General features: G+C 45.2%; 1 protein-coding gene and 1 non-coding gene across 2 annotated transcripts; both read left to right on the top strand.

Moving 5' to 3' along the window:
• The first annotated feature begins 9,543 nt into the window (after positions 1–9,543).
• TRNAA-AGC (transfer RNA alanine (anticodon AGC)) lies at positions 9,544–9,616 on the top strand. The gene has a single exon. It is a non-coding gene; the product is annotated as a tRNA-Ala (tRNA).
• A 20,286-nt stretch (positions 9,617–29,902) lies between these two features.
• RNH1 (ribonuclease/angiogenin inhibitor 1) lies at positions 29,903–52,474 on the top strand. Its single transcript, XM_065403516.1, has 10 exons — positions 29,903–29,949; positions 37,354–37,459; positions 40,989–41,159; positions 42,898–43,068; positions 44,405–44,575; positions 45,532–45,702; positions 46,275–46,445; positions 47,761–47,931; positions 49,083–49,253; positions 51,669–52,474. The coding sequence occupies exons 2-10, from the start codon at positions 37,374–37,376 to the stop codon at positions 51,754–51,756; spliced, it is 1,371 nt and encodes a 456-aa protein (XP_065259588.1). The 5' UTR covers positions 29,903–29,949; positions 37,354–37,373; the 3' UTR covers positions 51,757–52,474.
• Positions 52,475–72,089: the final 19,615 nt, after the last annotated feature.

Genomic DNA, 72,089 nt, shown 5'->3' with positions numbered 1-72,089 from the left:
CAGCACAAATCATCATTACTATCATGCTGAAGCAATGGTTCAGTACCCTCAGAGGGAAGAGTCACCACTGAATCACCAACAAAGCCCTTTAAGTTTTCTTCTTTAGAAGATTTCCATCCACATACTGACTTGGCATGACCCTGCTTACCTCACAAAATCTGACAGATTCATTGTGCAATCGCAGCTGGCTTCTACTCTGCTACTGCCCAAAGGGATACAAAACTTTTAGTACATTTTCCTTCTGCTAATTTTATAGAACTTTAAGTAACTTCAGTTTATTCTGCTTGTACAGAGGGAAGTACTGTAAAGCTATGTAGAAGGAAGAAAGCTTAACTGATGAACCATAGACTAACATTTAGAACAGCATTTTCACCTTTTAAATCACAGGCTGCAGAAGATACAGACTGTATAACAAGATTATGTTTGATCTGGAATCACAACAAATTACTCCCAAGAGAGTGGAGTTCAATTCATCCCATCTCAGCTCATTCACTGTATTTTCTAAGTTTTACAGAAGACCCATGTACAAAATAATTTGCTCTCACTGATTGAGCCTGTTAAACCAAGAATACTGCACACAGGAGCGATGTAGGACTGAATGGTATGTATTGCTGTCTGCACTCTACACTTGCTGACATAGCTCAGCAATCCATAGTTCATGACCTGCAGAGTCTGCTTTGGGATTTACACTCTGAGCTTAGACAGTCAAAGGGACAACATTATTAGCTTCCATTCACTTTAGGCTCTACATCAAATAAGAATTGTTGAAAGAACGAACGGTGTTTTTCTCTATAGTATCTCCAAGATTCATAGCGACAATTCCACACAAGTCAGCCCTTCTCATTTAAGGAATTATCTCACCTTTTGATTTGAATCCATTTATGAAGCTCAGAAGGCAAGTCAAGAACCAAAGATGCAAACAGTTACGTTTCAACTACAGTATTTCAACTATTTTCTCCAAGTAGCATTGTCATCTGCACTGTTAACAGCTTTAGCCCAATTTTAATTATGGTATGGAGAGCTTTTATCACCCAGAGGATTAAACTGGTTCTTATATCCTCTCTCATTAATCAGCCCAAAATCAGGCTTCAAAGTCCACTGGATTGGATTCCACTTATGAAAATGATGATGAGAAAGAAAAAACCACTGTGTCCTTTTGGAAATCAAATTATTCAAGAAACTGAATTAACTTCTTTTATAAAACTCTTAAATATGCACAGACTAGGTCTGTCAAGCGATTAAAAAAAATTTATCGCGATTAATCACACTGTTAAACAATAATAGAATACAATTTAAATTTTTTTGGATGTTTTCTACATTTTCAAATATATTTATTTCAATTACAACAGCGAATACAAAGTGTATAGTGCTCAGTTTATATTTATTTTTTATTACAAATATTTGCACTGTAAAAAATAGTATTTTTCAATTCATCTAATACAAGTACTGTAGTGCAATCTCTTTATCATGAAAGTTGAATTTACAAATGTGGAATTATATAAAAAAAAACCTGCATTCAAAAATAAAACAATGTAAAACTTTAGAGCCTACAAAGTCCACTCCATCCTACTTCTTGTTCAGCCAATCACTCAAACAAGTTTGTTTACATTTGCAGGAGATAATGCTGCCCGCTTCTTATTTACAATGTCACCTGAAAGCGAGAACAGGCATTCCCATGGCACTGTTGTAGCCAGTGTCACAAGATACTTACATGTCAAATGCCCTAAAGATTCATATGTCCCTTCATGCTTCAACCACCATTCCAGAGGACATGCGTCCATGCTGATGACAGGTTCTGCTCGATAACTATCCAAAGCAGTGCAGACCAACGCATGTTCATTTTCATCATCTGAGTCAGATGCTACTAGCAGAAGACTGATTTTATTTTTTGGTGGTTCAGGTTCTGTAGTTTCCACATTGGAGTGTTGCTCTTTTAAGACTTCTGAAAGCATGCTCCACACTTAGTCCCTCTCAGCTTTTGGAAGGTACTTCAGATTCTTAAACCTTGGGTCAAGTGCAATAGCTATCTTTAGAAATCTCACATTGGTACTTTCTTTGCGTTTTGTCAACAAACAACCTGTGCTGGATCATCATCTGAAACTGCTATAACATGAAATATATGGCAGAATGTAGGTAAAACAGAACAGGAGACATACAATTATCCCTCAAAGAGTTCAGCCAAGAATTTAATTAACCCCCTTTTTTTTTTTTAAATGAGTGTCATCAGCATGGAAGCATGTCCTCTGGAATGATGGCCGAAGCATGAAGGGGCATACAAACGTTTAGCGTATCTGGCACGTAAATACCTTGTAATGCCGGCTACAAAAGTGCCATGTGAATGCCTGTTCTCACTTTCAGGTGACATTGGAAATAAGAAGCAGGCAGCACTATGTCCCATAAATGTAAACAAAATTGTTTGTCTTCGTGATTGGCTGAATAAGAAGTAGGACTGAGTGGACTTGTAGGCTCTAAAGTTTGACTTTTTGTTGTCGTTACATAACTGCACCCAAAAACAAAACAATCTACATTTGTAAATTGCACTTTCATGATAAAGATATTGCACTACAGTACTTGTCTGAGGTGAATTGAAAAATACTGTTTCTTTTATCATTTTTAGAGTGCAAATATTAGCAATCAAAAATAATAATATAAAGTGAGCACTGTACATCTTGTATTCTGTGTTGTAATTGAAATCAATATATTTGAAAATGTAGAAAAACATCCAATAATATTTAAATAAATTTCACTTGGTATTCTATTACTTAACAGTGCGATTAAAACTGTGATTAAATTGCGATTAATTTTTTTGAGTTAATCGCGTGAGTTCACTGTGATTAATTGACTGCGCTAGCACAGATCATTTCACTACTTCCCCTACCTCTCCACTCTGTAGTAAACCCCTGGAGAAAACCAGAAGTGCAATACACAAATAACTAGCACTGTAACTTTGTTCCACAAATGAGCCTACAGTAGACATTAGTAAGATCACTATTGATCAGAGGGGAAAAGGCTGCAGTGGGATATTCTTTGAAAATATATAGTGCAAAACTAAGTCTGATTAGTAAAATGTCGTTTCACTCAGCAACACTTCCTAGCTAGAAGACTAGCGAACTACCATGCAGTGGAAAGAGAAAGGAGAATCCCCCTTTTCAGGGTTCAGAATGGAATGCACTCTATATGCATCCGAAGAAGTGGGTTGTAGCCCACGAAAGCTTATGCTCTAATAAATTTGTTAGTCTCTAAGGTGCCACAAGTACTCCTGTTATTTTTGCGGATACAGACTAACACGGCTGCTACTCTGAAACCTGTCAGAATGGAATAGGAAGATCAGCATTGGCAGGAAGCTTGCAGGGCAGAGACGGCCATTTGGCCCCAAAGAGGAATTGAACATGCCAGCTGGGAATGGGAATGTAAAAGAACAATGCAAGCCTGCTGGCCAGTCCCAAACAAAAGCTATTAAGAGATGAGCCAGCTGGGTGAGGAGAGAAGCCAGCAGGAAAGGGGCTGGAACGCTGAGGGAGCTTTGATGGTCATTTCAGCTATTACAAGCTCACTGGCAACGCGAACACTCCACATTGCTGACCAAATGAATCCCATCCCCGCCTCTCAGAGTGGAAGAGGGATCAACTAACTGTTGAAGGTGTTAATAAATGAGTGTTTTTACGCGTGCTGGCATTAGTTCTTCTGTCAGAAAGCCAGCAGGGCCTAAAGCAGTGAAGGGAGTGTTTGTACTAACAGAGACTCTTAGGCAAAGCTGGCATGAACTAGGCAGAGATGAGCTACGCATGCCTAAGAACACTGTCAAAAATACATCCAGTGTGTGTTTCTGTTCAATTTGATTGTACTGAAGAGGAAGCTTAATTTAGAGACTGGGATTTACATATTTCTCAAGAGTTCTTTGTACAGATATATGAGAGACATTTTCCCTGGATTGGAGCCAAGTAGCTTACATAAAACTGTACTGAACTAAAAGAGGCTGGGGCAAGTGCTTCATTTGTTTAAGTGTGGAGGGTCTTGGTGCATACACTGAACCCTTATCTAGCCTGAAGTCCTTGCTCCTGACAATCCATGGCTACAGCCTCTAGGGCTAGAGCAGAGATTCTCAAACTGTGGTCCATGCAGAGGTGACTGGTTACCTAGTGCTGGCTTCTGTACCCTATTTCCAATTGCTAAACTGCATGGGGAAACAGCTAAAAATGCAGTAAGAACTATTAATATTTCTCTTCTACTTAAGCATTTGCTGATGTTACCACAGGGTATTATGCAATCACAAATGGGAGGGGATGGTCTGCATGATTCGGAACGGGAGGGCAGTTGGCCCACCAGAGAGCATATCTGTATTTAGGCGTGGTCCACACTATGAAAGAGTTCAAGAACCCCTGTACTAGAGGCAACTAGAGTTCTGGCGGTGAGATTTGTTATGTGTTTCTAAATATCAGTTCTGGTTTGTTATGCAAACAATGTTGTGTTTGCGCTGTTTGTTTAGCATTGATCATATTTTTGAGTTTGTTATAGACACCATAGTTTGTGCTAACATCTGCTTAATTAGCGGGATACTTACTTCTGTGTTCTTTGGACCAGTGGGGGGCGGGGGGGGGAACAGAAATTTTAATCTGTATTGCTAAAAAGTGTTACAGAATGACTGGTAAATTCTGAACTGGGTACTGCCCTCCCAATAAGGATGTATTTACATGTGGGTTTAGCACCCGAATTTTCTCATGTCTAACTTTGATGTGAATATCTAGATTTAAAAAAAATCAATTGTACTCAATGGAAAACTCCATTACCCATCACAGCACCAGACTGAGAGCAGGCAAATCCTCCCAGTTTGAGTCTACTGAGTGTTAACTTTATCTTGGAATTATTTTTACATTGCTTGAACTAGGCCCCCATTAATAGAGATACCAGGTACGGTGATTCAGATTTAACATTTCATGCAATGTTGCTGGAACAGCATCAGTCCAGCCACAGCACACAGGTTCTCATTATCCCTGGTCTTCTAGAAAGCTTTTACCCAATGAGCCTGGCTGTATGACATGGGCAGAAAAAAACAACAGGAAAAAGAAAACAGGGACTGTCCAAGACATCAGTGTCTTTCTAAGAATACCCAAGCCTTCTTGCAAATTATCTTCCAATCCATTTAGCAGATAAATGAATGTGTTCAACCTTCTGACTGAGAACTGCAAAGCCATGGTACATGAACAGCAGGCAATTATTCTGGGACATATACTAGCCTTATCTAAATAATAATGTTTGTGAACATTTATTTTTACTTTTAAAAATATACACAATAGGAGTTCTCCTTTCCAATATTGGAATGGGCACTCTTTCCAATATTGAACTAAAAGGAACCACTGACATCATTAGAAACACCAGTTGTCTTACCTTATGAATTTAGATCTATTTTGCTGAGATTGTTCTCTGATGTTAAGATGCCATGTTTACAAGTTCCAAACCCATGAGAAACACTCACACAGTGAACACAGAGCTGAGAGAGCTGACCCACTATAGCACATGTAATTAAGTGCAGAAAAAGAAAGCACAGCAGCTATAGAAGTATAAAGCTCAAATGCAACCACAGATAAACCAATGGGCTTTCAGTTTCAAATTGTACCTTCCTAGCATCCCTTTTTCATGATTATTTGACCTTAAAAAGATAAGGTTATACACTCAAGTATAGTCTCTTTCCGGAGAAAAAGGAAGCAGGATTTTGGCTGCAAGGAGAGTTCCCCCAAAAGCAACCAGACATCAGACGTTATTAAAATACATAATCAATGTATGAGAGAAACAGTTGCTTGATCTGATGAGAACAAGCTAATCCCTTTAAAGCCCCCTAACACTTTTACATTTCATCAGCTGAAGTCACTGATGCAACCAATTTTGGCAGTCAGGACTCAGTCACAGGAAACACACAAATAACACAGCAACTGGCCTGCGGCACCTAATCTAGTAGCATCTAAGAAAAATGCAGCATACGTGCTTGTGACTGCTTAAAGTAACTCTTTCGGCGATTTAGCTATAAGACTAATTTCCAAAAACTTCAGTCAGTGACCACCACCACTCATGTGGAAGGTATGTGTGGTAAACTAGTAAGGGGGTACATACAAACACTATGATGCTTCAGAATATCGAAAGACAGAAAGAAAGCTGCAGGCAAGTCCCTGGGGTCTTCTAAACCAGCAGGGTGTAAAGAAGACAAAGACTGTGGAGAAGCTAAAGAGTGTGCATGCACATCATTTCTCACAGGTAACTAGGATTGAACACCTAAGGTAACTCTTTATGGGTGATGCAGGTGAAACAATATCAGAGATAGAAGTGATGGAGCAAGATGACAAATTTATTGCTGAAGGCCCAACATGTCTCTTGAAAATATTAATGGTGGCCTTGGGACTGTGTTTATACATCAGCTTTTCCTTCACTACTGTGAAAAATAACAATAGTACTAAAGAATGTAATACCTCACAAAGATGGAGATACTGTAATTATGATAAGAATAAGCCAGCACAGCTTCTGTGGAGCTAAAGTCATGCCTCTCTCACATACCAGAATTATCTCAGATGTGACAACAGTGGATAAAGGGAGAAAAAAAGGGGAGATAATTTAATCTTTCAAGAAGTTTTGATAAAGGTCCTTCAAGCAGCTATTAAGAAAATCTGGTAAGCAGAAAGAAAAGGCAGAATCCTTTCATGGATTGGAAACTGTTTGAGAGAGGAAAGAGAACAAGAATAGACCATTCTCAATTGAGAAAGATGTTAATATAGCAGGCTGCCTCAGGTATCAGTACTGTAGTAGTTAATCTGGACAAGGGGTGAAAAGTGAAGAGGCAAAATATAGTGAGCACAATGTCATTCAAACTTTTAAAACTAGGGAGAATTAAAATTGGGCAAAGGGACAACAAAGTAACCGATTAAACTTAATCCAGATAAATGCAAAATACTACACAATGGAGGGACCAAGATAAAACACTCACATATATTGATGAGTTTGATGGACTGGATAATCTACCAGATCTTTTCCTTTGACCTAGGCATTATCATGTACAGCTCAATAAAGACAGCTCAACATGCAGCCGTGGTCCACAAAGCAACTAAGATGTTAGGCAGCTATCAAGGAAGGTTAGAAAGTATTATGGACAATCCTTTATTCAGATATTTAATTAAGTATTTGCCTTGAACACTGTGCTCAGTTTTGGTTATCTTGTACCAAACATTAAAGAAACAAGAAGAATACAGAAGCAGAAAAAACCTCTCTCACTACAAGGAGAAAGAAAGAGAAATTAAATGGGAGCAAAATAAAATCTAAAAAGGAAGCATTTTAAATGTAAGTATACATCATATATGGAACTTGATGTTGCTGGATATTATTTAAACAGATTTTTAAAACTCAAACACACTAGATGCATGCATTTGTAAGTGCAGTTGTAGTTACACTAAACTAAGATAAAAATTACAAAAGCTCTCAGTCATTTTCTTCAGGACATAATCTGATCATCAGCTGGGGTTAAGAAGAAATTCTTAAATCAGTCAGCATTCCCCCAATTGGTCAGATGCATTACACTTTTTTGTTGCTTTTTTATTTTTGTTTTGGATTTGTTGTGATTTACTCAAAAGTAATTTGTATAAGCCCTCTAGAAGAAAAGATACTGGATGGATCATTGTTCTTGTCTAGCAAGACAGTTTCTATATTTGTATGAATAACTTTATACAAAGATTGTCTCATATCTCTGCCTTAAGAAAGCTTTACTAACCTCTTTTATTAAATATCATTATTTTAATACTAGCATAACTAATGCAACCATTTCTTAAGCAAGAATATCTCATTACTCACATAGCATAGGTCCCAGAATTCAGGTTCTATTTTTCTATATAGTTATTTCAAGCATGGGGGGAAATATAACAACAAAAGAAGTAATACAAGTTCAGGTACTGTACCTCTGAGTACTGGTATACCAACCTGATGTCAACAATAATCAAGATGTATAAGTCAGAGAAAGAAATGACACTGTGGTAATGAGCAGGGACAGTGAACAGACTGTGAACATTTTAGAGATTCCCTCTGTGTGAATACATTCATTCATTCATTCGAGCGCAGACTTTTCTGGCATTGAATTGAACACCCACACCAAACCTTTTTGTATACCAAGAAGGTTATGCTACCCAGTTACCAATGCTAGTTTGTAAAATCCTTAAGCATGCAGACTGTTCAGATCAGCTGTCAGAAGATCATTTTCCAGTGGGGAAAATGAAAACCCCACACCAATACCACTTCCACCCCTCCCTTCCAATATTTTAAGAGAATCTGTTTCTACATTTTTAAAGTTTAGAGGACAAGATGAATGAATTCTATTCATAAGAATTCCAAATCCTTCCCTAACAAAAGCAAAGACACAAAAGAATTATTTTTTCTTTCAGTTTTTAGGTTGAATATAGGAACTTTTTCACCTTAGTCCAGGCCCCATTCTTGATACATACTTCATCCCTGCCTATCCGCAACTGCCCATAAAAGCCACAACGTGCCCTGAACTACAGTGGTTTTTATCAGACTCCTGCGCTGTAAGATACATACAACTCCCTATACATATATGCACCATATAGACAGAGTACAGAAAATACACTACACTCAAAACCCCCATAGCTACACACTCAGAGCCTCCCCATAGATACAGGCACCTTGTAGCCCCACACAACAGATAAGCCCTTCACATAGATTATCTATGCCTATATGCCCCTCACATCCCATGTCCCCAGGCAGACCTCCCTGCCACATTACCCGGCTATAGAAATGCTCCCATACAGAACCCTATGGACACCCCCCAAACACCTCGTGCCCTGCATACACCACACCCCCCATATACCACCCCCACTGCATATACCACCATGCAGACCAGTGCACATCACCCCACATACCCCGCCCCCACACCTCTTGCCCTGCCCACTCCCCCCACATACCACCCCCTGCCCTGCCCAGTCTCTTTACCGCCCAGACACCCAGGAGCTCCAGGCGGGGGCGCCCATCTTTCACCCAGTTCTTGGGGCAGCCGAGCCCCCACACGCTCATCACACACTCCTAGCCCCGCCCGGGGCGGGGGGGGGGGGGGAGTCTGCGGCCGCTGCCCCGCGGGGAGCCGGCTCCTTACCGCTGGGCAGGGGGCGGCGTCCGTGCGCGCGGTCCCGGCGGGAGTCCCCGTTCCCGCTGCGCATCCTCCTTAGGGCGCGAGCGGCTGCCGGCTCCAGCCCCGCCAGCGGCGTCTCACAATGAAACTGAGCGAGCAGCCCCCGCGCCGCGAACCTCCCCCGTCCATCCCGGGGGCTGTCGTATTGCGCAGGCGCGCGATGTATCTTGGGAAATGTAGTCCTTCCTCCTCCCGCGCTTTCCGGCTGGCGCCGTCCCCCGTTACAGCCCCGGCACCTGAGGCAGGTGGGTTATTCCCGTAGGACGGTCAGTGACTGTGCGGCGGCGCCTCTCCCCTACTCAGGGACGTTGAAGGCTCGCGGGCTGGGAGGGAGACTATAAAGGGCTCTAGAGTCAAGTTTTGCCCAATGTGGGGAATTAGCTCAAATGGTAGAGCGCTCGCTTAGCATGCGAGAGGTAGCGGGATCGATGCCCGCATTCTCCAACAAGATTTTCATTTTTGTGTTTTCATAACTTCATTACATGAGAGCAAATCCCACAGGAAAAAAAAAACCTGGGGCTCAATACAGCTAAATAATTTAAATCAAGCGAGCCACCAATCATTTCAGTTGTAAACAAAACAAAACAAAACAAAACAAAAAGGGAGGGTAGGGGCTACAGCTGGCACTTTATTATTGCATTTAGTTATAATTATCTATGTCATTTCTTATTTATACAAGGGGGGGGAGAGGTGACTGTTCCTTTGCCATAAACAAATAAGACAAGATCTCTGATCTCCGATCTGAACTCCACTTTATAAAAAATCCGTCCCAGGTAGCTCTGTCTGACTACTTGGTTTGCAGTGTTATAAACGCTGCAGTGCACTAAAAATGATCATTATGTGCGTGATTTGGAGAATTCAGACAATAGCTGGATGCCTTGCACTCCATGCCTCCTGTCCTGGGTGTTTTCTGTCAATCCAGTAACATCCGTTCTTATCTTTGGCACCATTTGCCGAAAGTGAGGAGTCATTAAAAGAGCCCGAGGAAATCATTAACAAATGCAAATGCTATTTAGTGGTGAAATTTGCAAGATTAAAAACATCTGCTTCACCCAGTAGATTAATCCAGCCCAGAAATAATGAATAATAAAGACAAGATATTCATAGGGAAAAATTGGAAGACTGGTTTTATTAGAATGGGCATACCAAAAATACTCAACTATTACAAAGAAGAAATAGGGCTGTGAAAATCATTACCCACATTTAACAAGTATAATTATTTAAAAGAAAGAAACTCATCTTTTTTAATCCAAGTAATAATTAGAAACTGAAATTAAGGTGAAAAATCAAATAAAGAGTTCACATGTCCAATAGGAGATCTTATTGAATAATTAATTACCCTTCCAATTATCTTCAACTTTTAATAGTCTAGGAGTTTAACTTTCAACCATTCAGAAATCCAGAATTAACAAATTAGAAGGGTTTGTTCAAGGACTCAATTAACAGTTTGCAGATTAATTTTAGATGGTGATCTATGAAGGATGGTTTTGGGAGGAAATCTGAGCTCTAATCTTGACTGTGCTAGAAATTTTACTGTTTGACTTTAGTCAAATCATTTCATCACTCTGTCCCTGCTCTGTAAAATGCAGGTACTACTACTTCCTTTATTTGTCTTGGTTATTTAGACTGTAAGTGCTTTGGGGCAGGGACTGTCTCTTACTATGTATATGTACAGTGCCTAGCACAATAGGTATAACACAAACAGTAATAAATAAATGGCATCACTTAAATAAATGTTTTAACACTTTGGGGTGGGTGTCTTTATTTCCCCCCTCTTTATACCTCTTCTACCATCCCAGTCTTCATACCTCCATGACCCTCCTCGTAGTAAGGGGAGCTGGATGTAGCACCCTGTGAAACTCATCACTGCCACTCTGTGCACTGAGGGGAAAATACTTCCTGCAGGATCTTGCTAGCTGCTGCTTCACTTTTGCACTTCTCTACATTGAAAATGTATTGTTTGCAAGCTACAGTCTGGAGAAGGGCTACAAACACCTACACATGCATAACAATTCAAAACACTCAGCTTCTTTCGTAACATTTAATTTACAATGACAACTGGAGGTCTCCACAGAAATCTTTCAAAGTACTAGTACAGTATCTTTGCCACTCAGGACAGGGACTTTAATGGGAAGTGTCCTATGAAACTGAGGAAGGAACAGTTCAAATGGGATAGCATTACCAGAAATTCCACTTGAAAGGGGACTCTTGGCCATTGCAAAGTGATTAAGTGGTGCTTAATATAGTAACATCCACAAAATCTTAGATAGCCATGGATTTGCTACAATACTATTAATGAAGAGAGAATATTGACTAACACAATTGCAAAGCACAGCTCAAAAAGTATACAAAGTGTGTGATTTTTTATCTAGCCTGGGATTTTGCAGTGGTCTTATAAAAGTTTCAGGTTTTCTGATTCCATAAACATGAATTATCCAGATGTCAGCAAAACTGTCTTGTAAAGATATATAAATTTACACTGGTATTTGCCTGCAGCAGGCATTTAATGGGAAAGCAAAATCCATTTAATTCCCCTCTTTCATCAGTAGCTATGCAAACCACATGCAGAACATTTCTCTAGTAAACTTGTTCTTAGGGGCCAGCTGCTCTCACTCTCCATGATAGCTTTTCATGATGCAGTTTCCGTGAGTAAAACATGTTAACCCCAAAATCCAAGCAAAATCTTGGATGATATTGAAACACGTAAGCCACAGGGAAAATAAAAACATAATGTAGAGTTCAGTCACAGGACTAAAGGAAACTGAGCCTGCAATGCCCTCTGCAGGCTGCCAGAGAACTTTTCTATAAGCTCCGACAGAGTTTCATGCCATTTGAAATATCAAGTGAGAAAAAAAAGTCCTAGAAACATCATTGATAGATTAAATAGCTAGTTTATGTAGTTTAGAAAGGTCTTCTCTACTGGGTCATCTAATTCATTCCCCAGTGCTGTGACAAGATTGGTTTCTTTATCTCAGACACATCCCTGATAAAATTTCCAGTAACTTTCATCAGCTCCAATGTCAGCAATTCCACAGCCTTCCTTGGCAACTTGTTCCATAGCTGAAATGGAAAATTATTCTGAATATTTACCTACATTCTTAAACCCATTGCAAGTGGTTTTGTTCTTATTGACTAACACAGCTCCAGTAGCATTATAGTCTTTGACTAAATTACATCATCAATGCTCTTCAGGGTGTACTGCACACACATCTTCTAACTAAAGCATAAACATTCCAATTACTGTATGTAGTTATTTAATACTATGTTTATTACCCAAAGCACACTCTTTTCTATTTAATACTAATCTGAAACTAAGACACATCTTCCGATATTACCTTTTCTGCTATGGAACAACATGAGATTTGAATTATTAATAGTTATTCTCTCACTTATTTCTCATGCTATATACCATTGTTAGCTAGCATATTGTTAAGCAATTGTATTGCATAATAGCAGGAAAAGAGGTCAGAGTTGAAAGTGTGATTTGAGTGTCTAAAGTTAATTTTTGCATGTAGATTTTTGGTAGGGAATGTATGAACTGTTAGTATTCAAATCTTTGGGGCTAGATTCTCTGGGGCAGCACTGATGAATGGACCTTAAGGAACTACTTATAACTCCTTGATTTGCTACCCTGACATAGGTTAGAGTCGCTTCGGAGTATTCTACTCTATACCAGCTGGCAGTGGTCCCCAAGTAGGGTGACCAGACAGCAAATGCGAAAAATCGGGACAGGGGGTGGGGGGTAATAGGAGCCTATATAAGAAAAAAACCCAAAAATCGGGACTGTCCCTATAAAATCGGGACATCTGGTCACCCTATCCCCAAGCCACATCTCTTCTTCCCCACTCTCAACATGCCCCTGCACAGGGGCTGCAGGAGATTTAGTTTAGATGGTTGGTACGTTATTATTATTTGTATAGCAGTAGCACCTGGGTGCCCCAGTCATGGACTAGGACCCGATTGTGCTATGAGGGTTTCCATGCACCAGGGGACTCCACAGCTGAGGACTTGCAGCTGGCTACTGCTCCCTTTGGGCTGCTTGTAGGCAGGGTGGACCAGTGATCCTGGCAGGTTCCGGATATGTCCTTATTACCATTTCCAGACATGGTCCATGTTTTCTTTTTTAACTGTAATAGTCTTGGTATCATTTGTTACTTTTGGTCGCAACCTTTAATGTCAAAATAACCAGTTTTCTACCTGGACATGTTGGAGTAGCTACACTGCACTATCAATCATTACATTATTTGGGGCAGCACTGGGAACTGGAGTGTGCTTGGGATGGGCATGCATTTGGCCACTCCCTATTTTCAATAGCCACATTCTGGTAGTGTACGTTTGTTGCCTTCTCCTTTGCTACGTTGTTGTCTTCTTAATCTCCAGTTCCCTATTCCAGGAACACTTCCCCCTCCACCCCCCAGGGGTCAACTAGTTACAGCACCAGTGTTTCCAATTTAGTCGTTTTCCAACTCCCCCTCTAATTTAAATTCCTGGGGAAAACACTGCTGTTCCTCTTCTCTTATCCCTGAAAGTGGAGACTGTCAGACTGCCCCTCCACAGGGTGCTTTTTCCAGTCTGATACCTACTGAAGAGAGACAGAAGCTTTTGGATTTTCCCCACGCACAAGCTCTATTGCAATAGTCACATGTCTTCAGGCAGCGAGTAGATTTGGAGCAGGAAAAGGCTAATGCAAACAAAGGAGGAAGTGATCATGTGTCTGACTGTCAACATAAGCTACATCTAGTTCTAGTACATTCAGTGCCTTAGTACAGCTACAAGTACTGTATGGGAGCCAGACTTTTACCTTCCTTTTGCCTTCGGAGTTTACCGTGTTTCTGGATCAGAAAAAGAGGTAAAACCGAATTCTAATGGCAAGAAATGGCTTTAGACACATTATTAACTATAATGCAACAAAACCACCCACCATGCTGGGTCCAAGCTCAGCTGCTAGCCCGAGACTCTGCCAGTGCCACAACGTTCACACAGTTATATCTGGTGTGCTAGTGTAAGCCCTGCTTGCATGGAGCTGTCTACCCAGGCTGGGAGGCTCACTCTTAAGCTGCAGTGTAGCTGTACCCTGGATCTCCACCCCCAAGAAGCTGGGTGTTCCTCACCCATTCCTACCAGGCGGGATGTCACTGTACCTGGAGTCCCTCCCTACCAATCTTTACCAGTTATTTCCTCTGAGCATGGGGAATCCCTGCTCACTGTGGGTCGGTTTTCCCAGACGCTTCTTAAATAAAGAACGAGCTGAAGTCCACCCATCCACCTCACTTTATCAGTGGAGCCACAGCCCCTCTTGGCTGGGGGACAGGGCAGTGTGTTGTGCCCTGAAGAGGCTCCCTTTTGGTGGTCCCCCTGCTGAATTAAAATGGGAGCCAGCCAGCAAGGCTGACCGTCCCATGGCCACCAAAGACTGTCAAAGGTAATGGAGGAGATGGAACCAGGAGGATTGGGGTGCAGCCAGGGGCTGGGGGGGAAAAGGTGCCTCAGTTGTCGGACAGCATCTTGTGTAATGTGGGTGTATTGGTGAGCAGTGGCACTGCCAGGGAAGCTGAGATTTGGGGGTGGGGGGAAGTCAGAGGAGCCACAAATGAGGACAATCTTCTTTTTGGGTGGTATGGGGTTTGGATGGCTGGAGGGAACTATAGCAGATAGCAGAGAGGTTGGGGTAGGTGAGAGGGGATGGGGCCCAGTTGGGGAAACTGGGGGAAAGGGAAGTTGGGGAATTGAGAAATAGGGTTCTGATGGCAGAAAGAGGTTGGCCTAAAAAGGTGGTTTTGGCAGTGGGAGTTAGTCCTGTCATAACACTGCCATAGACTTGCCATTTGTTCTAGTTCCTGGAATCACACTGAATATGTTCAGAGTCTGAGCAATAAGCAATTCGATTTGCTCTATGGTTATCATTTGTCATCAGCCCTCGCCATGCTTTGTAGGGGGGTAGATCACAGCCATTCAACTTTAATTTCCTTGACAGAATTTATTTTAGTGTGGGAGGAAAGGGGTTTTGCTTCAGCAGGGCTTTCATTAACCCTTGGCCGGATCTCCACATCCAGCTGTCTCCCTTGGTTTAGTGAGCACTTGTGTGTCACAGAAATGAATACCTTGGAAGTAGGGCTGTCGATTAATCGCAGTTAACTCATGCGATTAAATTAAAAAAAATTAATCACAATTAATTGCACTGTTAAACAATAGAATACCAATTGAAATTTATTACATATTTTTGGATGTTTTTTGACATTTTCAAGTATATTGATTTCTATTACAACACAGAATACAAAGTGTACACTGCTCACTTATATTATTATTTTTATTACAAATATTTGAACTGTAAAAATTATAAAAGAAATGGTATTTTTCAAGTCACCTCATACAAATACAGTGCAGTGATTTTCAAACTTTTTTTTTTGGCGACCTAGTTGAAGAAAATTGTCGATGCCCATGACCCAACAGAGCTGGGGATGAGGGGTTTGGGGTGTAGGAGGGTCTCAGGGCTGGGATAGAGGGTTGGGGTGTGGGGTGAGGGCTGCAGGGTGGGGCTGGGAATGAGGGGTTTGAGGTGTAGGAGGGTCTCAGGGCTGGGATAGAGGGTTGGGGTGAGGGGTGGGGCTGGGAATGAGGGGTTCAGGGTGTGGGCTTTGGGCTGGGGCAGAGGGATGGGGTGTGGGAGGGGGTTCAGGGCTTTGGACTGGGGGTGCAGGCTCTGGGGTGGGGCCGGGGATGAGGAGTTTGAGGTGCAGGAGGGGGCTCCAGGTTTTGGGGTGGGGCTCAGGTCTGGGGCAGGGGATTGGGGCACGGGGTTGGGGTATGGGCTTATCTCCGGCGGCTCCCGGTCAGCGGCGCAGCCAGGGTGCAGAGGCAGGCTTCCTGCCTGTCCTCCCACCGTGGACTGCACTGCACCCCAGAAGCAGCCAGCAGCAAGTCCGGCTCCTAGCGGGAGGCGCGCAAGCAGCTCCCCGCGGCTCTCACCTGCAGGCACTGCGCCCCCGCCGCCAGCTCCCATTGGCCGGGAACTGGCCATTGGGAGTGAGGAGCTGATGTTTGGGGCGGGGGCAGCATGCAGAGCCCCGTGGCCCCCCTGACTAGGAGATGCATCTGATGCTGGGACGCAGTGCGGTGTCAGAACAGGTAGGGATTATTAGTTTTTACTGGCCGGCTGCCAGGTCCCTGGGTGCTGAGCAAGGCGACCCACTGCCGTGCATTCCGCGATCCAGACTGGGTTGCGACCCAAAGTTTGAAAACCACTGTTGTAGTGCAATCTCTTTATCGTGAAAGTGTAACTTACAAATGTAGACTTTTTTTGTTATATAACTGCACTCAAAAACAAAACAATGTGAAACTTTAGAGCCTGCAAGTCCACTCAGTCCTACTTTTTGTTCAGCCAATCACGAAGACAAACAAGTTTGTTTACATTTACGGGAGATACTGTCGCCTGCTTCTTATTTCCAATGTCACCTGAAAGTGAGAATAGGCATTCTCATGGCACTTTTCTAGCTGGCATCACAGCGTATTTACGTGCCAGATACGCTAAACATTTGTATGACCCTTCATGCTTTGGCCATCATTCCAGAGGACATCCTTCCATGATGACGACGCTCATTAAAAAAATAATATGTTAATTAAATTTGTGACTAAACTCTTTGGAGGAGTCTTCTGTTCTGTTTTACCCGCATTCTGCCATATATATCATGTTATAGCGGTCTCGGATGATGACCCAGCACATGTTCGTTTTAAGAACACTTTTACAGCAGATTTGACAAAACGCAAATAAGGTACTAATGTGAGATTTCTGAAAATAGCTACAGCACTCGACCCAAGGTTTAAGAATCTGAAGTGCCGTCCAAAATCTTAGAGGGACGGGGTGTGAAGCATGCTTTCAGAAATCTTAAAAGAGCAATACTCAGATACGGAAACTACAGAACCCAAACCACCAAAAAAGAAAATCAACCTTCTGCTGGTGGCATCTGACTCAGATGATGAAAATGAAAATGCATTGGTCCGCACTGCTTTGGATCGTTGTTAAGCAGAACCTGTCATCAGCATGGATGCATGTCCTCTGGAATGATGCTTGAAGCATGAAGGGACATATGAATCTTTAGCGCACCTGGCATGTAAATATCTTGTGACACCAGTTACAAAAGTGCCATGCAAACACCTGTTCTCACTTTCAGGTGACATTGTAAACAAGAAGTGGGCAGCATTATCTCCTGCAAATTGTAACCAAACTTGTTTGTCTGACCGATTGGCTGAAGTAGGACTGAGTGGACCTAAATTCCCTGTAAGCTGCAGAACCCGCCCGGCGGGGACCTGCTGTGGCACCCCCCACCTCGATGCCCAAACCTAGCTGTGGCCGGGGTAGGGATGCCTATCCCATGGCCCCAGCCCTGGAGCTGCTGCGGGGAGAGAGCTGCGGGGAGAGAGCTGGGGGGAGTCCTCTCTTCCTGCTGTATCCCCAGAGCACCCTCCTGCACAGCCAAACCCCTCATCCCCGGCCCCACCCCAGAGCCTGCACCCCCAGCCAGAGTCCTCATCCCCTGCACCAGCCCTGAGCCCCCTCATGCCCGGCCCCAACCCCGAGCGCACACCCCCAGCCAGAGCCCTCACCCCCCCCCCCACACACACCCAAACCCTCTGCCCCAGCCCTGAGCCCCCCATCCCCACCCCAGAGCCCTCACCCCCCCACACACACACCCCAACCCTCTGCCCCAGTCCTGAGTCCCTCATCTCCCACCCCCATATTGGTGCACATAACAAAATTCATTCCACACATGGGTGGGGAAAAATGAGAGGGAACACAGGAGTGGACTTGTAGGCTCTAAAGTTTTACATTGTTTTATTTTTGAATGCAGTTTTTTTTTTGTACATACACATGTAGAGTTAAGTTCCGCTTTCATCATAAAGAGATTGCACTACAGTATTTGTATGAGGTGAATTGAAAAATACTATTTCTTTTGGTTTTTACAGTGCAAATATTTGTAATAAAAATATAAAGTGGGCACTGTACACTTTGTATTCTGTGTTGTAATTGAAATCAATGTATTTGAAAATGTAGAAAACATCCAAAATATTTAAATAAATGGTACTCTATTATTGTTTAACAGCACCATTGATTGCATGATTAATTTTTGTAATTGTTTGACAGCCCTACTTGGAAGATAATGGGTGAAGGGCTGCAGATGGGGCAGTGCATCTATACATCTCATATGAGCAGCTATCTATCAGCTCTGAGTTATTTGTTTTCTGGCAGTTTATATAGCCAGCTGGCTATAGATTAATTATATACAACGCCCATCGGGCTGGGGAGTTTCCTGGACTTTTCAACTTGTTCTCTCTCTCTCTCTCTCTCTCTCTCTGGTTTCCTATAGAGCCCATCATTACAGCATCAAAATGTTTCATGAGGATTTAGCAACATGACTCATTATAATCTGTGGGTAGGCTTGGCAGGATTCAATTTAAATCATTAGTCATTGGTACATGTCAGTTTCACCTGACACTGAAATCAACAAAAAAAATATTGATATCAGCAAGCACAGCTTCCCCCACACCTAGTGCCCGCAGGGATCCGGTGTCACCAGCCCTGCAGGGAGCTCTCTGTAGCCCTGCTGTCACAGCGACACTCACTCACAGGCCAGGAGTGCAGGGGCTATCCCTGGCAAGAGCCATTTGACAGCAAGGTGGCTTTCCCCATGGCCAGGGTCTTGTCCTCCTCCCTGGTTGGGGTTCACTGCTCCACTGGGCCAGGATTGCAGCCTCCCCCACACCTGACACCCAGGTATCTCAGGCCCCTTGGCAGCATTAGGAGCCCCCTATAACTCTTGTCAGTGCTGCCCTAAGCCTCTTCCCCCCTTATTTTCCTGCAACTGTGAAAATTCAAATAAATAAAAATTGAAAAATAATGCTTTAAAATATCTGTTAAAATTACAAAAAATAAAAACTGGATTCTGCCAAGCCTGTCTCTGGCCCAGGTGCATGCAAGCTGCGCCCAGCAGCTCTCCCAGGGGCTGGGCTTTAGGAAACTTTCTGCAGTCTCTCCATACTGACCGTAATGGTCCTCCAGGGACCATTACGCTGGCCAAGGATTGCCAGAGATGGCACACTTCAGCCAGGCTCCCCCCTGGAATACTTACTACACTGGGCTGGGCAGCAGCAGGTGGCACAGAGCCAGCTATGCCATTGTTAAGCCATTGGGGCTCCTCTAGGCAAAGGGTATCCCCAGCTGGATGTTTAAGCTGGTTGTCTGTCCCGGTTGCACCAGAGCATCAAGTTCAGTGGGATTTGGATCAGGCCAATAGGCAGGGATGAAGGGCACAGGAGCATGCTTCACCAGGCAGCCACTTCTTGGGAATGTGAAAAACTGAGGCTGAAACCTCTCTCCAGTCCATAGGCAGCAAATGTCATCAGCTGCACTGGTAAAATCTCTGGTCACCACAGACTGAGCTTTCCAGGGGACCTATGTACATTTGCCTGAAAATTGTTGCTTGGTGAGGCTTGGTTACCACTATTGCAGAGGTCCTTTAAGCTGTCCCCTGATGGCTGGTTTCTATGCTCTGAAGTGGCAATGTGGAGGAGATGATCATCGTCGCATTGCAAAGTGTAGAGTAGACTGTCCAAGTCCTCTTTCACAGAAGGACTCACTAGGGAGGCAGGCAGAGGTCAGCTGTTTATTTAAGAGATAACCGGTATCACTTTCAAGTTACAAAACAATAACCTAATGCCGAGCTAAATAAACCTCAAGGCCAAAGGCTGAGGAGTTTGTTAGCCTAGGACACAGGTACTGTATTACCAAGCTAACAGAGAATGCCACCATTGTATTGTTATACTGAATTGTATCTGCATCCCCACCCTTGATGTTCTTCAGTCCACCTGCTCTTCCCTGCCCCTAGAGGAAGTTAATAAACCCAGACTAGCGGCCAGGGGGGGGTGGGGGGGGTGGAGGGGGTCGAGGCCAACCAGGTGTGAAATGCTGCTCAGGGACACAGATGGTGAGCACTAATTGCCTCTTCTGGCAGTTATCTTAGCCCTTATCTGTAGTTCTTCCCTGCATTTCTGAGCAACAATTTGCTCCCAGCTTGGCCTCCACATCCTTCTCCAGGTTCATTAACTGCAGAACTGGAGGGTGGATTCTCACATATGCCTCCATGTCCCTTATGTGTAATTAGTCTTCTTGCAGCTGGGAAATGGGGGGGGGGGGGGGAGAGAAAGGGTTAAAAATAGATTAAAATGCAATTCTTAGTAGAGGTGAGGGGCTAAAACTGCCTCAGGGTCAAGGATGACTAGGTGGGATGTATCACAGTCCTGGTAAAGTTTCCCCTGCTGGACTCCCATCATGCTGGGCCAGCTGTGCTTTAAGCTTCCTCCTTAGTCTGGGTAGGCTCCAGAACTCTCTCTTGCTTTGTCCTCCTCTCTAAGCACAGGCAGTCTGTTACTCCTTCCCCGAAATGGGGCCTCATGGTCCAGCTGTCCTAAGCTCCCCTCATCCCAAAGAACAGTCCAGTTGCTGAAGCACACCCTTTCCCAGAGCCCCAACCATGTAACATGTGATGGGCAAAGCACACAACAACAGGCAGGGCCGGCCCACAACATTTTGGCACCTGAGGCGGGGAGCTCAAATGACGCCCCCATGCCCCCTCGCTTGGGCCAAAAAGTTTGAAAGGTCTCAATTGTGCCTTCTTCCTGTTCTACTCCTCTCATGGTACTGCTCTGCTACCTACCCCAATAAAGGAGAACTAACAATTTAAAATGCCTTGTTCAAAATTTTTAAGTAACACTTAACTTTCAAACGCCTGAACAGCAAATGTAACTTTTCTTGTCTGCGTAGTAAACACTGGCATTTTTATCTGTTTGAATAATCAAAGTGGTGCCTTCTTGGTTGCAAAGATTTGAACTGTTTCCTGCTGAAGGTCCACAGTCTGGGCCATCTCATGCTCTATTGAGATGGTTGCAAGGCCGACCAGCCTCTCCTGTGTCATTGTGGAGCATAGATGTGTTTTTATTAACTTCAGCTTGGAGAAGCTGCGTTCTCCACTGGCAACTGTTACAGGAAGTGTTAGAAGTATGCGCAGAGCAACAAAAGCATTTGGAAAGAGAGTAGTCATATTATTTGTGCACATATATTCCAGAACAGCCTTTGGAGTTGATCCTGCTGTATCTTGACAGGGCTTTCAGTTCATCACCTAAATCACTCGCATCAATATTGCTCATGTCATCATGTGTCAACACGGTCTCTAGTGCCCTGCATTGCTGTAGGTCTTCTTCAGGTACAGTGAGGAGTTTTGGAATATCATACAACATCCCAAATATACTGCTGTGTTCCTTGAGCTCCTTGAAACGTTCTTCAACTGACTGAATTGCACAATCTAGCACCTGGTTAAAGAATTCAACTTTGAATTGTTGTTTGGGGTCTCTTATGGGATTATCCCGTGCCTCATATCAAAATGTCTTCTTCTTCGGTGACTCTTGTATTCTTGAATGGGCGGGGAAATAGCTTCAGTGTGAAATTCCTCTGCCAACTTCTGTGCACTCTTCAGAACGTTTTGAATTCCCTCATCTGACCGGTAAGACTGTAGGTATGACTTTGCTTTGTCCAGTTATTCCATTGCTCCAGATATATCAAGGTCAACACCTTGGAGTCTCTTGCTTACAACATTTATTTCAAACAGTACGTCATGCCACAACACTAAGCCACACAAAAATTTGAAGTTATGTACGTTTCTGGTGATTCCATTTCCCACTACCACTGTTCTCCCACAAACAGTTCCTGTCATAGCATTATCCTCCATAATGGCAACTATGGCATCATCTATCTTCCCAATTTGGTGTTTGATAGGCTTTATCGCCTCCACTCGACTTTCCCATCGTGTGGCACTCAGTGGTTTCAGTGTCAGAGAGGATGTTCCCAGATGTTGCTTCAAAATTTGCCATCGATAAGTTGATGCAGAGAAAAATACATAGATGCTTTGAAATACATTAAAAAATTCAGCAGCCTCACTAGAAGCTGATGCTGCATCACTGACCACCAAGTTCATTGAATGAGAACTGCATCGGACAAAAAAAGCTCGAGGGTTGAACTCTCGAATCCGTGTCTGCACTCCTCTGTTCTTTCTTCTCATGTTGGCATCATTATCGTAGCCCTGACCTCTCATGTTAGCTATCGCAATTCCTGTATCTTCCAGCTTTTTAAGAAGCACATTTGTCATACCAGCTCCTGTAGTATCATCAATGTCAATAAATTCTAGAAAATGCTCTCTGACAGTCACCACTGCAGGGACATTTTCACTAGGGTCTGTTGTTGTTACAAAATGCACCATTAAAGTCAGTTGTTCCGTATGGCTGATGTCAGGTGTGCAGTCCAGAATAACAGAGTGATAGCTTGCTGACTTCAGATCTGCCACAATCTTCTGTTTGACTTTTGTTGCCAGTAACTGTATGATCTCATTTTGAATTGTTTTTCCAAGGTAGTGGTGTGTGTACATTTCTTGGGTGGTGATTCTTCTTAGATGCTCCTGGAGTACAGCATCAAACTCAGGCATCAACTCCACAATGTTAAAGAAGTTTCCATTGTTTGGCACATACAGCTGATCTGAAGTGCCACACAGTGCTAGGTTTTGGGTAGCAAGCATTCTCACAATGGCAATGAGCCTTTTCAGAACATTTTGCCAGTAAAGAGACTCTGATGCAATCTTCTCTTGATGCTGATCATCTATGGCGGCCTTTAACCTTAGTCTCATCTCAAGCTCTTTCCACCTATGGAATGCTCTCTGGTGATTTGCTGCCTTCTCATGGCATGCCAGATTTCTAGCCAGATTTTTCCAGTCCTTTGTTCCTGTAGAACCCAATGTGGCTGGAACATTAGACTGGAAGAGTTTGCAACAAAAACAGATGCAGCATTCTGGGTTTTTGAGTACATAAGCCATGGCCTCTCCACTTTGTCACCATTGGGGATTTCACACCAGTAATGTGTTGGATGGAAACTTCTATTTTCATTGTCTTTGGGGAACATGAAGTTTTTCACTTGCTGTGGCCCATGCAGTACAAGGAAGTCCCTCAGGCTACTGCTCAAGTGGGTCCACAGTCCTGGATCATCTAGCCTTAAGGAACTAAACTCAGCAGCAGCTGTTTCTTGCGCCTCCACCACACTCTTCTCTGAGCTACACTTTTCTTCAGGAATGTGCATGGTTACATCCATTTGAGATGGAGATATGGATGCTGCAGTAGCTGCCAGGTCACCTGCTCTCTGACTAACTGGAAGATCAGGCATCTTCTCACGACTCACATCCTCTCTGGGGCCGGAAAGCTCACCGTGAACATTTGTGTCTATGTATCTCAGGAGAGCTCCTTCCTACTTAGATAGAAAAGCTTCCTTTGCTTTCTTTCTTTTTCTGAATGCTGCCCCAGAGGGGCGTTTTCTTCTTTCACTCATGACTGCTGTTCTGTGCCAGCTATAGTGGCTCTCAACACTCAATTGAAGGGGACAAATAAGCAGGCTGGTAGCAGGGCCTGAGTGAGGGAAGAGATCAGCGTCTTAAGGGCCTAACTGGCTCCTACTACTTCAGTTGACTGCCTGTTCTCCTCAAGTGGGTTCAGGGAAGCAGCAGGAAACAGGAAGCTCCTGAGAAGCCAGTGTTAATCAGTCCAGGCTCCTGGGGGTGCTAGAGAGGTACATGTGACGGGTTGTATCACAGAAACCCCCTTGGGAGCTGCCACCCAATGTACCAAGACTACCCCTGTTCCTGTTTTCCCTGCCAGCTCAGGACTCCAGCACCCTGTCTTGCTGAGCCAGACACTTCCGTCTGCTCCAACACCGACCCAGTGTCTGAATCACTTGTCCCAAAGCTGCAAGTTTACCTGAAAACAGCTCCCAGAAGTGTGCTTGTCTTTAGCACTCAGATGCCCAACTTCCAATGGGGTCTAAACCCAAATAAATCCGTTTTACCCTGCATAAAGCTTATGCAGGGCAAACTCATAAATTGTTCGCCCTCTATAACACTGATAGAGAGATATGCACAGTTGTTTGCTCCCCCAGGTATTAATACATACTCTGAGTAAATTACTAAATAAAAAATGATTTTATTAAATACAGACAGTAGGATTTAAGTGGTTCCAAGTAGTAACAGACAGAACAAAGTAAGTCACCAAGCAAAATAAAATAAAATGCACAAATCTATGTCTAATCAAACTAAATACAGATAATCTCACCCTCAGAGATGCTTCAGTAAGCTTTTCTCAGACTGGACCCCTCCCAGGCCTGGGCACAATTCTTTCCCCTGGTACAGCTCTTGTTGCAGCTCAGGTGATAGCTAGGGGATTCTTCATGATGGCTCCTCTCCCCCTCTGTTCTCTTCCACTCCTTTATATATCTTTTGCATAAGGCGGGAACCCTTTGTCCCTCTGGGTTTCCACACCCCCCCCCTCACTGGAAAAGCACCAGGTTAAAGATGGATTCCAGGTCAGGTGACATGATCACATGTCACTGCAAGACTTCATTGCCCACTTGCCAGCACACACATATACAGGAAGACTCACAGGTAAACACAGCCATTTGCAGACAATGGTCCTAGTTAATGGGAGTCATCAAGATTCCAAACCATCATTAATGGCCCACACTTTACATAATTACAATAGGCCCTCAGAGTTATATTTTATATTTCTAGTTTTAGATACAAGAGTGGTACATTTATACAAATTGGATGATCACACTCAGTAGATTATAAGCTTTGTAATGATACCTTACAAGAGACCTTTTGCATGAAGCATATCCCAGTTACGTTATATTCACTTTTTACCATATTTTTCTAAAACTATCCCAGTTACATTATATTCACTTATTATCATGTTTTTATAAAACCATATAGACTGCACATCACAGTACATAAGAGGCTCCTCCTCCTCTCTCTCCCTGCAGCTCCTGCTGCTTTCTGTTATTCCCTCGTACCTTTTCTCCTGCCTGCCTGTTATGTCTCTTGTGCCCTCCTTCCTCCAGCACAGCACTCCACCATCTCTTTCCATCTAGAGCAGAGAGAATACATATGCACCAGCAACAGACACAATTTTCTACACTCTGGGTCCTAGTGGCGCCCCCCCTGTCTGGCACCTGAGGCACCTGCCTCAGTTCGCCTCATTGTAAGGCCAGCCCTGACAACAGGCACTGCACAAATGGATTCTAAAACAATTACTCTTTATTTTAGCCAATGCAAGAAATATACAGCTCTAGATAAAATGATACAATTACCTAGACATGTCCCTGCCCCAGGTTCCTAACCGCTTTTGAGGATTGTTGGGCTTAGGTCACAATCTTTTAAGGGGTCCAGGATCCTTCCCATCCCCTCCTGCAGAGTCTCCTCTCACCTTCCTCACCACTACCTCACAAATAACAGTGACTAGAGACTCTTTATTTTGTACCCTTCAATCCCCTTGCTCAGGTGACCCCCAGATTAGGGTTATCTAGTGATTTAAATCCACCACCAAGAGATCAATTGCTCAGTTACCACCTCCTGGAGTTCAGAGTTAAAAAACTGGTTTGCCCAGAGCAGTAGCCATCACTTTGTCCAAGGGTGCTCCATTTCAATAGACAATCATCAATGTTTAATGACCCTCCATTGTTAGCCCTGTGCCAGGTGCAATAATTTCTCCTGTCACCTCCTGTGGGTTTTAGCTCAATATGGAGGGAAAAGACATCAGAGAAGTGACGTTCAAAATGACGTTTGCTAACTGACCCAGACACAGAGTTCACACTATCGAACAGAATTCATGAGCTGTACATAGATTTCCCAGATTGTCACAGGGAGATATTAGGAGGTCAGAGGAGAAGATGGATAGGGTTGAGAAATAGAGGTGGCCATGTTTGTTGCGGGGAATATGGATGAGGAAGGTCAGAGGGCAGTAACAAATCAGAATGGTGGGATTTATAGTAGACAGTTCATTTATAGTAGAATTGCTATAAATTTAGAGACAATACAGTAATTATACAGATCAATATAACCTGATTGGCTGAGGACTATTAGCCAACCAATACAGGGATTGCATAAAAATACAGCTAATATTTTCAAACTTGAGCCCATGAATTCAGATACCTAACTACAGGCTTTAGCCCCTAAATAAGTGGCCTAATTTTCAGAAGTGCCTTTAATGGGACTACTCCTGTGCTCAAAGTTAAGCATGTGTAGGTGTCTGCAGGCTCAGGCAGTAAGGAAGTTATCAAAATAAAGACTTACTCCATCAGTTTGTTTTCAGGAAATTTGCTCTGGCACTTGGTACCAGAGCTAACCAAGATCTGCTCATGTTAGGCTTCATTTGTTACAGTCACAATCAGCCTTATAAAGTTGCACCATAAATTAAAAAAAAAAACTAAACACCTTAGAACAACATTGTTCTGCTGTCCTCTCTGGCGCCTAACAGTATTCAGATACAATGCATAAGAGAGGAATCACCAATAAAATACACAGGAGGGGGGGAAATGACCAAAAATGTGTGTGTGTCTCTCTATCAGGCATTGTGTGCATAACAGCAATTTTTGTCGTCAAACAGCAGTGGTTGCATAGAAACCAAGGCAGGAAATAGCTGGCTGCTGTCTCTCACCGACTCCCTTTTCAAAGAGCTGTGCACAGCCAGACAAGTATTGCAGGATTGGCAAAACCTGATTCTAGTGTAACTTTTCCTTTTGTGGGATGGGAGCTGTAGAGGCTAATCTGTGGATGAATGGCTGGTTGTAATTAATCAGAGAATCATCATTTGAGTTAAGAAGAAGGAATCTTATATTTTAAAAATAAAATAAAAAAACTGGAGGAGGGATTCACTTCCTGTTCATTGGGTCTAGCCTAATAAGCTATTTATACCCACACTTTAAAGCCATGGGCTTTTCCATGCTCCATCCCTGGAAAGTTGGGGGGGGGGGCGAGATTACCCAAGGGATTTAAGTGTTTGGATACAAACATAAGGGAATGAGAAAGGGCGTGGCTAGCAGGCTAGAGTGAGGAGGCAGTTTAGAGAGATGACACATAGAATCCAGTAACTCACATGAATGTAGTTCATGCAATAATAGGATGGATGTGTCATGGAAGCCTCCCCGTTTCTCCTGACTATGTTCTGGGTTTGTATTTAGCCTCTGGGAAAGCCCTGTGATGGCCGCACCTTCTTCCAAAATAATCACCATAGCAGCAAACGGCGAACTTTCACCAGCTTATCCTGAAGCTTTCCACTCCTTTTACATGTGAAATGGCTGAGAACAGAGGCTTCTCAGCCTTAGGACATACAGCTCAACCATGCTCAGTGTCTTTCAAAGTGTTTCAGGAGAGATTCAGAGGTACAGGGCCAGGGAGAAAAGCTGTTCCTGAGGCGGTTTGTAAAAGAGATGGAGGTAACACACTGATGGGGACATAAACCCTTAGCAATTTCCCTGAGAGCTGGACATTTTTAAGCCTCTGAAAATTGTTTTTTTAGACTCTTCAACCAAAACAAACACATTCTCAGCAATGGTAGCTGGGGTTGTTAAAGGTCCCACCAAACATAAGACATCACATGCTTTTTCTCCCTAAGGGATTCTCCTTCATGCTGCTGTCTTAGTTCCCTAGTAACTCTGTGTCCTCTCCCATTAGATTCCTCTCTATTAGCTTCTATGCTGTCTCCCTGAGGGAAACACTCCCTTACTCTCCCTGGTAGCATTTGGGCACTGATATTGGGTGAGGAGGGGGATTTATTTTTCTTCAAGGTGGAAAACCTAAGAATGCCAGTCCAGATCCTCAAAGGTATTTAGGCCCCTAACTCCCAGGATCTGGGTCAGCATGTCCAGTATTTTGTCTAGCACCGCCAGCACAAGTGGCAACTCTTCCCAGCCCCACCCGCAATCTCCCATCCGTGCACTCAGCAAAATGTGCCTTTTTGGCCTTTACCCCAGAGCTTGAACGGAAGTCATTTCACAGGGATGTATGGGAGGCAAATGTTTTTTCCTTTCTAGCCTTTCCATACAGATATTAAATTTAGCAAGAGAAATTGTGTTGTCCCTCGGTTGATCTGCCCGTTAGCCACCCCCTTATACCTTCTCCTTTTAATCTTCCTCTATCCTCACTCAGTCAGCTCTGTTCCCATCACCATCCCACTGCTCTGTCCCCCTGATTTCTGGCCAAGGAGAGGGCTCCTCTTTTATTTATTTATTTGGCAGCTGATATCTGAAGGGGAAGGTGGGAAAGTGTTTATTTTGCACTGAGTTACTTTATAACTCATTAATACAACGTAGAGAGTGGGAGGGCTATACACCAGGTTGATGATTATTGTTAGTATAGTGTTGCAAGGCTCTTTAAGACTGTAGGAGACAGTCCCCATCCCCACCCCAAAGAACTTACAGTCTGAGACCCTGGTCTTGCAATGAGCTCTGCATAGGACTTAGAATGGGCACAGTGCAGGGGTCCACCTGCCTAGCATTCATTGCAGGATCAGAGCCCGTGTTTAGACCTAACATGACAAGTGATAAGAGGGAAGGCAGAACAAAGGCTATAATTAAGACTGTGACAGATATTGCAACCCCGGGCAGTATTTTAATTTTATGCATGGTTTGTGTGTCGTGTTTGACTCCATGGGGGAGGGTTACCATAGCTCCTACAGAAATTAAAACTGTAGGGGGTGATTATCCCTGAGATTGTAAACAACTCCAGAGAGGCACCACTCCTTGTGGTGGTTTGCACATACTGGCTCCAGCTGTGTTTTCCAGAGACTAGGAAACAAAGAAAGGGCTTTTGGTATAAAAGGATGAGCTTGAATTGATGCATGACCGTCATTTTAAGTCACCAAATATACATGGTTCTCTATCTAAGGAGAGGCGCCAACCCTTGCTGAAGGGTTGAAAGGGATGTTGGCCAGGTATGTTTAGTATGGGTTTAAATCTGTTTATTGTCTTAATGTTTTGTATGTAATGCTTTTACCTAAAGAATAAAGGTGCTTGTTTTGAAAGAGCTGTGTGGTAACTCGTAACTGCAGGCAATACACTGGTCATAGGCCTCGGAGAGAGTGCAAAGCACAGGTGCTGGCTTTGGGCAGACTGGGTTGCTGGGGTTATCACAGATCAGAGAGCCGTGCAGCCTTAAAACCCCAGTCAAGGAGGGAGAGAGATCCAGATCTCTGCTCAAGAGAGGTGACAGCTGGGAACTGGAAACTTTAAGTGGGTGCCCTTGAGGGATGAAGGAGATGGAGGGAGAAGATAGGTGCACTTACCACTGAAACTGTGAGACAGGCTAAAGGGTGGCCTGTTTATCTCTCTATGAGTTCTTTAGTAAGTCAGGCGCTAGAAGCTGGGTAGCAGTAGCCGAGGAAGGATTAGGAGACCGGAGAGCGAAGGGGGCAGCAGGGACAGACAAGCCTGCAGCTAATCTGTGCCATACGGTGCAGGAATCATGTACTGCAATGGCTCTATCAGCCTGTGCCTTTAAGAGTGTGTCATGATGCCTCCCTCTGAGCCATAGTCATGCGTCAATCGATTCCACTGACATTAAGCGGGTGAGGGACGCTGTTACTAGGAAAACCCCACTTGCTAATGTGAGACAGTGGGCAAGCCTGAACAGGGCCCAACTAGAGCTGCTAGGAGAGCTCTTCAGCCAGAGCCAGCTGCGCTGTGCTTCGCTTCCTTCAGCCACCCTCCCTCCCTGGGGGAGCGGCTCTGCAGGGCACTTGACTGCTCTCCACCACTTAGACACAGCTATAGCAGGCAGGAGGAGGGGACTGTGGCAGCCAGGGCAGGGGTGTCTTCAGCAGGGCAGGAATTCCGCTTCTCTCTTCGGGCCGAGGCAGAGGATCTGGTAGGAACAGGATCTTTTCCTCCCTCTCTCTCTCTCTCTCTCTCTCTTTCTGCTAAATGCTCTTATCAAACTGTAGCTTTATGCCTGTTAACCACAGCGCAGGCGTCTGGCAGGAGTTCTATTTGCAGGCTTAGACATACTTTAACTGAGCCAGGGTTTTGCAAATCCTGCTGGGGGTTGTTGGGGAAAATCTGTCTCTTGAATGCATCGTTGGCAATGTGATTTCAGGACTGAAATGCAAAAGAGGGGTGGGGATGCTTCATTTCTTATCCAGATTGGTTAGGAAAATTACAGTGAATTCACTTGAATCCAAGCCACTTACGGGTGCGTTTTGTCTGAAATGCTGGTATCTAATCAAGGTTTAATATTTGCCAGGGCTGAGCCCCTGCATCTCTAGGCTGGGCAGTTCATAGCCCCGGCACTTCTGGGTTTGCTGCGTCAGTTATGAAAGTAAAAATATTGCGTGAGCCCCAGCACCTCTTTCATTACAAATTAAGCATTGTGTCTAGTTATTCCACTGTATTTTTAACACACCCATCTTTGACTCCGTTTGCTGTTGGGATGGGTTTCCACGCTGTCAGGCCTAAAACGTGGTGACTCCCAGATGGTCAGGGAGACTAAACGGAAGTGTTTCAGAGCATTCTGAACCTCAGTAAATCCTTGAACCACCTCCTGCTTTTCATCCTCAGAGCACAGTGACTTCTTTTTAGTCGCTTCTGTATAGGTTTCTCTCCCGTGCTCATTCTTGAGGTGAGTTTGTTTTTTAAGTCCCGAATCACTGTTTGATTCCACCCTAACCTGCTAGCATTTGATCCCGAGAAGGATCTGTTGAGGACCCTGGTACAAGTGAATAACAAGACCTGCAATGCCTTCCTCAGACACCTTAGTGTTGAGAAACTTGCTTGCCACCAGGGACTTGCAGATCACAACAGCAATAATTGGCCCTTTGCTGTGGTGGTCTATGCTGGATATGCAGATCCTATATACTCCTGATACTGTTCCAGTTCATTCAGATACCCTGACATGGCTGCAAAATCAGCTGCTCATAGTTAAGCTTTCACCTAATATCCATCCCCTTCCCCCAAATCCTTTTTTGAGCCTTTTTCCTCCCCCCCCCCCAGTTCTAGCTGATCTGTGTAGACTGTGGCTTTTTAGCCTTTAAGTTAGGTATGCATATTCAATAAAAGCCCCTTTGCTATATTGAATTATTGGCAGTATTGAGGCAGTGGCTGCAGGTTGTTTTACACCCTTTGTAACTGAGCTTTCTGTTCTCTTTTTGTGGGTCCTGCAATACTTTTCTTTTCAGAAAGTTTGTATTGAGCATTTTCGTTCCACATTGTCAGCTTAGTCATGCACTCTCTGCATAGGCATCATCCTCTCAAAACTGCTTTGTGTAGTATTTTACAATCTTTGCCTACTGGATGTTGGTATTTATTTAAGCTGCATAACCCTAGCTATGAGGCAGCAATCTATGTGATTTAATTAAGGTAATATTTATACAGCATCCTATGATTTGTACAGTAATTTATAGAACAATTAAATGACTGTGTCCCAGAACTTAATTGTAAGTTCTTTAATATGACAAGTGATCACAAAGGAGCGTGGGCTTCAGGGGAAAACGGACAAAGGTTACTACAAGACTACGTGATTACTTATGTTTGCTTTGGGTTTAATGGGATGCTGTGTAGGTTAGCTTTTTTTTGTAAATATTCATGGCTATAAACAAAGCCTAATTTTCTGCTGTGTAAATGGGTAAAACACAATTTCAGTCAATAGAACCACACCTATTTAAAACAGCTGAGAACTTGCTCCTACAGACTTTAATTATTGTGAGAACTTTTTACACTCTCCTTTTCTTCCACTTGCTGTTGTCTGTCCCTATTTTGGGCAATGCAGCATAGGAGAGGAAGAGAGATGGGGTGATGGGGAAGGGGCCTGGAGGGGGAAGAGTTTGAAGGCGGACAAGAACAGGTGGCATGATTACATTGGCTTGGCCGGAGTGGTAACAAAGGGAATACATGAATGGCAATCACAACAGTAGTTAGCTCCAAGAGAGAGGCCAAAGCATTAGAGCAGTAAGAGCTCTGAAGCAAAGATCAGGAGGAGGTACCAGATGGGTGGACAATGGCGAAGGGTAGGTCTCCTGAGTTCTGGAGACTGAGGTCTTCTCCCTGCTGATCCTGCTCATGTAGCGGCATCTCTGGGGAAGCTGGGCATAACAGGCCACCCTCAGAAGGGTGCTGGGATACGCAGTGGGGGGAAGCTGCTGTTTCTGGATAGCATGGGCTAGGTCTACACTACCTGCCTGAATCGGCGGGTAGAAATCGACCTCTCGGGGATCGATTTATCGTGTCCCGTCGGGACGCGACAATCGATCCCCGAATCGACGCTCTTACTCCACCAGCGAAGGTGGGAGTAAGAGCCGTCGACAGGAAGCCGCGGAGGTCGATTTTGCCACCGTCCTTACAGCGGGGTAAGTTGGCTGCGATACGTCGAATTCAGCTACGCTATTTGCGTAGCTGAATTTGCGTATCTTAAATCGACCCCCCCCTGTAGTGAAGCCGTAGCCAGTGACAGGCCATTGAGGACAGGAAGGGGAGTGGGGCTGGCTTGATGCTCAGAGCTATTGCTGCCTGTATAGAGGCGACATGGGGCCTGGGTAACAGGTGGGAAACAAAGGAATCACACAGCTCGAGAGAGCAGAGATCCCTGCTTGTGCAGGGGAAGCTGAAGATTGCTGCTGTGCCTTGGATCTTTCCTCCCACCCCTCTGCTTCCTGTGTTAGGTGGCTGTACTTATTTGCAGAGAATAAAAATAATAGACTCCCTACTCTTAGAGTGAAAAAGAACCAACTCCTGATGTACACACACTGAGGGAAAAGGAGCAGAGGATGGAGAGCAAAGGGGAAACACTGCAACAAATTGTGTGGTGGGAGAGGAGCAACGAGACAGTAAAAAAAGGGATAAGAGAAGAATAGTTTAAAAATGTCCTACTTGGTCTAGTCTAGGTCACTCCTACAATTGCTCCACCTGTCCTATGGGCGCTCCCCCCTCTGAGCTCCCATGTTGGGGGATGATCCTCCACTCTGCTTGGAGACCAGGGAGTCTGGAGAATTGATAGGGGCCTGTTCCTGTCTATCAGGCAGTGCCCCGTCATCAAGATCTCAGAGTGCAGGAAGAGCTAGTGTAGGAATATTCCTGATGGTGCAGAAATCCCAGGAGCGGAGCTCCCACACTGAAGGCAGGAGACTAGACTCGTAGACTTTAAGGTCAGAAGGGACCATTATGATCATGTAGTCTGACCTCCTGCACAATGCAGGCCACAGAATCTCACCCACCCACTTCTGTAACAAACCCCTAACCTATGTCTGAGTTATTGAAGTCCTCAAATCTTGGTTTAAAGACCTCATATAAGGAGGAACAGGGTGGTGGCACTTACCAAGAGGAACCTAGCCGGATGGAGGGAAAAGGAATGACGGCGATAGAACTAAGCATAGAAAGGGAAAAGGGGGAGGCTGGGGAAAGAGAACAGTTGGTGACTTAGCATGACTAGTGCCTTGTAGTCATATACACAGGAGATTGCTTAAGTGTTTCTACCACACCCCCTGGAGTTTTCACAAGGGATACGAGGACAGCCCCTTTCTCTCATGGAAAAGTACTTGGGCTTTTCAGTGCTTGTAGGCAGGCAGAACCTCACTTTGAGAGACAATCTGCATGGAGTTCAGTTGCTCAACCTCTGAAGACAGAGTGGCTGAGTCACTTCTGCTGAACAGGGAGTGTAGGTATTTCAAGCATGAGGCTTGGGCCCCTAAATCATCCCCTCTAGCTAAGATAAGAGACAGGATAGAAGAGAAAAAACAAGTAATAGGTGCAAGGCACTATCCACTAACAGCAGAGAACCACCTTTTAAGCTGCTCCTGGACAGAGCACTTTGGCTCATACCCACAAAGGTATTTAGGCTCCTAACTTTCCTATTGGGCAAGCAGGAGCAACAGGATTCAGCCAGCTAGGGCCTAGCTTTCACAAGTGCTGAACACCCTTCTCTCCAGCTGAAGTCGGTCGTGGCTACAGATTTTCAGCACCTCTGGAAGTGAGGCCCAAAGACTGCTTCACTATCATGTCACTCCTGACCTTTCTGTGTCTCTGGGTAAGCAGAGAAGGGATAACAGTCCTAGGAGGAGAAAGAGAATAGCCGTTAAACAAAACAAGTGCAGGCAGATCAGAGCAGTGGCAGAGCATGTTAGTTTGAGAGAATTCATCAAGTAGATATGCAGAGGAAGAAAGAGAAGGGAGGACACTATTACCTCTCATTTCCTCACAGATGAGAAGGAAGACAGAAAAGAGGGAAGAATAAAGGCCAAAAATAATGTGGGTGTGGGGAGCAAGTGGGAAAAGAAATCTAAAATGACAGGAGGAGGTAAGGGAAGAACCTGTTAGAGAAAGAGAGATGAAAACAAGGAGTTACTTAACATGGGGGAAGAGATTGTATGTAAGATTTTTAGCTCCCCACCTAAGCCCTGCTTCCACAGTGAGCTCCCTAAGGGCCACAGGGATCTCACAGAGAGCTCATTATAGGGCCATAAATAGCACTGATAATTAGCTGGAGAGAGGAACTCAAACACCTTTCCCCAACACATCAGAATCCTTCATCCCCTTACCAAAGGGAGGAACAAAAGACTAATTCCCCACCAAAGAAACTCAAACAAGACCCGTATGGTGTCAGTTGTACTCTAGTATTATGAGTTTATTGTAAAGGAAGACAGCTAATTGCCTACATCTTCCGCTATAACATGGCACACAGGGGAGAAGAATACCTTAATCACATGTCCTTTATAATGGAGACCAAGAAGGATGAGCATGCTAAGTAGGGCAGGTTCTTGAAAAAGCCAATCTGGGGGCCAATAAATACAGCTGCTCTGGCCTAGGTCCCTTTGGCTCTGTTTGGATTCAAAGGAAGGTATGGAGGAGGAAAAGCTGCTGAGTGAATCTCTGAGCTCAGAGAGAAGGAGGATGGGGAATCAGGGAAGGTTTTGCTCTATTATGATGTTTCTATTTTATAGATTGTATGTTTCTATAATATATTTCTCCACTTACCATTTTTAATGTTTTTGGATAGCAGATAATTTTTTGTTTCGTACACAGTAACTTAATCCCTTTGACTAACTAGATTCTGATATTATGGCAATGAGATGGGTCACAGACTTCTAAAAATTAAAATCCCTGCCTTCCAAGCTTCTGCTTTTGTCTGCTTGTTTTGGGGGAGTGGGTGAATACTATGCAATGTGTGATAAATCTGGCTGTTAATGTTAGTCAGTACAAGTCCTAGCCTCAGTTGGTATTAATGATTATACCTCAATTGACACTAGTGGAGCTCTACCATTCTGTGTCAGCTGTGGGACTAGCTGTGTCTGCTCCTTCTGAATGAGCTTTAAGAACATGAGTCTATGTACTGTAGTAGTATTTACCTGCAACACAGAGATGCTGGGAACTGTATGCTAGATTTAGAACAACAGCGTGCTCCCATCTTCTCATGTTAGAGTGGAGGGATTATTTATGCTTTCCAGTAAGATTTCCCTGTTGTATGCTATACTTCTTGTGCGAGGAGACAGTCTCTGGGGGACTGCATTGTTACCAGACTCGCCTCTATGGAAAAACTCCCCTTTATTTGGGATCCCTAACTTACTCTCTCCATCTTTAATTATGTTAAAAAAAAAATGATGTGGGGAGGACAGAATTAGAAGTATGAGGAAGAATTAGCTGTAGTGCGCAGTGCTTGTTCCTAACTATTCCACTCTGGTTTGGGCCAGTGTAGGAGGAGAATGTTAATGAACTTGACCTAGGTAGCATGACTTGAAATACCACTTGGCACCTAGAGTAGATCCAGTTTAACGCCTTCAAAAACTTGTTAGTTGCTCACTGTCTATATCTCCCCTTCGGGTAGACCACAGCTAGCGAACACGATTTGAAAAGTGATCACGCCTGGTGTGGACACAGCTGAAGTGGTGTTTCAAATAATGTTTAACTCTAAAAAACACCCTTCTTTGCTAGTGTAGATTAGACTTCTATGGGTCTGATTCATCACTGCATTGTGTATAGTCATCTCCACTAACCAATCAGAATGAGGGCATTGTCACCCACTCTGCACTGCAGTCAGATTGTGTAGTCACTTACACATGGTGTAGGGTAACAAGCTAGCCAAATGTAGACCTAGATAGTACAGTGGTACTTTCCAGGTTAGTAAGTGTTTGTAGAATCAGGCTGCTAAACTGCGAGATTTATGGGTTTAGGCTTAGCTATTTGTTTTGGCATATTTTTAACCTATTGTAAAGTATTGTGTATAAAGACTGTGGAACCCCTCTGACCTGTAATACAGGTTTACTGTATATAGATCATAACTTGTAATATGATTGTGGAACAAAAAACACCATGCTTCTCAGATGCTTGTAACTCAAAATTGCTCTTTTGGGTGACACCAATGGCTGAACATAAAAATACAGAAACCACAAAAAAATGTGCCCAGCCACTTACTGGTGTGTATTACCTTTCCAAGGCTACAGTGTTGCCATATCCTGATTCATGCAAACAATTCAAACGCTGCCTCTGTTCTGTGTGGTACCCGCTTTTGCTAACCGTACAGGAAGGGGGTTGGTAGGTTAAAAAATGACAAAATGCCCCCTGGAGCATGCAGAGCAGAGCATGCCATCTGAATGTCTCCCACTGCCCATAGCTCTGCACTCTGCACCAGGTGAACTGGTGAGAGTCTGATTCATGTCTGAATGGTGCTGGATCCTTCCAGCCCCATGAACTTTGCTTTCCAGTAAACTGGTTTTTGACTGAGAGATTTTTGTTAACATGGAACCTGTCCATTCCCATGACTCTCCTCCTCTCCATATGTACTCTTATGAGAGATCACTAGGTCCTAGACTCCTATCAGACTTCCCATGCTCTCCCTGAAGTACACACATGTACTGTGCCGTTTGGACGCCAGTGCAATATTTACAAAATGGTCCCCATTGCCTTTGGAAAGTGCACACTGTCACGTAGCCAAAAAGAGCCTCCCTCTCTTCTCACTGGGTTGAACAGTTGCCTAAAAACCACAAGGGTCTTGGCTGACTGTTGCAATAACTCTGTAGGATGCACATACCATCCAGCCACCAGATAGGGGCCTCTGCTGGGTTAGTCTGGCCACTACCTGATCTATCTCAACGTTGCAAATATGGAGTTAGTGTCTGTAACCTTTCAACATCGGCCATGTGTAAAAAGAGCAAGTTGCACAACTGTAACTTGTGGCGCAGAGGGTTATAAATCCAGCTGCCCAAGCATAACTGGTTGGGTTTGAAGAGGGAATGCTGGGTTTGTTGTTCTGCTTCAGAAATTACTCACTGTCATCTTGTTAAATCTTCAGGTCTTGCATCAGCATTTAAAATGGACCTTGACATCCAGTGTGAAGAGATGAGTGCGTCCAGATGGACCGAGCTTAAATCTTCCATGAACACGAGCAAAACTGTCAGGTAGTACCAGTTTTTCCCCCTAGAAGAGACCATATAGCAACTAAGCTGAATAGTTTCCTAAAGCAGTGGTTCTCAACCAGGGGTCTGGGGGCTGTGAGCAGGTTTCAGGGGGGCTGCCAAGCAGGGCCGGCATTAGACTTGCTGGGGCCCAGAGTAGAAAGCCAAACCCCCACCACATGGGGCTGAAGCCCAGGGCCCCAAGCCCCGCCACCCGAGGCTGAAGTCTGAGCAATTTAGCTTTCCGGGCCACCTGGCAGTTGCCCTGCTTGCTACCCCCTAATGCTTGTCCTGGCTTTTATATGCAGAAAAACAGTTGTCACAGGTGGGCCGGGGAGTTTTTATAGCATGCTGTGGGGGCCTCCGAAAGAAAAAGGTTGAGAACCCCTGTCCTAAAGGGTGGAGGGAGGAGTCTACAAGATTTTGGGGCGGGGGGGGGGAGAGGGGAAGGGAACAGAATGTTTACTGCATTTCAGGGACAATATTAACTGCAGTATTGTTGCTATGTGATACTGCAAACTTGCTCATGACGGAAGGATTCTGCTCCTCCTATGTAGGACGCTCATGAAGACATGCTTATCTAAAGAAACCTAGTCCTTGGTATGAACTCAGTCTGGGTTCAAATTCAGCATAGATCAAAAACACCAAAGTAGTGATGTCTTCAATGTAGGGTTACCATATTTCCACAAGCAAAAAAGAGGACACTGGGGGGGGGGGAGCCCCGCTCTAGCCCCGCCCCTGCCCCACCCCCATCCACTCCCTCCCACTTCCCACCCCCTGATTGCCCCCCTCAGAACCCCCCCCGCTCCTTGTCCCCTGACTGCCCCCTCCTGGGACCCCTGCCACTAACTGCCCCCTAGAACCTCACCGCTTATCTAAGCTGCCCTGCTTCTTGTCCCCTGACTGCCCCCTCCTGAGAACGCCCTACGACCCTACCTGTCCCCTGACTGCCCCGACCCTTATCCACACCCCCACCCCATATTCACACCCCCGCCCCCAGACAGACCCCCGGGGACTCCCATGCCCTATCCAACTGCTCCCCGCCCCCGACAGGACCCCCAGAACTCCTGACCCATCCAACCCCCTCTGCTACCTGCCTGCCTCGATCCCTCTCCACACCCCTGCCCCCTGACAGCCCCCCCGAACCCCAGACCTATCTAACCCCCCCGCTCCCTGTCCCTGACTGTCCCAACCCCTCTCCACACCCCTGCCCCCCTGACAGCCCCCCCAGACCCATCTAACCCCCCCGCTCCCTGTCCCTGACTGTCCCAACCCCCCCTCCCTGTCCCCTGACCAGGGCCGGCTTTAAAGAGCCCAGGAATCGGGCTGCGCTCCGGCCGGGGTTGCGGGGCTTGGGGCCGGGCCGGGGCTGCTGGGCGCCGCTGGGGCTGCTGGGCGCCGCTCGGCCCGGGCCCGGAGGGAGCCGCTCGGCCAGGGCCGCGCCTCCCCGAAGCTCTCCTCCTCGTGCCCCCCGCCCCAGCTTACCTGCTGCTGCCTCCCACCTGCCCCTGCTTCTTTTCAGACTTCCCGCGAAGATCTGATTCGCGGGAAGCAGGGGAGGGGGAGGAGCAGGTGGGCGGAGCGTTCAGGGGAGGGGAGGAGGGGGAAGACAGCTGCGGGGCCGGACAGCATGGTAAGGCTGCAGGGGATGGGGGGAGCCGGGAAGGGGCTTTGGCTGCCCAGCGGCGCTTGGCCGCCGCTTTTCTATCTATAAATAGCCGACGGGGGGAAATCCCGGACATTTTAAGATTTTTAAAAATCCCCCCCGGACGGCTATTTATAGACCGAAAAGCCGGACATGTCCGGGGAAATCCGGACATATGGTAGCCCTACTTCAATGACTATTTAAATATGTTGCCACTGTTCTGGTGTTCCTGTCTTCCTTGGTAGAATGTTTATTTGCAGGGGGTTGGTGTCTCTATCTTCTTTCCATCCAGAAAGGTGGGTTTTAGGCTAAAAAAGTACCCCTTGATGGGAGTGCCAGTCAAACTCCTTCCCTATGGCATTTCATGACCAGTCTTACCAAATGCTATAAATTGACCAGCATTTTAACATGTGGAAAGTCTCTCTCCCTTTCACTTTTAATCCTACATGCTCTGGCAGCCACCAAGAGTATATAACTTCGATTTTAGCCCGGTCAGCTAGCGAGTGCTCTGCTGGGAGGTAGGGAGTGCTAGAAAGAGTTGGTACCACACTGCTCCACCTCCTCTTGCTGGGAATCTGTACTCCTGGGCTGACCTCTTGCTCCTCTGGGTGGGCAAAACGAGCATTAAGCTAGTGGGGAAGGAGCAGCAGATTGAGGGCGATTTCCTTTGGGTCGGGTAGGAAGGATTGCGTAGGCCTTTGATATGTGAGTTATGTGGAACTAGCTCTGACTGTCTGAGTCCTCCCATGGGGATGGGATGCCCTGAGGGAACCTGGGCTACGTGCCAGTGATTAGAACTGCATTCTGAGCAGAGACTTGGCTGCCCAAGGCATAGAGGCTGAGAAGGTGACAGCAGCTGATAATTGCCAGGAAGGCAATAAGGATGTGGGCAGAGGCCATATGAGCTATGCATGCCAGAGCAGTCTTGGAAGTCTCTCTTTGACTGGAAAGCCTGGCAAAGGACCAGTTCATTTGGTGTCACTACACAGTCTGCCTAAAAGCTTCTACATTGCCCTCTGGACCTTTGGATTCAGGTGCACTCCTGCTGCCTGATGAACTGGCTAACTTGTTGGTGAAGAAACTAAACTTAGCTGCAGCCCAGGGCTAAAGCTCTGTTGGCTAGAGAGGGGGTTTGGGGCACATGCCATCTTCTAAGTGGCACAGATGGAGGAGTTCCATTCAGTCTGTCTCTGGCAGAATCTTATTTCCACTTCTACAGTAGCAGAGCCCCAGTAATGCAGGAAGAACAGGAGTACTTGTGGCACCTTAGAGGCTAACAAATTTATTTGAGCATAAGCTTTTGTGGGCTACAGCCCACTTCTTCGGATGCATAGAATGGAACACACAGAGAGAAGATATTTATACATACAGAGAACATGAAAAGGTGGAAGTAGTCATGCCAACTGTAAGAGGCCAATCAATTGAGATGAGCTATCATCAGCAGGAGAAAAAAAAACTTTTGAAGTGATAATCGAGATGACCCATAGAAAGTGTGAGGAGAACTTAACATGGGGAAATAGATTCAATTAGTGTAATTGAATTGGCTATTAGTGTAGCCCACGAAACTATTTATGTTCAAATAAATTTGTTAGTCTCTAAGGTGCCACAAGTACTCCTGTTCTTTTTGCGGATACAGACTAACCCGGCTGCTACTCTGAAATTAGTAATGCAGGAGAATCCCGTCTCCTGCCAAGCCTGGGTAGTGGAGTGGGCTTTGTCTGCACAACAAGCTGCATGTGGATTTGCTGTGATACACTCCAGGGACTGACTTAGGGTCTAAATAACTGATTATCTTGTTTAATAAATACATCGCTGATGGGGAATTCTTCAGTCATTGAGGTGAGCAGAATGAATTGTTAGGACTAATGCCATCTATCTTCCCTGCAGGCTGGATGATTGCAATCTCTCTGCTAGTCACTGTAAGGATATTGGCTCTGTCCTCAGTTCAAACCAGACCCTGACAGAGCTAACCCTGAATAACAATGAATTGGGAGACTCAGGAGTGGAACTGCTGTGTAAAGGGTTGATGACTCCAAGCTGCAACTTACAGAAACTCTGGTAAATCTCAGACTGGTGGTTGTGTTGCACTAGAATGCTTATCGGTCTTGATCAATGCATTGTGAGTAACTAAACCCTTGGGCCAGATCATCAGCTGAGGTAAATAATGCATCTCCACTGACTTCAATGGAGCTATGCCCATTTATTCCAGCTGAGGATCTGGCCCTATATTTTCTGTACTCTGTAAACGCCTCAGAAAACCCTGAATTCCTTATCAAATGGCTTCTCGTTTATTGGTAGGGAAAGTAAACTGATGCAACTTCAAACACTTCCTGAGTAATGACTGGAAGAATCTGATCCCTAACTGGACTAGAAATGGCTGACTTTTCCCAGCTCTGATTATTTGGCCAGGGCAGCTCAAGAAAGAGCAAGAACCACTTGTCTATAGCAGCTTTTAACACCTCCCAAATACCACCCCCTCCAGTCTTCAAAGAGAACTCTTTCAATAGCTACATATATTTGGGGTTTTAATCTGTTCTGCTCACTTGTTTACCACCAAGACTATAGTACATAAATGGATCTTGGCACTTCAAAGACCAAGATAAGGTCTAGACAGCTGGCAGCCACCCAGGGTTTACCTTGGCGGGGAATGGTTACAAGGCTGACTTTTGGTCCCTCAACAGTTCTGTGGGCTTCAAACTTCTAGTGTCCTCTAGTGAGAAGAGCAATTTAAAAAAATTGCAGGCGAGGGGAGCCAAAATATTAAGTAAATCAGACATCTTGTTTTTAAGATAGGCCTTGTAATAAGTGGATCTAATACTTTCCCCAAGAGGATGGAACACTAGTTATTGAGTCACATTTCAAATAGTTTCTTTTTAAACCTCAAGTTTCTCAAGAGCGCCAATCACAAATTCATTAGCTTCTCTCCTAAGCTAGGTTGCTTGGGTGTGTGGGTTTTTTTTTTTTTTTTGTGGGCAGTTCAGTGCATGTTAAACATCCACTGTTTACCTAGGTCTATGTGTTAAAGATTAAATCAGAAACATCGAACTTTTCTAAAAAGCAAACTTCCATACAGAACTCCATTAAGATGTTGTACAGGTTGTTGGCTCCTCTGAGTGATTTAAATCAACCCCCCTTCCTGGTAATGTTGCAGCTGTCATGCAACTACTCCTACCAGAAACAGCATTGGAGAGAGACCTTTACCTGCTCTCAGTGGCAGCAGACGACTGATATGTCCTGCAGGATACAGTAGTTAAATATCCACAGTGTAACACCTACACATCAATGGGGGATGTAAGCCAATATTTGGCTTAGATTTTTATTTTTGACTACTGTGCCCTCGCTCTAGGGAGTCAAAGGTAAGATTCCCTTGTTTTCTAGCTAGGAATAGCCTTTTGTTGGCTTAGACTTGTTCTATGTAGAACAACATTGCTGCATAGATACATTGGAATATTGTCATTATTTAATGGAAGAAATTCTCTTCTCTGCTATGGCTGCTGTACCAAGACGTTATTAAAAAAACATGGAAGCCCCTTGTTACTGCAACTCTAAAACTAGCTGATTAAAATTTTTTATTGAGGCAGAGATTATTGGGTCTGGCCTTATCATAGTATTTAGCTTGGCATGTAATAATTTTGGTAGAATTGCAGATGCTTTGTAAAGGCACTGAAGCATAATACACTGCAGCACTACAATGGATTATGAAGCCAAATAGTGGAGGATACACCAGTCTCTGAGGAGAACATGGTGAATTCTGAGGAATTCTATTCCTCATATGCCGGTTTCTTTTCTCCCTCAGGCTGCAGAACTGCAATCTAACAGATGCCTGCTGTAAGCATCTCCGTTCTGTTCTGAGCACAAAACCAACTCTGACAGAGCTGCAGCTGGGTGATAACAAACTAGGAACTTCAGGTGTAAAAGTGCTGTGTGAAGGATTGATGGATCCCAACTGCAAGCTACAGAAGTTACAGTAAGTAATCACTGGCCTCCTTGGTTCTTTCATGGATGCTTGACATTGTAAGGTGCTAGACAAAACTCAGGTGGATGGGTAGGTTGGGAGTGGAGTTCTGTCATCTCTCGTAACCAGCAGTAAATTTGCCTCCAGCTGCAAAAAAGTGAATATCTGCAGGGGGGAAATATCTGATAAACCATTTTAGTGGGGATTGGATGGACCCAAGGCCTTGTAATGTTGTGGCCTGGTCTCTAGTCTGACCACCTCAGTATAGCCCAGATTGGTAGTGACCAAAAGCTATTCTCATTGGTAGGTTGAGTGGTTTCAGCAGTGCTCCAAATCTTTGTTGTTCATTTTATTTCCCAACCACCTGCTGTATGGTTCTCAGTGTTGCATTCATTGGATCATCGGGATATGTTCCATGGAGCATAGTTTGTGACTATTCAGACAAATTGGTGGTTTTAATCCAATTTCCAATGGATAGGTCTCCATATCGAAACCACCTTTGACTGAGACCCTTGTTTAGCAGAGGCCAGGAATTAACTGGGCATGAAGAATTTGCTGCTTCCTTCCTCAAAAGGACAAACTACCACCCTTTGTCCTCCAGTTTAACCATCTACTTCTCACAGAGTTATGGATGGTTAGTCTGGCTCTTCCCATAGCCATATTATAGGGAAGGTGAAGTGGGTAGAGATTAGGTGCATGCCATTTACACAGCACTTTAGGCTCTTGTCCACTGCAAACAATCCTCTGACCTTACTTAATAAATAGTGGTAGGTGCCTATCAATGCAGAATGACCTGGATGTTCTTTGATCAAACCCCAGTCAAGAACAGGGAGCACAAACTTGTTCCATGACCAGCAGGAGTGCTGCTGATCAGTTTATTGCTTTTGATTCTGGTCTCTAAGACTGTCTGGTTTCTGATCTGATTCTACTAAAGGTTACCAGTTGGAGAAACTAACTCTTCTCCTCCTTTAGAAAGACATAGCAGTGGTGGTCGTATGCTCTCTTACAATTCAAGAATTAAACAGTGGTTGTCAGCAAACCTGCATGCAATCTTATGAAAGGCTTACTATTGAAACTGAGCAGATACCCCATCTGGTGATGCTTTCAAATCAAACTGACCGAAGCCCCCTGGCAATAGCATGGAAGTGCTATTAAGTTAGTAGCTGAGGTTTGGGGACTCCCCCCCCCCCCCCCCCCCCCCCATGAAAAGCCATGAGCAATCTGTATATTTACTCTCTGCTCTATCTTCCTGTCTGGTCTGTGGACAAGATCTCCACGCTGCTGACATAAGTGAGCTGAGTGGTATGATGAAGACTCCTATTTTGCTCTGGTTTCTTCTTTTTTGCAGGTTAGAGTATTGTGAACTGTCACCTGACAACTGTGAGATGCTGTGCTCTGCTCTGCGCACAAAGCCTTCCCTGAGGGTGCTCAACATAAGTAACAACAAACTGGGAGATGCAGCAGTAAAAGTGCTGTGTCAGGGATTGATGGATCCCAACTGTAACTTACAGTCACTACAGTAAGTAACAGCTAGTTCTCTCCAGTTCTAACTCTGCTCTTACAGAGACACACCACTTTCTTGCTGCCAGGAATACTTAAGAAATTCTGTGGCTTATCCAGGTACATCTCTGTTGCCATGAAAATTGCAAAAACTCTCCTGGCTTAAATTCTGCTTGGTGCTTGATTCAGGGAGCTGGCTTTCACTCTTCACTGCATGGTAATGGCAGTGGCATCACTGTGGACCAGACTTGCAAAGAAAATGTCCGATGGCTCCTATGTGGGAGTGGGGAGGGGAAGCTACTATCCTCCAGCTCTAGCTAGTCTCCCACCAGTTACTATCCAACTAAGTCTGAATACTGCTTCAGAATAACAAAGTGCACGTCTCTTCAGAATGGTGTGCGGCAATACACTCCTTGCCTGGGGTAAAGTCCATGGAGACAGTTTGGTGCAAGATCTGAGTTTCCTGCCCCATCTCGATCGGCAGAGCACTCCTGTTCTAAGCGCAGTATAGGCTGCAGAATCAGCTTATAGCATCAGCTGGAAGCCATGTGGAGGCCCAGTGTGTCTGCAGCAGCAGGAGTGCACCGTCCCAGCGTGGTTCTAATGGAGTTATGGTCTCAGGGACTCCCCTGGCTCTGTCTGTCCCCAGGACTTCCTTAAAGAGGGATCCTCAACATAAAGAGGTGACTTGTCTGGGCCTCTATCGGTTACATACACAGTATGTGGGTTTAATGAGCACCATAGTGCCCTAAAGGAAGGGTGATGCAAACTGTTTCTTCTGGGGGAATAATGGGCCAGATCCTCAGCTGGCATACCTTCACTGAACTCAGTGGAGCTGCACCAATTCAGACGGGCTGAGGACCTGGCCTGCAATCTCTCTTCCTGATTGTATTCAGGATGGTAGATGTCCTTTAATACACTGACGTATGGAGAAGCAACTGTTGAATTTTGATATGTTTCTTCTATTCTCCACAGTCTGGAGAACTGTCGTATCACAGCTGCTAGCTGTGGGGATCTCAGCACTGTTCTTGCTAGGAAGCCATCCCTCACAGAACTGTCTGTGGGAGAGAACAAGATTGGAGATCCAGGTGTAGCACTGCTGTGCCAGGGGCTACTGAATCCCAACTGTAAAATAGAGAAGCTATGGTAAGGGACACCAATGGCTACTTAACATCTGCACAAGTTGGTATCCTCTAAGTCATCTGTGTTTATTATGCTGGCATGATCTTGCCCGATATATGTAGAGTTTCTCAGTCAACAAATCCCTTATGAAGCAGGGGTGCACCTCAGACCCCTTCTCTCAGTGAGGGTTGGGTGAAGAACACTACTGAATAGGCAGGAAAGCACAGTGAGGTCAGTAAATGATCAAATTCTTGGAAGAAGGGCATGACAGAACGCTGCTGTAATGAATATTCAGTCATTCTGTTCAGTTTTCTGTACAACACTATGTACCCAACTTACCTTCTGTATTTTTAAAAAAAGGAGATTTTCATCTCTAATGCAGGAAAGGGGAAGATGTAAGCAGGAGAAGGCTGCTTACACAAAAGGAACTTGTAAAGTAAATGTGCGTGCATATAACAAGCCTCTTAGAGTTAAAAAAACAGACTCTACTGTTCTGCATTTCTACTGCCCTGGGTAAAAATAGGATTCACCCCAGATCAGCATATAAAGTCTTAAGCAAATCTTGAAGAATCCAATATTCCTATTGTGTTCCTCAGGTTATGGGAGTGTGGTGTCTCACCTGCTGGCTGTAAGGATCTCTCCCATGTCCTCAGTACAAAAGAGTCCCTAACAGAGCTGAGCCTGATTGGTAACAGGTTGGGAGACCCAGGAATGGAGCTACTGTGTCAAGGACTGAAGGATCCAAAAGCTAAACTCGAGGCACTATGGTAAGCTGCTGCTGGCTTCCTTTACAATGTTCACTGTCTTAATTTATTATTTTTATTAACAAAAATAACTCTTCTACACTAGGCAGTGCCCACACAAACGTCCTAACTGATTCAGGTCCTCTAAGGGTGGTGTGGTTCTTCTGCTTAGCAAGGCCCCAGAGGGATTCTGGAGCATAGAGCCCATTGAAGTCAATGGGACTAGTGCTCCTAAAATCCATAGGTAACTTTTTTGAAAGGTCATGGGGGAGATTTTTCAAAGTCTAGGAAACTGAGCATCATCAAGTTTGAACCCACCCATTAAGTATAATCCATTCAGTGACTTGGAAAAAGACGTTTGACAGGGCAGCTTTAACAGCAAATTGGATGTTGTGGTCTGCTAGTTTCCTGTTTTTGTATTGGATTCCTAGCTTTCCCATGGCTTTCTATTGCTCTAAAGCCTGAAGGCTTGAGCTCTAAATCCCACCAAGTGTTTCGGGATTTCTCCTGTGGTAGAGGAGAGGGAGTGAATTTGTTCACCGAGGAAAGCTATCGCCTTTAGCAATGAAAGAAATCTGTCTGCTAGCTGCAATATAAATATACATGGCTCCCCCTTGAAAGGGTTTAAAGAAATCAGTACTCTGACTGATGGTGGCAATTTTAGTCAAAGTGTAACAGAAGGTCTTCCCTACATCAACTTCTCTTTTCCCACCTCTATACTTACCTGGTGTAGCCTTCCAGACCTAGGTCCTCTGGCATCACGTGATCTGGGGTAGGAAGAGAACTGCCTCTTTGTGTGAAGGTTTAACAAGTGAAATAAACCTTTCCTACTATCTAAGCCAAAAGGATCTATGCGATTCATCTGTTTACACGGATAGCTTTTCCTCACCCTCACATTCACCTAGCAATAGGTGAGATGCCTCCTGTGTTGAAGGTGAATGGTGGTATGTCTCTCAGTGATCCCATTCAGAGTGAACTAATCTCGCATGCAGCTATGTGCCTCAAAAGAAGGAAGATCTTGCATTCTTTGAGGTGGGGGACATAATCTTAGTGTGATGCAACAGGACAATTGAGCCTCAGACCTGGGAGAGTGGATAAGGACATGGGTGATTAAAATAGCACATCTAATCACTGATGGCAAAGGACAGAAGGCCCAGACTTCACTAGGAATGTGGTCCCACCCGTCTAAATAGCTCTAATCACCAACATGAGGGGGAGGACGTGAGGCATTCAGGAGAGGTCAGCAGTCACAGAGGTTAAAGATGGGAGAGGAAGACACATTAGCTCATTCAATCGGTCTTTCAGCTCCTGAAGTTCTGGTTGTTCCTTTGCATTGCAGGATAAGGGAATGTGGTCTCACAACTGCCTGCTGTAAGAGCATTAGCTCTGTTCTTGGCACAAACCAGACCTTGAGAGATCTGCATATGGGTGGAAACAAGATAGGAGATGCAGGGGTTGAAATTATCCGTGAAGGACTGATGAACCCCAACTGTAACTTACGGTCCCTATGGTAAGTAACTTATTACTCTTTCACTTGCAGATATTGGTTGCCCAATAAAGAATGGGGGTGGATGGGGATAAGGCATCGAGGCTACAAAGAAACAGTTACAAAATACCAAATTGTTCCAACTGAGAACTGATGCTCAGTTATAGCAGTCATGGCTGGGAACAGAATGCTGTTGGCATTCATTGGAAGACAGTCTCCCTTGAAGTCCTCATTTCCCACAGATTCTTCCTTGTACTTAAAACTGGCCCTTTGGTAAGAACTAGCAAATGTTAACTCCAATGTTGTCTTTGGGGTATAAGCCACACTAACTAAAGGGGAGCTGGAGGAATCTCCCTAGGGTCAGGCTATCCCAAACCTGCCGATTGCAGGATTTGTTGCACCTTCCTCTGAAGCAGCAGGTACTAACCACTGTCAGATGTCATACCTGGCTAGATGGTGTCAAGTATCAGGGGGTAGCCGTGTTAGTCTGTATCTACAAAAACAACAAGGAGTCTGGTGGCACCTTAAAGACTAACAGATTTATTTGGGCATAAGCTTTCATGGGTAAAAACCTCACTTCTTCAGATGCAAGTTGGATAGGTCTTGGGTTCCCTAGCACACTATCTACTGACAGATCACACTGGTGCGCACAAAAGAATGGAAACAAGATGTGGGAACACTAATCTTATGCAATTGAGACCTCCACTTGTGCAACATCAAAACTCACCAAGCCTAATGTAGGCTTGCTTGATTTCCATCCATTAGCTGGGAAGGGCCAGATTCTGTCCTCTGTTACACCTGGCGTTTCCATGTAGCAGAGGACCGAATTTAATCATGAATATCTAATACTGCCCCAAGTCTTGTATGGCGCATCCTGCAAACAGATGGCAATGGGCTCTCTCTCTTTCTGTGGCTGGAGCCAGAAGAAAGGGATTGCCTACAACAAGTAGTCACAAAGGGCCCGGAGCACTGGTGTCTTTAGAGGGAGCACATGCTTCATGTAAAACACATAAGCTATCCTATGTGCCAGCCTCTGAAATGGTAGAAAGACACATGACAAGTGGTATTGCTGCCTGCTGCAGTCCTGGTTGGGATGTCTGAACTCTGGTCTGTTAGGAGTAAAGTGACTCTTAAGTCAGTATTCCTCTTACTTTGGCTTCTCTCTTTCCCTGCAGGTTGGGTAACTGCAGTCTCTCAGCTGCTTGTTGTGGGAGTCTGGCCACTATCCTCTCTTCCAAACCGAGCCTAACCGAGCTAGACCTGAGTAACAATTCACTGGAGGATGAAGGTGTGAAGAAGCTGTGTGAATCACTGAAACATCCAAATTGCAAACTACAGCAACTAGTGTAAGTGGTGCTCATTTTATATTCCCTCAGCATTGTGCTGGTGTCTTGGAATTAAAAGGAGAATGGGGGCTTCCAAGAGGAGACAGGGCAGCGAGCAAAGCCTGCTCTAAGGAAGTTAGTGTCTCGTGGGAATCCATGACTTCCTGCAGGAGGCAAACTTCTATCAGCTGTTTCAGGAGCTGCCTGCCCTTTTAAGGCTGTTTGCCCATGCTCCTGACACAATGGTTTACTGCCTTGTCCCTAGAGACCAGACTAAGCTGTGACAGGGCAACAGAAAACACTTGAGCCTGGTCCTTTTAAGGCCCTGTCCACATTGCAGCTTTAAATAGCTCACTGCCTGGGTGGTGTCCCATGCCACATAACCAAGAACTGTGGTGGCCAATCACATGACCCCTGTCAGAAGCCGGCTCTTCCACATGGTCTCCCAGTAACTGGATTCACCTGGCTTGCCTGCCCCTCAGCTGGAGGGACTTGCATGAGCTCCTTATTGACACAGGTGACTGGGCTCTGGAAGGGAGTCTTGGTGGCGGGCTTTTATTTCTATCCTTATTCCTTGTGAAGAGCCTTGGAAATGGGTTAGGGCTGGAAGGGACAAGCAAGTGGACACCACTGCTGCAGTAGGAGGAGGTGGGGGGGGGGGGGGGAGAAAGAAGAAACATTGTTTTTTATGTAAAGTTAGCCCATTCTGTCTGGGCCATATCCCAAAGAATTTCTTTGCTGACTTTCCCTTAAATCCTCTGACGTGACTTAGCCTGGGACTAGATGAGTAACACCCTCTCTCTTGTACCTGTAGCATGGACAGGCTCTTAGTCAATCTGTGGCTGAGACAGCTGTCCCTGTGTGACTGCATGGGGATGCCCCAGAATTGAAATAGCAGAACATAAAGGTCTTGTCAGTGGGACATTTCCTGTCCCTAACTCCTTCATGCTGTGAAGCTATTTTAATTCCATCTCCTGCTCTTTGACCAGACCATGCCCCCACTTCCCTAGGAACAGAGGAACTGCCATGCTGGATGAGACCCATGGTCTGTCTAGTCCAGTATCCTGTCTGACCGTGGCCAATATTAAATTAAAAGATGGCAAACTTAAAAAAACAGATACAAGGAAATGCGCATCACAATGCATAAAAAGACTGAACTTCTCTGCCACAAGTAGTCATTGAGGCCAAGCCCTTGTCAGGACTCATGGGATTGGATGTTTATACAGATGACAAGAATATCCAGAGTTCCGATAAATGTTGGAAGAAGCATTAAACATACTGCTGAAGCCCATCTCTAACTATCAGAGATTAGGATGAGATCTATGTAGGGGGCAGACTATCTCACACCATTCTAATTCCTTTGATTCTTGCTCCTGTCAGAGAGGGGAATATTGGATTAGATCAGGGGTGGGCAAACTACGGCCCGTGGGCCAGATCTGCCCCAGCAGCCATTTTACTCCAGCCCTCGAGCTCCTGCTTGGAAGAGGGTCTGGGGCTTGCCCCACTCCAGCCGGGGAGCAGGGTCGGAGGCTGCTCCACACAGCTCCCGGAAGCAGCAGCATGGCCCCCCTCCGGCTCCTATGCATAGGGACAGCCGGGGGCTCCACTCTGCACGCTGTCCCACCCCAAGCACTGCCCCCGCAGCTTCCATTGGCCAAGAACCGCAGCCAATGGGAGCTGCAGGGGCGGTGCCTGCAGACCGGGCAGCGTGCAGAGCCACCTGGTTGCGCCTCCATGTAGGAGCCGGGCGGGGGGGGGGGGGGGGGGGGGGGGGACATGCTGCTGTTTCCGGGAGCCGCTTGAGGTAAGCACTGCCCAGAGCCTGCACCCCTGACCCCCTCCTGTGCCGCAATCCCCTGCTCCAGCCCTGATCCCCCTCCCACCCTCCAAACCCCTCATCCCAAGCCCCACCCCAGAGCCCACACCCTGAACTCCTCATTTCTGGCCCCACCCCAGAGCCTGCACCCCCAACCAGAGCCCTTACCCCCTCCCGAACCCCAATTTTGTGAGCATTCATGGCCTGCCATACAGTTTCTATTCCCAGATGTGGCCCTCGGGCCAAAAAGTTTACCCACCCCTGGATTAGATGGACCATGGGTCTGATTCAGTCTGGCAGTTCCTAGAGGCAGATGCTTCAGTGGATTGTGTAGCTAGACCATGCTAGGCAGAAACAAATCCAGTTGTATGACTCTCCTTCAATAGCCTTGCTAGCAACTTAATACAGCTGAAGGCTACCCTTGGTTTAATAGCTCTGCCTGAGGACTTTGGTCTTGAACCAGGACTAGCAGAATAGTAAAGGCCAATAAGGCAGTTTTGGCTCAAACCTGATTGGCTCCTTTTTGTCGTGTCTTCTCCCCAGAGGTGACTGTGCCTTGCTCTCCAGCACTCTTTGATTTGATAGCATGCCTGCTGAGACTGTTTTTTTTTTCTTTTCAGTCTGTATGACATCTACTTGAGTTCTGAAGTGGATGATGAACTGAAAGTCCTGGAAGAGTCCAAACCTGGACTGAAGATTATTTTGTGAACGGTGTAGTTTCAGATGTGACCATCTGCTGAGCACTGTCCTCTCCCTGTTTCTGCCTCTCTATCTGAACTCTTCATATATGCAGTTAACCAATGAGTTCAATGTAGAATGTTTTTACCAAAAAAAAATTCATGGAATCTCTGCAGAATAATGTCCCTCAAGGGAATTGGCAGCCTGCTGTGTATTCATGAATGTATCAAATTTGAGGCTCATCAGAGCATCTCATTCCCCGAGGTAAAGAATACTAGGCATCTACAAGAACTGGGCCTTTAGCCTATAGGGGCAGCTCTAACATGCCTATTTAATGGGTCAATCAAGGTTTCTAGAAGTTTCCCTTCCACTTAAGAGCTGGCAAAAGCAGAACCACCTGGTGAATGTCTAGTATTCAATAGATGGTGCTTTTGCTGAGTCTCTGGGGGAAAGTATCCAGGAACAAAGCAAAAAATATTGACACTAAAATAAATGAAAGTAATGCACTCTTCCTGGAAGAGGTCATTTTTTCCCCTGGGAAAGTAACCTTAACAGGAGCCCCTAGATAAGGCTGATAAGAGTAGGTGCTCACTTAATACCGGACTTTCTTTCTCTTGAAAGAAATCTATAAAGCTTCTTTATTACAAGTAAAAATGATGATGCTCTCTCTGCTAAACTGAAAGTGAGTAAATTCTCTGAATTGTTCTGGCAAAAGTAGCTCTGTAGAAATGTCATTCTAATAAAGTTTCATTGCAAAGAATGAGATTCTTATTTCTCTGCTTTGTTCAGAAAGTTACAGTACAGACCCGTTTATGCGCGGATGTCGGGAGTCAAGCCGTCACAACCGTGGGTTAAGAGGGCCATGCTGAAATAGCTTAAGATATCTGTATATACATGTATATACAATCTAGTATTACATACGTATTCCCAGCGTCCCAAATACTGCAGGCCTATCTGTTAACGGCGCTTTGCAAGAACATAAATTTAAATGTGTAATCTAATAACATTACTACACAGGGGTGAAAGTAACTCAGGACACTTACCGGTACGGGGTGGGGGTGGCTCTGGGCCCCGGAAGGGGAGGGGCCTCTGGTGGAAGGGGCGGGGCTAGGGGGTCAGCATCCCCTAGCCAGCCCTTCCAGGCCGCCTGATCCGTGCTGCCCGGGATTCCCATGATGATTTAAAGCCCGGGGCTCCAGACACCGCTGCTGCGGTAGCGGCATCCGGAGCCCCGGGCCCTTTTAAATCGCCGGTCCCGGGGCAGCTGCTCCCTTTTGCCCCCCCCCGCCCGTCAGCAGCCGAGGGGGGCCAAAAAGGGCAGGGAACTTAAAGGGCTGCAGGGTTCTTTGCCGCGGCAGCACTTTAACGTTGCTGCCTCTCCCCCCCCCCCCCCCCCTCCCCATCGGCGGTAAAGATATACAATACGTTTCCGCTCCGCACTTCCTGTCGATTTCTATGTTCGTGAATTAGTGAGCAAATCTGTAGTGCTACATAGCAAGTTCCTGTACCGTGTGTTAACGAGTCTCGCATGTTAAATCGGTAGCACTGGGAGGCATGGTGCTACCGCATGTTAAGCAGATTTGTGCGTAAACGGGTTGCGCGTAAATGGGTCTGTACTGTATGTTTGATGCAAGTGATGAAGGGAAACTAAAGGTTGTTCGACCTACAACTTCAACCTACTTTTAACTGCTTTAAGGCCAATCTGTCTTCAGAACCAGTACGCTACTAATGGCTTTCCTTGATTTCAATAGAAATATATCAACTAGGCACACAATAAACAAGTGGCAGCAGGGAACATCCGTGAAGAGCAAAGTGTGAAGCAAAGACTTGAGGCTCACAATGAGTCCTGTGGAAGACTGAGTGGAAAATAACTTGTTAGTACCCATTTGATAGTCTAGGTTTCGCTTTTTGATTTCTTTTCATAGAATCATAGGACTGGAAGGACCTCAAGGAGTCATCTAGTCTAGTCCCCTGCACTCATGGCAGGACTAAGTATTATCTAGACCCATGGTGCCTGTGGGTGCCATGGCGCCCACCAGGGCATTTATGTGTGCCTGCCTAGTGCCCAGCAGGGGAGAGAAGCCGCGGCCCCATGCCTGCCGGGGACGGAACTCCGGGGCCCGCAGGCTGCGGGCCCCAGTGTTCTCTGTCCCCGGCAGGCGCAGGGCTGCGGCTTCTCAAAGCTGGAGAGAAGCCGCGGCCCCACACCTGGTGGGGACCGAGAACTCCGGGGCTGCGGGCGCCGGTGTTCTCTGTCCCTGGCAGGCGCGGGGCCTGCCTAGTGCCCAGCAGGGGGGAGAAGCCAGGGCTCTGCGTCTGCTGGGGACAGAGTACTCTGGGGCTGCGGGCGCCGATATTCTCTGTCCTCGCGGCTTCTCTCCAGCTTCTCTCTGCACTGCCGTCCCCCCCCCCCCCCCCCCCAAAAGCTCCGACTCTGCAGAATGGACGGAATGCCGCCCGTAGCATGTGCTGCCCCAGGCACGTGCTTGCTCCACTGGTGCCTGGAGCCAGCCCTGTATGTGAGTATTCTTCCTGCACTCATACTGCTGTTTTCTTGTGCTTTGCAATTTATTTATTTTTTAACATTTTGCCCCAAAATGAGTGGTTCAAATAAAAGACAACGTACGTATTATTTCAACGCAGAGTGGGAAGAATCCTATTGTTTTATTGAAAATAAAGGGAAATGTGTTTGCTTATTGTGCGGGGGTGCTGTTGCAGTGCCGAAAAAACATAATGTCGAACGCCATTTCCAAACTAATCACGGCTCTTTTGACATTAGCCATCCACTTAAATCTGAGTTGAGAGAGGTTTGATTTGAGTTGATTAATTTTCTTCTATCTGCCCAGCAATCTGTTTTCACTAGACAAGTGGTAAAGTCTAAAAGTGCTACTATTGCTTCCTTTAAAATTGCTCATCTGCTCGCAAAGAAGAAAAAACCCTTTCAAGATGGTGAATTGTTGAAGGAAGCATTTTTGACTGGTGCCGATTGCCTGTTTCAAGGATTTCCTAACAAGGGTGAGATTTTGTCAGCAATACAAGACTTGCAGTTATCAGACAACACAGTTACGAGGAGGATATATGCCATTTCAAGCGACATGCAAACTCAGCTAAAGGATGACTTGGAAATATGTGACTGGTTTTCACTGCAATTCAATGAGTCGACAGATATCTCGGATACAGCGCAGTTGGCAGTTATGGTGAGGATGGTATTTAGTGACTTCACCATGAAAGAAGAGTTACTAAAAGTATTGCCTACGAAAGGACGAACAAAGGGTGAGGACATCTATAATTTATTCAAATCATACGCAACATCAATTGGTATGCCACTACACAAGCTGTCTGCGATCACCAGCAATGCAGGCAGAAGCCCAGCAGCAGAGTGGGGGCTATCCAGTTTATTGCACCGACTGTTGCATGTATGATTACCTGCCCTGTGGGCGGGTGGCGTATGTGTGCAGTCGGTGCAAGGAGCTCCTGGCCCTCAGAGACCATGTACGGACTTTGGAGGCCAGGGTGGCGGAACTGGAGGAGCTGAGAGAGGCAGAGAGGTATGTTGATGAGGCTTTCCGGGACACTGTAGAATTGTCCCACCTCCGCTTAGACAGCACCTGTGCTGTTAAGGAGGAAGAAGAGCCCAGGGAAGTAGAGCAGTCAATGGGAGCAGAGGGAAACTTTCCCGTAGTTGGGACCCTCCTTCCAGATGGTTCTGGGGTTGCCTCTCGCACTGAGGTTGCCTCTCCGGGGGAGGGAACTCCAGTTTCTAGGAAAAGGCAGATGTTAGTAATGGGAGATTCGATTATTAGAAATGTAGATAGCTGGGTCTGTGATGACCGGGAGAACCGTATGGTGACTTGCCTGCCTGGTGCGAAGGTTGCGGATCTCTCGAGGCATCTAGATAGACTTATGTGTAGTGCTGGGGAGGAGCCGGTGGTCGTGGTACAAGTAGGTACCAATGACATAGGGAAGGGTAGGAGAGATGTCCTGGAAGCCAAATTTAGGCTGCTAGGGAAGAGACTGAAATCCAGGACCTCTATGGTGGCATTTTCAGAAATGCTCCCAGTTCCACGCGCAGGGCCAGGTAGGCAGGCAGAGCTTCAGAGTCTCAATGCGTGGATGAGACGATGGTGTAGAGAGGAGGGGTTCACGTTCATTAGGAACTGGGGAAACTTCTGGGATGGGAGGAGCCTATACAGGAGAGATGGGCTCCACCTAAACCAAAGTGGAACCAGACTGCTGGCACTAAACATTAAAAAGGTTGTAGAGCAGTTTTTAAACTAGGAGATGGGGGAAAGCCGACTGCTGCAGAGGAGCGTGTGGATCGGACACAGACTTCTCTTAGGGGAGAGTCTGATGATAGAGAATCTCCAGGTTATAGTCAGGAGCAGAGGACTGAAAAGTATAATGTAAGGGCCGGATCAGATGATAAACAGCCACATAAAAAAGAATCTGGCACATCAGAAAAAGGCAGGCTAATAAACAGGGACAAGTTTTTAAAGTGCTTGTACACAAATGCCAGAAGTCTAAATAATAAGATGGGTGAACTAGAGTGCCTTGTGATAAAGGAGGATATAGATATAATAGGCATCACAGAAACCTGGTGGACTGAGAGCAATCAATGGGACACAATCATTCCGGGGTACAAAATATATCGGAAGGACAGAACAGGCCATGCAGGGGGAGGAGTGGCACTATATGTTAAAGAAAGTGTAGATTCAAATGAAGTAAAAATCTTAAGCGAATCCACAGGTTCCATAGAGTCTCTATGGATAGAAATTTCATGCTCTAGTAAAAATATAACATTAGGGATCTATTATCGACCACCTGACCAGGACAGTAATAGTGATGATGAAATGCTAAGGGAAATTAGAGAGGCTATCAAAATTAAGAACCCAATAATAGTGGGGGATTTCAATTATCCCCATATTGACTGGGAACATTTCACTTCAGGACGAAATGCAGAGATAAAATTTCTCGATACTTTAAATGACTGCTTCATGGAGCAGCTGGTACGGGAACCCACAAGGGGAGAGGCGACTCTAGATTTAATCCTGAGTGGAGCGCAGGAGCTGGTCCAAGAGGTAACTATAGCGGGACCGCTTGGAAATAGTGACCATAATACAATAGCATTCAACATCCCTGTGGTGGGAAGAACACCTCAACTGCCCAACACTGTGGCCTTTAATTTCAAAAGGGGGAACTATACAAAAATGAGGGGGTTAGTTAGACAAAAGTTAAAAGGTTCAGTGACTAAAGTGAAATCCCTGCAAGTTGCGTGGGCCCTTTTTAAAGACACCATAATAGAGGCTCAACTTCAATGTATACCCCAAATTAAGAAAAACAGTAAAAGAACTAAAAAAGAGCCACCGTGGCTTAACAACCATGTAAAAGAAGCAGTGAGAGAGAAAAAGACTTCCTTTAAAAAGTGGAAGTCAAATCCTAGTGAGGCAAATAGAAAGGAGCACAAACACTGCCAACTTAAGTGCAAGAGTGTAATAAGAAAAGCCAAAGAGGAGTTTGAAGAACGGCTAGCCAAAAACTCCAAAGGTAATAACAAAATGTTTTTTATGTACATCAGAAGCAGGAAGCCTGCTAAACAACCAGTGGGGCCCCTTGACGATGAAAATACAAAAGGAGCGCTTAAAGATGATAAAGTCATTGCGGAGAAACTAAATGGATTCTTTGCTTCAGTCTTCACGGCTGAGGATGTTAGGGAGATTCCCAAACCTGAGCTGGCTTTTGTAGGTGACAAATCTGAGGAACTGTCACAGATTGAAGTATCACTAGAGGAGGTTTTGGAATTAATTGATAAACTCAACATTAACAAGTCACCGGGACCAGATGGCATTCACCCAAGAGTTCTGAAAGAACTCAAATGTGAAGTTGCGGAACTATTAACTAAGGTTTGTAACCTGTCCTTTAAATCGGCTTCGGTACCCAATGACTGGAAGTTAGCTAATGTAACGCCAATATTTAAAAAGGGCTCTAGGGGTGATCCCGGCAATTACAGACCGGTAAGTCTAACGTCGGTACCGGGCAAATTAGTTGAAACAATAGTAAAGAACAAAATTGTCAGACACATAGAAAAACATAAACTCTTGAGCAATAGTCAACATGGTTTCTGTAAAGGGAAATCGTGTCTTACTAATCTATTAGAGTTCTTTGAAGGGGTCAACAAACATGTGGACAAGGGGGATCCGGTGGACATAGTGTACTTAGATTTCCAGAAAGCCTTTGACAAGGTCCCTCACCAAAGGCTCTTACGTAAATTAAGCTGTCATGGGATAAAAGGGAAGGTCCTTTCATGGATTGAGAACTGGTTAAAGGACAGGGAACAAAGGTTAGGAATTAATGGTAAATTCTCAGAATGGAGAGGGGTAACTAGTGGTGTTCCCCAAGGGTCAGTCCTAGGACCTATCCTATTCAATTTATTCATAAATGATCTGGAGAAAGGGGTAAACAGTGAGGTGGCAAAGTTTGCAGATGATACTAAACTACTCAAGATAGTTAAGACCAAAGCAGATTGTGAAGAACTTCAAAAAGATCTCACAAAACTAAGTGATTGGGCAACAAAATGGCAAATGAAATTTAATGTGGATAAATGTAAAGTAATGCACATTGGAAAAAATAACCCCAACTATACATACAACATGATGGGGGCTAATTTAGCTACAACGAGTCAGGAAAAAGATCTTGGCGTCATCGTGGATAGTTCTCTAAAGATGTCCACGCAGTGTGCAGAGGCGGTCAAAAAAGCAAACAGGATGTTAGGAATCATTAAAAAGGGGATAGAGAATAAGACTGAGAATATATTATTGCCCTTATATAAATCCATGGTTCGCCCACATCTCGAATACTGTGTACAGATGTGGTCTCCTCACCTCAAAAAAGATATTCTAGCACTAGAAAAGGTTCAGAAAAGAGCAACTATAATGATTAAGGGTTTAGAGAGGGTCCCATATGAGGAAAGATTAAAGAGGCTAGGACTCTTCAGTTTGGAAAAGAGAAGACTAAGGGGGGACATGATAGAGGTATATAAAATCATGAGTGATGTGGAGAAAGTGGATAAGGAAAAGTTATTTACTTATTCCCATAATACAAGAACTAGGGGTCACCAAAAGAAATTAATAGGCAGCAGGTTTAAAACAAATAAAAGGAAGTTCTTCTTCACGCAGCGCACAGTCAACTTGTGGAACTCCTTACCTGAGGAGGTTGTGAAGGCTAGGACTATAACAATGTTTAAAAGGGGACTGGATAAATTCATGGTGGCTAAGTCCATAAATGGCTATTAGCCAGGATGGGTAAGAATGGTGTCCCTAGCCTCTGTTCGTCAGAGGATGGAGATGGATGGCAGGAGAGAGATCACTTGATCATTGCCTGTTAGGTTCACTCCCTCTGGGGCACCTGGCATTGGCCACTGTCGGTAGACAGATACTGGGCTAGATGGACCTTTGGTCTGACCCAGTACGGCCTTTCTTATGTTAATGATGGGCAGCGCCAATGGATTCATTGCACTCTGCAAGAAGAATGAATCCTTTCCGAACTTTTGTCTTATCATTGCATTATCCACCAAGAAGCTTTGTGCATCGAAGTTCTTTCTTTTCAACACGTCATGAATGTTATTAAAATAATTAACTCTATTCAAGCAAAACCTTTGCAACACCGACTTTTTAAGGCCCTATTGGAAGATGTTGATAAACAATCTGATCTTATCTTGCACACAGAAGTACGATGGCTGAGCACAGGTAAAGTTCGTGCAGGTTTTTTAAGCCTAATTGAAGAGATCAAAGAATTTCTGAAGTCCACAAATCAGAACTTGGAGCAACTAGAAGACTCCAGCTGGTTAATGGACTTGGCTTTTCTTGCCGACATCACTGACAAATTGAACATTTTAAATCTTGAGCTCCAGGGAAAAGACAAACGTGGCTCAAATGATAGGTTCTGTAAAATCATTCAAAGCAAAACTGATCTTGTGGATGTCACATATGAAGACGAAGTCTCTCGTACATTTCCCAAGTATGAAGAAAATGGTATGTGACAGTGATTTTAACCCATCACCATTTGTTATCCACATTCAAACACTTCTGGAACAATTTGAAAAGAGATTTCAACAGTTCACCATCATTGAGCCTGTAGTTGCCTTTCTTGTGAATCCTTTTACTTGCCAAATTGATGTAGCCATTTCTGTTACCTTTATTGCGAGTTTCATTCAAGTAAGAACAGAAGACGTGGAACTGGAGATTTTGGACCTTCAAAATGATATTGTTCTAAAATCCTGTGCAACAGATGAAAACTTCTGGAATCTGGTTGACCGAAAAAAGTTTCCTGCCTTAAAATATGTAGCATACAAAATAAGATTTTATTTCGGTTCCACTTATCTATGCAAAGTTCTGTTTTCAACAATGAACATCATAAAATCAAAATACAGATCTCAGCTTACAGATTCCCGTTCGTAAGCAATCGTCAAGATGGGCATATCATCCTACTCTCCCAACTACGAAAGATTGGCTGCAGAAATGCAGTGCCAAAAATCACACTGACTTTATTAGAAAAACCACGTGAATTAATGATACCTATTTTCCATTAAGTGCTGATGAGCGTGTATGATTAACTTGTGTTTAACTTGTTTGTTTGTTTGTTTGTTTATTGAAATCCAGATACAAGTAACAATACAAATAATACTTTTAATTAACCATAACTGGCTATCTATGTTAAAGTAAGAATAATAAATATATTTGGACCAGCAGTTCAACAATGTTTTACTTTTTTAAAATAAATAAGATGAAAACTGTTTGATATTTATTTTTGTAAAAACTCTTTAATTTTTCTTACCGTAGATAAAAAAGAGCAAATTCACATGGTAAGGTGAAAGAGTAATTGCCAAATAATTTAATTTAATACCTGTGACGTTATTGATATAATCTGGGACCATATAGATCATTGTTGCAACCAAGGTCCTGTAGTGGCACGCAAATCTTGTATAAAGGGGGTCAAATGGGGTGTCTAAGACAAGGTTATGGTTTACTGGTTATGATTAGGCTGTCTATATGTGTGTATCAATTTTGTAGTTGAAGTTATGAATATTGGCTCTATACTGTCCGTATTTCAAACTTATGCTATGCTGCTGGGTGACATCCCAGACAAACTGGTGTTAGCTCTGCCTAGCCTGCTTGATGGCCCATTAAGGACCATCAGCTATACAATGGACCCACTGAGAGAAGGCAAATATGCCTTGTGACTCAGCAAAGTATGCAGGAACTGGCCCATGTGACTCCAGGCTCCATTGTGCTGTAATTTTCCACAGTAAGAACAAAAAGGTGTTCTTACACCTGGAAAAGACTATATAAGGCTGATGCTTCATCTCCATCTTGTCTTCAATCCTGCTTCATACCTCTGGAGGAACTTTGCTACAAGCTGAAGCTTTGAACAAAGGACTGAGGACCAGGGCCGGCTCTAGGCACCAGCAAAGCAAGCAGTTGCTTGGGGCGGCAGATTTGCAAGGGGCGCAAGAATCCAGCATGGGAGCTGAGAACCAACAGGGGGCCCTGGGAGTTGTAGTTCCTTAGTTAGCTCCCTGCCTATAGAGCCAGCCCTGGAGCAGGGAAAGAACTACATTTCCCAGCATTCCCTCGGCCGCAATTAACAGGAAAGGTAGGGGGAAGGAGTGTGGAACTGAAACCTCATGCTGCGGCTTGCTGTGAATGGTAGGAGCAGAGCCAGCTCTAGGTTTTTTGCCGCCCCCTACCCCCGTGTTGCCCCAGCCCTGGACTCTCCCCCGCCCACACCCCCTGCTGCCCCAGCTCTGGCCCCCATCTGCACCCCCCTGCTGCCCCAGCCCTGGGCTCTCCCCCCCCCATCTCCTGCCGCCCCAGCCCTGGGCTCTCCCCCCCCCGCACCCACACCTCCTGCTGCCCCAGCTCTGGCCCCCACCTGCACCTCCTGCTGCCCCAGCCCTGGGCTCGTTTTCCCCCCCCCCTGCACCCACACCTCCTGCCGCCCCAGCTCTGGCCCCCACCTGCACCTCCTGCCACCCCAGCCCTGGTCTCTCCCCCCAAGAAAGAATTGGGTGGACTAAATGGACAGTGCACCTCTCTATCTGAAGCCTAGAAAGGGAGGTACGTGGATCCCACTAGAATTTAAATGGAAAAGTAAGGGAGGGGAGGCTCTACTAGGACCTGGGCAGCTTTAGATACAGTACCAGGCATGTAGGAGGATTTACACTTCTGAGCTATGGAAGCAGAAATTGACTTTTCTTTTCCAGATTTAGCTAATATTCAGAAAGGGAATCTAGCACCTGCCTTCCAGATTTGAACACCCTCAAAATTCAGGAGTGCTCAAGCGCAATTTGGGCAGCTGTTACTTCATTTCTCCCAAATCAAATATACTGATCCACTGTAACTTGCTGTAGAAAAAGTAGAATAAATTGAGCAAGAAATGCTTCCCAGTGGTTATTAGGACTGGAATTGCTATTTTCAACAGCCATTGCTTTTTTTCTTTCTTTTTTTTTTTTTTAAGTTTTAGTTTTATTTGTTTGAAAGGAAGACAGTAATATTGCATTGGCAAATTCCCCATAGAAAGAAAGAGTGGAACAAAAGAATAATAAAGGCACCTCAACTTTTCCTCATTTATGTAGGACAGTCTTATAATATGCATCCAGATATCCTCCAATCACACAAGCTGAAAATTGTTCCACTTTACTGCAGTTCTGTAACCATATGGGAACCAATCCTGTCTGTGTTCTGTGCACATCTAAAATTCCTGCTGAATGACCTGCCGTGGGAGCGAGTTACCAGTGACCCAGGGCTGTGGCGGAAGGAGGGTGCAGGTGGGGGGGGGGGGGTGAGCCCAGGGCTGTGGCGGCAGGAGGTGTGTGTGTGTGTGGGGGGGCAATGGTGGGGGGGTAGGGGGAACCCAGAGCTGGGGCAGCAGGGTGTGTGTGTGTGGGAGAGCCCAGGGCTGGGGCGGCAGGGGGGGTGCGGGTGGGGGAGGTGAGAGCCCAGGGCTGGGGAGGCAGGGGGGTGCGGGTGGTGGGGGAGAGCCCAGGGCTGGGGCGGCAGGGGGGTGCGGCGAGGAGCCCAGGGCTGGGACGGGGGGCAGCCAAAAATTTTTTTGCTTGTGGCGGCAAAAAACCTAGAGCCGGCCCTGCTGAGGACCCATCCCAGCTGGGGATGTTCCAGAGACTTGATTTGAACCTGCAGTTTATTCTATCGCTGCTGCAAGCCTGAACCAAGACTTTTGCCATTACTGTATGTAATTGATTCCATTTAACCAATTCTAACTCTCATCTCTATCTTTTTCCTTTTATGAATAAACCTTTAGATTTTAGATTCTAAAGGATTGGCAACAGCGTGATTTGTGGGTAAGATCTGATTTGTATATTGACCTGGGTCTGGGGCTTGGTCCTTTGGGATCAGGAGAACCTTTTTCTTTTACTGGGGTCTTGGTTTTCATAACCATTTGTCCCCATAACGAGTGGCACTGGTGGTAATACTGGGAAACTGGAGTGTCTAAGGAGATTGCTTGTGAGACTTGCGGTTAGCCAGTGGGGTGAGACCGAAGTCCTCTTAGTCTGGCTGGTTTGGTTTGCCGTAGAGGTGGAAAAAACCCCAGCCTTGGGCTGTAACTGCCCTGTTTGAGCAATTTGTCCTGAGTTGGCACTCTCAGTTGGGTTCCGCCAGAACCGCATTGTCACAATACCTTTTACTTGTAAAATTACCTTTTTTATCTTATGTAATATTAAATATGTTTTTTGTATTATTTAATGTAGAAATACAAAATAAGCCTTGACAAATTGTTGGCGCCCGCCACACTCTTCTGAAAACATGAATGTGCTACTGGCCACAAAAAGGTTGGGGACCACTGATCTAGACAATCCCTGACAGGTGTTTGTCTAAGCTGCTCTTAAAAATCTCCAATGATGGAGATTCCACAACCTCCCTAAGCAAGTTTTCACTTTTGGCTTAAAAATAAATTGCCTGAGTGGAGAGTACAACTTCCTGTGCTGTTGAACCCCCCTCAAAAGACAGTGCACTCCAAACCCTGATGCTACAAACAGCCAGGGCTGGAGTGGGGGAAAGGAAAATAGTTTAAAAAAACTAAACACAAGAGACAACCAAAGGAGCTTCAGACCATGCCGCCTAAATGTAGCCTTTACACAGAGAAAGAAGCCCAAATCTATTTCTCCTCCTTAATGTTTTCCTGACTGAACACCTTGGCTCTACACTAATGCTCATTAACATAACTGTTCAAGGGTGGCTGCCAGAGATTGTTGAACGGTAGGAGATGTTTGTGGCCAATGGTGCTTACAATCTCCCTTCACGAGGAGAAGCCACAACTGGCCAGAAGGCTCATAACCAAGGAAGGGGCTGACTATGTTCAGCGCCATGAAGACTTGTTACAAAACCTGTCTGTAATTTTGCAACTGAAACAGGCTTCCTGCCACCCCCATTCCCCAGGAAGAGTGGCAGTGTGTCACCCCCCTCTAGGGAATGACACCACCCAGTGGTGCAAATTGTACCCCTTGTGATAGCAAAGGGGAATCAAGTGCCACTTCAGAGGAAGTTTAGCCTACTCAAGCAAGGGCTAAATCTGGCCTATAATGTTAAGGATGTTCCAGGACAGGCTGCATGTGTGGTGACTAACCTTCGGGGTGTCTTCCTTAAGACTAGTCAGTTCTTGGTTTTAATAGGGGCCAAATGCTCTAAAATGGAGGCACCCTCGTGCTCACACTCTGGGTCCCTACCTTTTGCATGTGTGTGGCCTGCTTTGGGAGGGGCAAAGTGGACATGAGCTGTGGGGCTGCATGCAGCACAAACTCTAGTTCTAGGAGGGTGCTTGAGGCAGAGATCTGGTTGGAGACGCATTCAATTTAAGGACAGAGGACAGGTCCCAGACTCAGTTTAGATAATGGGAGGAGATACCATATGGGGCACTGTGGAAGTGGTGTTTGGCTAACTATAGGGGCCAGTAGTTTTGAGGGTGCAGGTTGTGCAGTTGCTTGGGTGAATTTAAAGCAGACCTCAGCTTGACCTCCAGAGCTTGCTCTTGTAATTGTGCCACAATCAGAATGTGGATGACTATTTGCATGCTCAATTTATCTGACTTATTTTTAGATGCAAATAGTCAATCCAGTAAACTCACATTAGGACATCCTGATCTATAGTCAAAGTGACTGGGTTTGTTTGCAAATTAGTTTTGAGATTTTTTTTAAACATTAAGTAGACAGACACCCTCAGGTGGCTAAACCCATTCTCCATAATTCCTGTGAGTTAACCACTAGGTGTCACTATTTCATCTTGCACCTGCCTGTCTTGTTACAATAGTAACTTGACTCTCAAAACACTATTACTGGCATGCTTGAGTGAATGTAATTCACTTCATTAGGGAGCATGTAACGCTGCTGATTTTTGGTATCACAACTCTGAGAGCACTAAGCCAATCCTAGTTCTATAACATATACTCCTGCCCTTTATTTATTTTCTTAGTTCACAACATGGGGGCAGGGGGACTTGAGCCAAAATTCTCTTTACTTAGGAAGTACCCCCCAAAGTCCCAATTGCAGTGGGCAATGTGTGTGTGTGGGGGGGGGGGCGGCAGTTTCTCAGCAGCAAAATCTGGTCGAAGGGGATATTTTTACAGTAGAATCTCAGTCAACCACATACCTCATTTGGAATTGTAAGTACACGGGCAGCAGCCAAGACCAAAAAAAGAGGCAAATAGAGTACTGTGTTAAATGTAAACTATGGAAAAAATAAAGGAAAGCCACATTCTTCTGCATAATAAAGTTTCAAAGCTGTATTAAGTCAATGTTCCATTGTAAACTTTTGAAAGAACAACTATCATGTTTTGTTCAGAGTTATGAACATTTCAGAGTTACAAATAACCTCCGTTCCCGAGGTGTTCATAACTCTGGGGTTCTATTATAATAGCCCAGGGGTAGGCAACCTATGGCATGCATGCCGAAGGCGGCACACGAGCTGATTTTCAGTGGCACACACTGCCTGGGTCTTGGCCACTGGTCCAGGGGGCTCTGCATTTTAATTTAATTTTCAGTGAAGCCTCTTAAACATTTTAAAAACCTTATTTACTTTACATACAACAATAGTTTAGTTATATATTATAGACTTATAGAAAGAGACCTTCTAAAAAGGTTAAAATGTATTACTGGCACGCAAAACCTTAAATTAGAGTGAATAAATGAAGACTCGGCACACCACTTCTGAAAGGTTGCCGACCCCTGTAATAGCCCTTCAAGTTCCAGCAGAGCCCTTTCCTGAGTTAAGGGTACCACTGTTAGCGCGCGTTCAGGATAGGTTTGTGGTTGCTGGGTACTTGTGCACTGAAGCGTTTGGGGAGAGCAGTGGATGAAGCCCTGGTCTCTGCCCACTTCCCACCGTGAAGCTGACCCTTTCTCCACCTCTGTTTCTTTTCTGCAATCACAGCTGCATTGTCTCCATTGCTCCCAACAAAGCCCAGTTGGCGCTGTATGGTCTGTGAGCAGCCCAACCTCTGAGAGCATGTGAGTTTGTGCTCAGTGGTGCGGAGTAACCCAGCTGCACAGACACCTTCCCTTTCCTCTCCTGAAGCCAATAATGATGGATATGAGTCGTTCCAGGCCTGCAGCAACCTCACTGCTGCTCCACAGGTTCATCTTAAAAGGCTACTAAAATGCTCTAAGGGCTAAACTGTGGTTCAGAGTGTGCACCCAGGCAGGGGAATGAGAGAGCCCCTCATATCTCTGCACAGGCTCCCCTGACTTGGAGTCTGGGCATAGAGGGTTGAGGGGTGCAGTGTGGTCATTTATACTCTTCCAGGGCAGGTGGGAATTGAGTGGCATTTTAACTTTACAGCCCCAAAGTACCAGGTAGGAGGAGTAGAAGCGGGTAATTTTTCTGCTTCTATTGGCCAGAAATAAAACTAGCCAAGGGTGGGAGTTGTATCCCTGAGCCACTGCTCCTTCCCTGGTATGTTCCTAGGTCAGTAGAGCTTGACACAAATTTGTGGAGGCACAAATCTAGCCCTATACAGATACATAACCATTTTAGATGTCAAATAATTAACGAGTCATGTGAATAAAAAAAATGAATAATCAGCTCCTCCTCTGTTTCTCTGCCAACACCTGCACTCAGAGTTCTGCATTTCTTGTGCAAGAGCTGATGACATGGCTAGCACAAGCAGAGGAGAGGTTACATGTATCAATGACAGGTTTCAGAGTAGCAGCCGTGTTAGTCTGTATCCGCAAAAATAACAGGAGTACTTGTGGCACCTTAGAGACTAACAAATTTATTAGAGCATAAGCTTTCGTGGGCTACAACCCACTTCTCTCTTTCCTTTCTCCTGCCCCCAATTCTCCACCAGAAAAACTGAGAACCAAAGACAAGTCACTGCTGAAGCAGTCAGCTGGAGGGCAGATACATAATGTAACAACTATAAATTGTTCCATTCTATGCATCTGATGAAGTGGGCTGTAGCCCATGAAAGCTTATGCTCAAATAAATTTGTTAGTCTCTAAGGTGCCACAAGTACTCCTCGTTCTTTTTATAAATTGAATGTAACAAGCTGCTGTAGGGATCATTCAATGGGGAATGAACCAGAGACACCCCTCCTCCCCCCCCCCCCCCGATCTAAACAGCATGTGGCTCCACTGTTTGAGCTAAAGGCCCAGATTGTCAAAAGTATTTAGGCTCAGAACTAATGGAAGTTAAGAGCCTAAATACTTTTGAGGATCTGGGCCTAAGTCCATTAGGCAGGTAGCAATCACTGAATTAAACCTCTTATGCAGTTACTAGAAGTTACTCTCTCTTTTCTTTACACAACGCACAGTCAACCTGTGGAACTCTTTGCCAGAGGATGTTGTGAAGGCCAAGACTATAACAGGGTTCAAAAAAGAACTAGATAAGTTCATGGAGGATAGGTCCATCAATGGCTATTAGCTAGGATGGGCCAGGATGCTGTCCCTAGCCTCTGTTTGCCAGAAGCTGGGAATTGGTAACAGGGAATGGATCACTTTATGATTCCTGTTCTGTTCATTCCTTCTGAAGCACCTGGCATTGGCCACTGTCAGAAGACAGGATACTAGGCTAGATGGACCATTGGTCTGATCCATTATGGCCGTTTTTATGTGTTTGTTTCACTCAATGTGGGTTACCAGTATTTACCACATACTGGTATCAGAGACTTCACAGCTATTTCCTATTAACAGTACAGATAAAACAGCTGAATCATAGATACCACTGTTTTGTAACTTGGCAAATGTTGATTTTTAACTAGCAACCACTGTATTTCACATAACATGGGTCCACTGGACCAAAATTACACAGATAAAAGCCACTAGAATTTTAGTTAAAGATGGACAATTTAAGGTAGATCCAAATTTTGCATGGCGCCTGGCAGCTCAACAAACACAGATGAAGTCTCATACATTTTCTTTTCACATGTCACATTGTACAAAAACCTGAAAGCACCAACTACTGAGAAGGCACAGACAGCATCTAATGCTTCCAAATCAATAGGCTCTTGGCATCTCTCTATTGGAAAGGTGTTACATGTTTAAATTCAGGGCCTCCTTTAGAACAATCCAACAGTTTAGAGATTAGCAGAGTGGTTTATTATCACTCAAGCCTTAGAGTGCTAGCCTTTTGCAGGTTTATGTTTTAGAATTCAGTAAGAGCAATGTATTTTAAAGGGTGTGTTAAGTCTGTGTGTTTCTGGTAATAATACAGGATCTTCTTTTTATAACAAACTTCATTTTTCAACCATCTCAGCTAATGAACTCAACCACAGAGGTCACAATGTTGCAACAAGATCTCCAGAAGCAGTTAAGTGAACACTGTAGAGATCACAAGTAGGTTATGCCCCACGCGGCAGTTGGTGTGCCCTGAGACTCTCACTTATTATGCCAGTCACTCCCTTACCTGCCCTCATTTCTGTTTGTCTGGCTTCTCTGCTTGATCTCTTGTCACATGCTTAGATTATGCGCTTTGGGGCAGAACCCATCTTTTAATGCCATGTACCGTGCCTAGCACAATGAGGCCCTGACTGCAACAGATATGGCAATTTCCTGCAGTATCTTTGGGAGAGCTGACTGTGTTACATTGAAGTATCATTGTGGGCCAGGGATTGTATGTAATTCCAGGGGGGCGGGTGACCACAGCTCCTGCAGGAACTAAGAACAGCAGGGGAGCAATTAGGCAGATTCACTCAGGTTGTAACACCTCCAGAGAGATGCTGCCATCTGCAGAGGCTCACACCTACTGGTAGAGACTAACAAATTTATTTGAGCATAAGCTTTCGTGGGCTACAGCCCACTTCATCGGATGCATCTGTAGCCCATGAAAGCTTATGCTCAAATAAATGTTAGTCTCTAAGGTGCCACAAGTACTCCTGTTCTTTTTGCGGATACAGACTAACACGGCTGCTACTCTGAAACCTGAGTTTAAACTGACTCAGGGCCTTTTTTCTGATCCAGCAAATGGCCAGGCCCTCTGTCCAAGGGAGGACTACAATCCGTAGGGAAAGGTTGAAAGGACTGACACCGACTGCTGCCCTAGGCTGGAGTATAGGTGATCGCTGGTAAGCTCTTTTAGCAGGTGTGTAGGTTTTTCTTATATATATGTTTTCTCTGTAATGCTTTCACCTTAAGAATAAATGTGTTTGCGTAGAAAGGACTGTGTGGTAACTTACAACAGCTGGCAAATATGCTGTTCATAAGCCTCTGGAGAGAAAGCAGAGTGCAGACACTGGCCTGTTTAGGCAGTCTGGCTTGCTGGGTATATCACAGTGTAGGCAGGGAATTGTGCAGCCTAGAAAAACCCTTGGTCAGGAGGGAGATAGATGCAGGTCTCTGCTCAAGAGAGGTGAGGGCTGAGGATCCTAAAGTGGGTACACTCGAGGGACTACAAAGGGGGAAATAGAGGTGCAGTTGCCCTGACCGATGATACGTTCTACACAATACAAGCAATAATAGCAACATTCCATAAACTTAAATACAGCACACGCCTTTGTGTTTGCTCCCTAGCCTTTGGGATTGCAAATCCAGATTCTAACCCTGTTGCTGGCCCCTATCGCTACACTGGGCTGAGGAAAAACCATCAGATTTTAACATTCCAGAACCCTGAGAAACTCTGGCTAGCAACTGGGGGCCAATGGCTACTTTTAAAGACTAGTTTTCACTGTATCTCAGTGCTTCTCCTGTCCACCTGTTGGGTACTTCAATACTTTGTGCTGAAAGTTGGTCACCCCTTTCCCATCAAAAATATTTTGAAGGGAAAGGACATTTTTCACCCCTTTCCCATCAAAAATATTTTGAAGGGAAAGGACATTTTTCCAGAATGAAAACTTTTGAGTTTTCACCACTTTCTCTCCATTCTCCCTTCATGCCCACCTCCATTTGCCTTCTTTTCTTCTTCCCTCACTGGTGAAACAGGAAAAGGGAAAAACAACAACAACAACAAGTCAACAACCCAATGCTTTTGGAGAGGCGTGGGGAGAGGATTTGTATGAGAAATTACCTGCAACCCTCCCAAACCATTGACGTATCTGGAGCTGCTGTATTTACCCCTCTTTTTGGTCATGCTAGCGAGTGGTGTGATGTAAATGCTTAGCACTTTGTCTCCAGCCTCACCACCTCATTGTTCTCCTCCCTTGCTGCGTCTACTCATTTGGCATCAGTCTGCCCTCTGTCCTGTCACACACTGTCATCACTTTGCAGCAGCTCCTGCCAACAGGCATCACCTCCCTCCTCGGCTGTTCTACCTTATCAACTCCCCACCTATTGTTCCAGTCTTATCTACAGAGATCTCTTTGCTCCCTTGCCTACCCCTCTCTCTCTCTCTGCGGCTGTTCTTCTCTGGAGCTGTATTATTTAACTCTGTAGAGCAGAGTGCGATAGAGTTTGTAGGAGAGATGCAGTACTAAAGGAAATTGAGATGCGTGCTGGGGTGGGGGTGATTTACAAGGCTGAGCCTCTCAAAGTTCCAGACCCTCCAGCACTGTAAGGGAGCTGTGCTACTCCACTTCTCTAAATCCTGCTTCATCAGCCAGAAGAGAATCCCCCAGCGGGGAGAAGGTGAAGGGAGAAATCTATCAGGCAGCATAGACCCCACTGTAGCAATGGATCAGCCCCCTTCTGTGTAGGCGGCACAGAGTTCATGGCTGGAGGAAAGGGAGTACAGCTGATGCTGCACCTCAGCAGTCCACAGCCAACATAACAGCCCTGTGGAGCCACAGGCAACGGAGACAAGTTAGACTTCAGGGCTCAGGGCAAAGGTGGCTCATGCCCTGCCATAACACTGCAAGAAAGGGTTCATCAGCCTTAGTTTATTATTTCCTTATTTGTTCATCTCTCAGTTTACACCTGGTCACCACAGCTGGTGACTATAAAACACTCCTATCTATTTTTTCCCCCCTAATATCCCAGCCAAACTATTCAGAGCTGAGCACATGGTGTAAACAGCCTCCCAGGATTCCTTCCGTCCCTTGTTACAAGGCCAGTCCTTCACGTGCACAGGGCAGAGGATGGACTTGTCTGGAGGTACTGCAGGTGTTTGGTACTCAGTTCTTTGCTGCTTTAGCTTGTAACTTTCCCATCATTCTAACAACGATCTGGCACAATGCGAGGCTATTGTGTGTATGGAACATAATGAGCCAAAGAGGAGGTTGATCTGATGTGATACCGCAGAAATTAAGGTGCCCAGAGTTTAAAGGTGGAATAATTGGGTGTGGGAGGGGAACAGCCTTGAGGAGAAAGTTGTGCCGTCTTTTAGAGTTACCAACAATCTGGTATTGGAACAGCAGCATTTGGCTCCTGTATACTCTCAGGCCCTCGTGTTCTTTCATTCTTAATTTTAATGTACAGGATTCTCCCTGCCCTAGAGTCAATGGGTGCATCAGCTTCTGCTACAAACATGTCAGCCTTGTAATCAGTATATAGCCATGCAGTAATGATAGTTATATAGTAAGTTAAGGATAAAGGAGCAAGGAACTGATAGCACAAAAGCAAGAGACCTATAGGCCTATATCAGGGGCGGGCAAACTTTTTGGCCTGAGGGCCGCATCGGGTTTCGTAAATTGTATGGAGGGCCGGTTAGGGGAGGGGGTTGTGGCCCAGCCCCCCACCTCCTATCTGCCCCATCCAACCCCCCCTGTTCCCTGATGGCCTCCCCCCCGGGACTCCTGCTCCATCCAACCACCCCGTCTCCCTGTCCCCTGACCGCCCCTGGATCCCCCGCCCCTGATTGCCCCCTGCCGCCCCATCCAAGCCCCCCTCCTTCCTGACTGCCCCCCCGGGACCCCTGCCCCCATTCAACCCTGTGTTCCCCCCCGACTGCCCTGACCCCTATCCACACTCCCGCCCCCTGATCACCCCC

Source organism: Emys orbicularis, chromosome 4, assembly GCF_028017835.1.
Source record: "Emys orbicularis isolate rEmyOrb1 chromosome 4, rEmyOrb1.hap1, whole genome shotgun sequence".
NCBI classification, from domain to species: Eukaryota; Metazoa; Chordata; order Testudines; family Emydidae; genus Emys; species Emys orbicularis.
Note: the sequence above shows the minus strand (reverse complement) of the source record. Positions and strands in the feature narration are given on the sequence as shown.

What these genes read in the sequence shown, in the direction of transcription:
- RNH1 (XM_065403516.1), top strand. Translation starts at nt 37,374, where the DNA reads ATGGACCTTGACATCCAGTGTGAAGAGATGAGTGCGTCCAGATGGACC. An exon ending in TGCAACTTACAGAAACTCTG is followed by an intron (nt 41,160 to 42,897) that starts GTAAATCTCAGA and finishes TTTCTCCCTCAG; the next exon opens with GCTGCAGAACTGCAATCTAA. An exon ending in TGTAACTTACAGTCACTACA is followed by an intron (nt 44,576 to 45,531) that starts GTAAGTAACAGC and finishes TATTCTCCACAG; the next exon opens with TCTGGAGAACTGTCGTATCA.